Below are 58,748 nucleotides of genomic sequence, written 5' to 3' on the forward strand. Positions count from 1 at the left end.
TTTCTGTTTTCTTTCCATATATATATATAAAACTTAAGTTTAGTATTTCATTCACTTATAAATTCTTAGGCATAGAGAGATAAATTTGTTTTTTTCCCCTAAAAGTATCTCACGTTGTTCAAACTCAGGTTTTGAGCATTTTATAATAAATTGTCTGCTAACACTTTTAAGGAGTGTTTTTGTTGTCTACAGCATGTCAAGTCATAGAACGATAAGCAATAATGAACATAGAATTTATCCAGATGGAACTTAGAGCTTCTGGGAAAAAAACATCTGCCAAAAAACCACAGAAATTATTTTAAATTTACAGTTTTGGTTATTCTGCAAATGGAAAGGTAAATTACAAATATGTGCAATTAAAAATATAATAAGGAAAATTGACCTTGTTTCGCAGTTCCCTAAAGGTTATCTAAGGGAGTGAAAGTTAATGTAGGTATTAAAATTTGAACTCCTACTGTAACTTAGGTAAAGAAAAGAGAGAGAAATGTAAAAACCCAGTGATCTTAGCAGAAATGGACCCTTCAACGAAGGAAGAACGGAGTGGCAGGAGCTAAGACGATGGGAGCCAGTGTGCTACCAGGTGGAGCTGCAAAGGCAGGGCCAGAGCAAAGGCAGACAAGAGAGTCTGCGACTCCTTCACTATTTCACATTAGACAGGCCTTGTGATTGACATCGATGTGCAGAGCATGAGATAAGTAGGAGAACTCAGGTTTCGTTCTCTTTTCAGAAGATGAAAAATAGTGACTTTTACTATTATAAGAACGTGTTTAGGGAAGATGATATGGTGTACTTTGTTTTTATTTTGGAGGTGTTGAGTTTTAGTTGTTAATATTTGAAACAGTGAGAGCTGTTAATTGACAAGAAAATAAATGAGCCAAAACTTGAAGGGAAAACATTTTCAGTACATAGGCAGGTACCAAACAGTGAATGTGAAGACATCAAGGAAATACAGAATAAGGAAAGAAGTGCTTAAGAAGAAGGGATGGAGCAGTGCATGGTGTTGAATGCTATTAAAAGCTCAATTAAAAGTGAAATAAAAGTAATTTTGGGTGGGGAGAGGGACAATGGGGTAAACAGGGGAAGATCCATGAAGGGACATGTGTAAAGGACATGTGGACAAAGCCAAAAGGGGTAGGTTTGTGGGTGGGAGGTGGGGATGGGTGAGGTGGGGGGGCATGGTTGGGTGACAATGGAGACAACTGTACTCAAACAACTTCATTGTAAATGTAAAATAAATGTAAATGTAAAGGTAAAAAAATGAAGATAAAGTCTAAGACACAAGTTACACAAATGATATAAAACAAATTGAATGCTATACCTGCACCCTTTCGCAAAAATTCAATAGTTCAATCTTTCAGTTTTATGCCAGGTCTTTTCTAGAAATCAATAGGTAAAATAAACCTGTTAGCAAGGGGAAAAAAACAGGAAGTGAAAGGATCCGTTTAGTAAAGAGAGATGACTTAGGACCAAACGAGCACTGATGCCACAGAGTCACCAGGGCAGGAAGCTGCTTGTAATGGCTTGAACAGTGAGAATAAATGTAGGAAATGGAGACGAAATGCAGACAGCATTTTGAGAACTATTCGTTTTCTAAGAATGAAAGAAAGTGTAGATAGTAGGTAAGCTGCTGGGCAGGATACTACTAAGAAAACATTGACTATGCAAAAGGAAAGAGGAATGATGAATAGCATGCGAATCTTGGGTAGCAGGAGTGGATGGATCCAAATACAGATGACATTGACCTTGTGGAAGAGGAAGAAGAGCACTATCCTTCTAATAGAGGAGAAGACACATGCATAATAGGAGAAAGCAGAGAGATTCTCAGTCTGATAATCTGATGGTTTGTTTCTATTTATCTGCTAAGTAGGTCATCTTCTGAGAATAAGAGAGGATGTGGAAGAGTCAGAGATTTGTTATGAATGGGGAATGTGTGATAAACTTAATTTCAGAGAATGTGAAAGAGTGATGACCTGAAAAATGTAACAGAGCTCCTATCAGCATTAAAGTAATTACTTTTTTCTTCTTTTTATTTTTTCATTATTTTTTAATTTTTCAATTACACTTGACATACTGTATGTTTCAGTTCTACACACTGAAACATTACATAACCTTCTAAGTGATCACCCTGGTAAATTTCTTACCCATCTGACACCATACATAGTTAATAGAATATTATTGACTACCTTCCTTACGCTGTACTTTACATCCTTGTAACAACAAATTTTTACTTCTTAATCTCTTTACCTTTTCATCCATCCACCAAATCACCCTTCCATCTGGCAACCATCAAACTGTACTTTGCTATCTGTGATTCTATTTCTTTTCTGCTTATTCATTTATACTGTTTTTTTAATTCAACTGTTGATAAACATGTATGTATTGACATTTTGTTGTTTATACTTTTTATCTTTTCTTCTTTTTTTTAAAGAAGACCCTTTAATATTTCATACAATATTAGTGTAGTGATGATAAACTCCTTGAGTTTTTCCTTGTCTGGGAAAATCTTTGTGTCTTTTGATTCTGAATAGCAGCTTTGCTGTTTATAGTAATCTTGGTTGTAGGTTCTTGCTTTTCATCTCTTTGAATATTTCTTGCTGATCCTTTCTGGCCTGCAAAGTTTCTGTAGATAAATCAGCTGACAGTCTTATGGGAACTCCCTGGTAGGTAATTAACTGCTTTTCTCTTGCTGCTGTTAAGATTCTCTCTTAAGTGTCTTTAAGTGTTTGCATTTTAATAGTGATGTGTCTTGGTGTGGGCCTTTTGGGTTCATCTTGTTCTGGGCTCTCTGAGCTTCCTGGTCTTATATATCTATTTCATTCACCAGGTTAGGAAAGTGTCATTATCTTTTCAATTTCTTGCTCTCTCTCTTCTTCTTTGGGCACCCCCATGATACAAATGTTAGTACATTTGAAGTTGTCCCAGAAGCTTTCTACACTATCTTTTTTCAGATTCTTTTATCTTTTTGCTCTTTTGATTGTTTTTTGCTTTGTTGTATTCCAAATCACTTATTTGATTTTCAAGCTTCATTTATGCTTGTATTGATTCCCTGTAAATTATTCTCCATTTCAGTTAGTGTATCCTTCATTTCTGACTGCTTGTTTCCTACAGTTGCTGTTGAAGTTCTCAGTTCCTTGAAGTTCTCACTGAGTTCCTTGAGTATCCTTATAACCGTTGTTTTGAACTCTGTATCTGACAGTTTGCTTGCCTCCATTTCATTTAGCTATTTTTTTTTCTGTAGATTTCTCCTGTTCTTTCATTTGGGATGTTTCTTTGTCTCTGCTTCCCTGTATTTATTTCTATGTAATAGGTAGAGCTGCTACATCTCCCAGACTTGGTAATTGTTTTGTGTACTCTGTGTCCTGAAGGACCCAGTGGTGAAACCTCCTTAGTCACCTGGCCTGGGTGCTGCAGGTGCACCCCTGTGTCCTGTTATAGTTGAGTCTTGATTGCTTTGACATTACTGGGGAGGATTGACCCCCAGGCCAATTGGCTGTGAGAACCAGCTACAATTACAGCGAAGGAGCTGCTGTACAGGAGCCAGTCCTACAGAGCAGGACTTGCTTCTGTGGGACTTGGGTGCTCACCCAGTCTTCCCCTTAAGTGTGTGGCTCATGGTGGTGGTAAGGTTGTTATCCCATGAGGTCTGAAGCTGTCCACCGGGTACACTGGTTCTGGGGCATCCCAGAAGCTACAAGGTCAGCCACCTCTTGAGCCCTACCTTGGACCACCAGGCATGAGCTACAGAGTGATCTGAAGATGGCTGTTACTTGTGTTGGGCTTGGAGGTGCCCAGCAGAAGCCAAGATGCAAACCAAGGCTGATTGTTGCTAGCGTTGGGCCTGTGGCCACTTAGGAAGAGGTACAGGGTACATAGAAGCCAGATGCTGCTAGTCTGAGAGATTTTTGGGGAGTCGAAAGCATGAGGTAAGAGAGGTCATTTGCATGATAAAGCCACTGGAAATGGCTTGGGTGGGTCCACATGTTGGTTGGGGTGGAGTATCTGGGAATCTCCAGGGCTGGGAGAACAGTGTGAGCCAGGTTGCTGGAGACTCAGCTATGGCTCCTGCCTCCCAGTCCTGTGAGGGAGGTCTCAGAATAAAAACCATGGCTTCTGCTAGCACTTTGTCTGGCAGAAGGCTGCTTCCCCACCTCTCATCCAGATGCCATACAGTTCAGTTCCTCCCTGTATGTCTCTGGTGTTTTTCAAGTTCCTGCTCCAGTGCTGGAGCTCAGAGGGAGTGAGTCCAAGCAAGTTCGAGCATGGACTCCTTAAGAAGGACTGCCTGGAACTCCAGGAGTCCTTCATCTCTCTTGACCACAATCCCCACTGGATTGCTGGTTTTTACAGCCACAAGTTATGGGGACTTCTTCTCTGGCATTAGAACCCTGGGCTAAGAGGCCTGGTGTGGAGATACAACCCTTTGTTCCTCAATGGGGACTTCCACACCCAAGATCCCTCCCAATTTTTATCTGACATATGTGGGTATAGGACTAGTCTGTTCTGTATCTCCTGCCTCCTGCTAGTCTTGATGTGGCTTCTTCTTTAAATATCTTGTTGTAGGACTTCCATTAAGCTAGATTTTAGGTGGGGCTGAATGATGACTGTTATGTAGTTTAGCTGTAATTTTGATGTGGCTGTGGAAGGGTTTGTGTACCAAATTTATTTATGCCGCCATCTTGACCAGACACCTAAACCAATTTCATGTTAGTGTCAGTGAATTTATATTGTAATAAATCTGACCTGTTTAACAGCACTTGGCTTCTCAGACACCCAAAGAGAGAAAGAGATAATTAATTTCATTATAAGATAATTATTGTGTTGAACACTGGGACCAAAAGAAGTTCAAGGGAGTTTGTATATTGGCAGAAGTGAAAACTATTATGGAATCAAGCCAGATATGGAGAAAGGATAAGGAAGAAGCAAATGGACACATTAGAGCCAAATGGAGTTGGAGACAAGGCTAGAGAGGCTAATGCCAACAAAGAGAGGCTAATCCTATTTTCATGTCTGAAAGAGATGAACAAGTAACCTATGCAGATAAGGGTATTTGTGGGTGGTGGGAGTCCTTAGTAATACAGATTTGAGTGGAATCATATGTGGGATATAAAAATGAAACTCATAAACACAGACAACAGTATGGTGGTTACCAGAGGGAAGGGTGGTAGAGGGGAGTAAAGTGGGGCAAATGTATGGTGACAGAAGATGATTTCAGTTTAGGTGATGGGCAACAATGCAATATACAGATGAAGTATCAGAGAAATCTACCCTTGAAACCTATACAGTCTTTTTCTTAAATAGTTTATTCATTTTTAGAGAGAGGGGGAGGGAGGGAGAAAGAGAGGGAGAGAAACATCAATGTGTGGTTGCCTCTCACATGCCCCCTATTGGGGACCTGGCCCGCAACCCAGACATGTGCCCTGACTGGAAATTGAACTGGTGACCCTTTGGTTCACAGGCCAGCACTCAATCCACTGAGCCACACCAGCCAGGGCTACCCTTGAAACCTATATAGTCTTATTAACCAATGTCACCCCAATAAATAAAGTAAAGGACACCACTGAGATGAAACATTTAAACATATGACAAAGACCAAAGGGTTCCCATGGGGGTGGTTGGCTGAGGCACAGTGCAGAAGTCACTTGGAGATGAGGAGGCAAAAGGACTGAGTGGGCAGGATGTAGGAGGTTCATGATCACCGACATTGATGAATCTGAAGTCTGATTCATCATCACTGGTGAACAAAGAGGATGTCTGGGAGAACATAGGCAACACTGAGTGAAGGATGTCCCCCGTATGTTACAATATGAAAACAATTTCCCAGAGGCATTTGTAAATGGACAATCTAAATGACACACTTAGAGGTGTTTTGTCCTTTCAGCTGGAGCCCGAAGTCTCCTGTATTCTGGAGGTGTGTGATGAGATAAACTGACTCAGTTTAGTGTGACAATTTCCTGTTCAAACCTGCAGTGACACTTTGATGAGATACTTTTTTTCCACTATTGTTTCACTCTGAGCCTTCGCAGGGCAGTCTGTGAAGGTAACAGATATTGTTTGTTTTGGTCCTGAATTTATGATTTTAAATTTCTCTTTTTGTTACCCATCTATAGCAGGCCTCTTTGTTGAGAGCCACCTGGCTTCCGCACTAGAGGATGCACGACTTTCTGGCTCACAGAAGGTATGTGTCACTACTCTCCTGTCTCTCTAACAGCCTGTCTCACACAGGGGGGCAAATAAATGCCCAGATGGATGCACCGAAGGTCAATTAACATACAAAAAAACCACGTGGAAAATTAGTGCTTCTTTATGAGTAATATTTCCATGTGAGAGAGAAAATTAGTCCTTTTATTTGAATAATTCATGCTAAAAGACAATCATAAAATATGAAATATGTGGAAGGATTTCTTAGAGTATTCAAATTATTGCCTGTAGGAAATTAATCAAATGCATATACACACATGCCCAGCTGGGTTTGTAAATCAAAATAATTTAATGTTGAACCCACAAACATCATGAAAAGGAATAATTCATTTTAGGTTTTTATAATCAGCACAAGGTGTGGTTTTTTTGTGTAGTAATATGTTAATTTATATTTTGCCCAATCTTTATAAATAGATGTTTAAAAAGTAATTCATTGCATGATAAAGGCCAAACACAATTCCTTACACACTTATTTAGATTGAATAAAAGCAGCCCGATTTTTACTAAATGTCAGGATGAGGTAGTTTCTGTAAAATGTTAAAGAAAACTTAATTATAAACAATCAAAGCACTTTTAAAAATTTGAACAAGCTTGGCAAAAAGATCTACCATACGGACTAAAGAGACTTCTGCTTATTCTATTATTTTACAGGCTATAACTGAATCAGAAATAATCACACAGAAATTGTGATGAAATGATAATTGAGATAACTAACATTGCTGAGCGTTTCTGTGTCAGGTGCGGTGCTAAATACCCCATGCACAATGTCCCAGATATTGCTTTTCCTTTAGATTAGTAAAGTAGGTTACTTGACACTAACTAACTTTTCAAAAGTCACATGTCCTAAGTTTCAAAGCCAGAATTGAATGCTGTTTCTCTGACTGCAGAGTCCATTTCCTGAAACATCAAATGATATCACTTAGTTTATTGTAGTTGCTTAGACGAATAAAGTAATTTTCACGTACTGTGACACCCAAAGGACCTTTCTAAAAGTTTAAACCAACATTATTCCTCCATAAATGACCTCTACTTCATTATCTTATGGACTCAAACATACCCATTAAATCAGTTATCAATTAGTTTTGTAAAATAATTATTTTAAATCTTTTCTATTGTTTTATTTTCATGATTTTTTAAGGTTACAGATAAGTTTATTGTATCATGTAACATTTTCCAACATATAAAATATTTCTTTAAATTTTTACTTAATTCTCAGAACTCATCCACCATTCAAAATAAAGAAACTTTTGGTAACTACTTTAATAAATAAATATAAGTCATTAAATAAATATAATTTGGTACAGGAAATTAATGCCAAAACTACTATTTTTCATCATTAAAGCACTTAGTCTTCACTATTGGATTTCAAAATTTTCAAAAACATCTTTTCTTCTTTCTAATAAAACATGTAATTTCTAAGAGATATTCTAATATTGTCAAAATATTTCTGTGGAATCAAACTTTAAATTAATGAGGATTTTATTATCCATGTACATCTGTATTCCTCACTAATTATGTCTTTTTATTGCTGCAACAAATAATATATAAACAAATGTAGAGTATATTTAAAAATGTATTTTACCATAAGATACTTGTTCAAACCTGTAAGGAATTTAGAACAAGACTTCAATTCTTCAACTGGGAAATGAGCCCGAGACTCCCCCTCTACCCCGCCCAGTGTCACTGTGAGGGATGTCTTCAGGGCATGTGACATTTATTCGTAAGCACACATATTGCAGAGCACAGTCTGGGCCACCGCTCAGCTGCAGAGATGAGTGACCAAAGAGTAACCTATGCAGAACTGAATCTGGTTAAGGACGCAAAGAGACAGCACACGAAACCTAAGGGCACTAAAGGCTCCATTCCAGGAACTGAGCAGGGACTCACCTATGCAGAATTGAATCTTCAAACTGCTTCTCAGGATCTTCGAGGGAGTGACGAGAATGACCATTGCAGAGGTACCACATTCAACAGACACAGCATAACTGTTCTAGGATGTGCGGCTGGGAGCAGACGTGTGGGAAAGAGAAGGGGATAAGCTCACATAGTTTTCATCTTAAAGATCAGGACTTGATATTGGAATATGGTCTGTTAATATGGAAGCTGAGGACTAATTTTATCAGATATTGTTGTAAGTTGTAGTCTTTGACCAGTAACTTGTACAGCATTATATTTATTGAAAATGTAATGACATATTCTGAGAGGAAGATTACAGGGGTAGATAACAGTTTTGGGGTACAAGTTTATTTATATGATTACCTGTGCTTGGGGGTTTTCTGTTTATAAACTATCTAAACAATTGTCTCCATCTCCCCTTTCTCAGTGTTTCCATTTCCCTCCCTGCAGCATCCCTGCCACCTCCAGAGAAGCTCATTGCTGGGATCCTAGGGGTCATCTGCCTTGTCCTGACCTGCGCTGTGATACCAGTAGCTGTTAATCAACGTAAGTAAGTTTTTGTAATATATGACCTTTTCACTTCAGTATTCATCAATACCTCTAAACACTTCAAAATATTATAGGACTCTCACTTAAAGATATGCATTTGGACTAAATGTAGAATGGTTATTTTAAATTTGTTAAATACGTGACTAATAAGGATTATAGAAAGTATTTTGTATACATTCATATATTCTGATTTCATAACTCAAACATGTGTGTTTGAAGGCTGGAAGACCTTAGAAATATAAATTCATTTTGAGATTGGTTAAATGAAATAATGTAAAGAGATAGTGAATTTTTGTTCTGTAGAATTTTATTATATTTTCCCCTGAATGGTATTACTTTATTAACTTTTTCTGACAAAATAAATTTTATTGCAGATTATTCTAAACAAATCATAATATTTCAAAGTGTTATGAATTGTTTAGATTATTTTTTAAGAATTTTAAAGATTTTCTTTAATTTTTGTAGCTCGTGCAACACTAAAGAAGAACTATTCCTCCCCAATAACGAAGATCCAGAAAGGTACATAATTTTCAACATTCTCGTATTTGCACAGTTTATATTTTTGTCTCTATCTTAGGTAAGATAAAAATGGTAACAAATATTTTGGGGGGAACATGAATTATAGAATGGGCTACAATTGTTTATAATAATATTTGTGGAAGAGTTTTTTTTCTTATGCAACTATATAAAGAAATACTCATTTAAAATCTCCAAACCCACTGTTGCCTATTGGCTCAAACTTCCCACTGTTACAATATGACAAAATAAGTAATTTTACTCTTCTTAACAAGTGCTTTCATTCATTGACTCTTGGATATGTGTAGAGTGGATATTTGTGTGTGTGTGTTTGCTTTATATGGGCACGTGAATTAGGGGGTGAGGGGCTGACTCTTCTGTGTGTTTTTGTGAGTGTGTTTTGCATTATATGTACCAGCCTGTGAGGATGCTTAGAAATATTATGTACATATATGTTTATACTTGTGCAATTATGTAAGTTAAGTTTCATTTTTAAACATCAAGTTGTCATTGCCTAATAATTCATCATCGTTCCTCAGCACATTCTTGTGGTCATTGTCCACCAGACTGGTTTACATATTCCAACAACTGCTATTACATCAGCACTGAAGAGAAAACATGGACTGAGAGTTCGATGGCCTGTGCCTCTAAGAGCTCTAGCCTGGTCTGTATAGATGATGAAGAAGAAAAGGTGAGATATCAAACATTTCATACACTTCATTAATGGCTTGTTTCAGTCAATATTGTATTTGTAGCATTCATCCATATTTTTGTATGTATTTGTAGCTATTTAAAGTCTGTGTAATATTCCATTGTTTGACTTTATAATATTTTGTTATATTGTATACCAGTAATGTACATTTGCTTTTCATAGAAAACTGTGCTATATGTGTTTGGTTTCTAAATTCAACTTTGCCATTTAACTTCACCTTATGTGAAGGACACTAACCACATCACAGCTGAGCAGATTGGTTACACAGGGGGGAGAACCAGGTGATTACAAATCAGATCACGAAATGCAGCTGGCAGTCCTCCACAGCCCTGCCCCTGAGCATTCGTTCTCTCAGCCCTTCTCCTCGCTCACCGCTTACCCACCGGGCTGACTTTGAGTATTGTAGAGTCTCTTTGCTTGTTTTTGAACCTCATATAAAGGAAATCATACAGTAGACATTTTTCTTCCTGCCTTTTTTCACTCCCATATGCTATTGTTGCCTTTTATCTGTATTGCATTTATCTGCTGTTAGGTAATTTTCACTGCTGACTTACGTGAATGTAACATTTGAAAATCCACCTATGTGATGTCTTTCATTGGGGATGTGAGTCTCATGCCCTCAGGGATGAAGAACCTTTCTAAGTCCGTTTCTTTTAGTCATAAAATCCTGTTTGCTTGTTCCACCTCCAACCCACCTACCCTGGTTTCTCTCAGGGAAAGGAGAGACACTTGCTCTGCTTGCTTTTGTGAGCAGGTGTCCTGATGGATCACCCTCTAGGCCTGCCTGGATTTGCTGGGCAGGCTTCCCTCTGCAGGGCGGAGGAGGAATGGTTTCCTTCAGCCACCTCCTTTTGCTGGGTGGGGTGTGGGAAGCACCAAGCCTCACTTTCATTTGGGTGGGAGTATAAGATACCCTCTCCCAGTGTTTTTCCCTAATCCTGGTGTACCAAATTATTTTCCTTCTTTCCACCTTTCAGGATTCTCTTTGAGTTGTGTTTTTTATTAGTTACAGAATTTATAACTGTAGTCTTCAGAAAAATCAGTCTCTGACACCTGGACCTTGAGATTCGACAAACACAAAAAAGATCCCTTCAGGGCTTATCTGCTTAGAGAATGGTGCAGGGCCCCCCAAAACAAGCTTTACATTTAGTTTCCTTTATTTGTTTAATTGTATTTTATTGATTATGCTATTACAGTTGTTCCAATATTCTCCCCTTTGCCTCCCCCCCAGCCCCCCCAGGCCATCCCCCCACCATTGTTCATATCGATGGGTTATACCTATAAATTCTTTGGCTACTCCATTTCCTATACTGTACTTTACACCCCCATGTCTATTCTGTAACTGCCTATTTGTAGTTCTTAATTCCCTCACTTCTACCATTCCCTTACACCACCTTCCGATCTAGCAACCATCAAAATGTTCTCTGTAACCAGAACTCTCTCTCTGCTCTTCTTGGTTCTTTTGTTTGCTTAGTTTGATTTTCAGATTCGATTGTTGGTAGAGGTATATTTATTGCCATTTTATTGTTCACAGTTTTGATCTTCTACTTTTTTTAATCTTCTTCTTAAATAAGTCCCTTTAACACGACAGATAATAAGAGTTTGTGATGATGAACACCACTATTTTTTTTCTTATCTGGGAAGTGTTTTATCTGCCCTTCAATTCTAAATGATAGCTTTCCTGGGTAAAGCAATCTTGGATGTAGGTCCCTGAGTTTCATGACTTTGAATATTTCTTGCCAATCCCTTCTTGCCTGCAAAATTTCTTTGAGGAATAAGCTGACAGTTTTATGGAAACTCCCCTGAAGGTAAATAACCGCTTTTCTCTTGCTGCTTTTGAGATTCTGTCTTTATCTTTAACCTTTGATATTGTAATTATGATACGTCTTAGAGTGGATCTCTTTGTATCTTTCTTGTTTGCAACTCTCTGTACTTTCTGGACCTGCATGTGTATTTTCTTCACCAAATTAGGGAAGTTTTCTTTCACTATTTTTTTCAAATAGATCTGCCATTTCTTGCTTTTTCTCTTCTCTTTCTGGCACCCCATGATGTGAATGTTGGATCGCTTGATGTTGTCCCAGAGGCAGCTTATACTAGCCTCATTTTTTTGGATTCTTTTTTCTTTTGGGGGCTCTTTTTTGGATTTTTTTGGATTCGTTGTTCTGTGTGGTTGTTTTTTGCTTCCTTATGTTGCAAATCATTGATTTGATTATTGACTTCATCCACTCTATTGTTGTTTCCCAGGAAGTTGTTCTTTATTTCAATTATGTATACTTCATTTCTGATTGGATCTTTTTATGCTGTTGAGGTCCTCACTGAGTTTCTTGAGCATCCTTATAACCTGTGTTTTGAACTCTGCATCTGATAAATTGCTTATTTCTATTTTGTTTAGCTATTTTTCTGCAGTTTTTATCTTTTCTTTCATTTAGGCAGGTTTTTTTTTTGTTTGTTTCTTCATTTTGGCAGCCTCCTTGTGTTTGTTTCTATGTATTTGGTACAGCTGCTTTGACTCTTGAGTCTTGGTAGTGTGGCCTAATGTAGTAGGTGTCCTGTAGTGTCCAGTAGCACAACCTCCCCTATTAACCAGACTAGGTACTCAAAGTGTGCCCTTCATGTGGATTGAGTGCCCCCTCCTCTTGCAGTTGAGTCTTGGTTGCTTTTGGCAAGTCAATGGTGGGATTTACCCAGGCCAATGAGCTGGAAGGACTGGCTGCTACCACTGACCACCAACCTCTGCCCTCTGTGGAGGATCAGCTGTGCAGAGGCAGGGTGGTGATGCTCCAACATGGTCTGTAGCTGTCCACTGGGTGCACAAGTCCTGGGGTTTCCTGGGTGGTAAAGGCCAAGGTCAGGCCCCACCTCTGCTTGGCCCGGGGCCACCCTGCCTGTGCTACTGAGCAATCTAAGATGGTTACTACCTCTGCTGGGATTGGAGATTCCCAGGTGAAGCCAAGCTGTGAATTTAGGCTGGCTGGTGCTAGTGTAATGCCTGGGACCACTTGGCAAGGGATGTGGAATGGGGAAGAAAAGGAGGTGGCTGGGGGTTCACGGAGGCCTGCTGTTGCTTGTTTGGAAGGATTTAGGAAGTTCTGAAGCATGAGCCAATACCAGCCATTCATATGGAAAAGCCACTGTTAATAGCTGTAAGTTGGGTGGCATGGAGGCTCAGGTGATCCCTAGGGCTGGGAAATCATTATGAGCTAGATCAATTGAGTCTCAGATATGACACCCACCTTCTGGCTCTCTGGCTCTGCCCACCTTTTTGTCTGGGAGAAAGCTGTCCGTCAGCTCTCACCTTGATGCCAGACATTCCAGTCCCTCCCTGTATACCACTGGTGCCTTTCAAGCTGCTACTACAGTGCTGGAACTCAGAGGTAGGGAGTCTGTGTAAGTCCATGTGTGGGTTCTTTAAGAGGAACTGCTTGAGACCCCAGAAGTTCCTCCACTGACTCAATTCCTGCTGGTTTTTGCAGTCGGAAATTATGGGGATTTATCTTCCCGCCACTGGAACTCTGGAGGCTGGAGGGGGCCTGGTGTGTGTCTGGGACTCCTCGCCCCTGAGATATCCCTCATGAACTTTTATCCACAACACGTGGATGTAGCAACAGTCCATTCAGCATCTCCACCTCTCCTCCAGTCTGATGGATGTGGTTTCTTTAATTCCATAGTTGTCAGAATTCCATTCAAGTGTATTTCTGATAGTTCTGAGTGATGGGTTTTCTGTAATTTAGTTGTAATTTTTATGTGATTGTGTGAAAAGGCAAGCCATATTTACCTATGCCAACATCTTCCCCTTTATTTTCTCAATTACAGTCCCTTAATTTTTTAAAAACCGAATCTCTGAAAAACAATAGGAAACTACAATGATTTAGTTATGGATTCAAATACATTATATAAATGTTCAGAAACTTATTTAAAACCTTGAGGAGTTAGATTTGCCAACATGGGTAACAACTAAAATAAATGTAGCAGAATATTCCTTATTAACCTAAGAGGATAAATGAAACTATGATGCATAAATGTTTAGGAGTTAATTTTAAATCAAATGTACACATGCTGTTGAAAAGTTTCGGCAGTATGAAAATTGATTTTAATACAACTGTAGCAAAAGTCTAAATATAGCTTTGTGTTAGATTAGGATCCAACACTCCATTTTGTTCTCTAATGAAGGATCCTATGACACAATACACTACATGCATCTTAAAAAGCATAATGCAAACTTTCAGAATGATTATTTAAATAATTTGTTTTTATTTTGGGGTAGAAATTTCTGAGTTTCCTATCACCTGCATCATGGATCGGAGTTTTTCGTAGAAGCCGTGATCAGCCGTGGATGTTGATAAATGGTTCAACTCCCACACTACAGTGAGTCTTTTTTATTTTGTGCTGTATAAAAGGAAAACATAAAAGAGAACAATTCAAAAGTTTTATTAATACATTTAAGTTGAATTGTGAGCATGATGTTCAGAGTTAATGCAATGTTGATATAAATATTAAGAATGACTACCTAGTTTTCTTAGTAACCAACTTTTACTATATCATATGGAAAACATCACTGCCCATTTGTAAAACATGCTATTGTGCTTGCATAGAACATGCTATTTGTTGTTGCGCGGATTGCCGTCGTACAACGTAGAACAGGAGTGTGCGTTTTCTCCACCGCAGGATAACAGAATCGCCACCCGGTAACAGAAACTGTGTGATGTTACACAAATACGGCCTCGCAGCAAGCAGTTGTGAATCTTCAAAGATATATATTTGCAAGCATAGGTTTTATGGTTAAAGCTTGGATTCTGCCAGGTAACTGTTTTTCATAAAATGGCAATAATATTATGATTGCATAAGTCTTCAAATGAATTATTTGTTCTTGTAATGAAAAAAATTCCATAAGCATTACTGGAAACTAATATATAATCCAAAAGTACAGATACACTTTCTTTTAGTGTCTGCCACTTTTTGCTCAGCATTATGCTTGTGACATTCAACGTTTCTAAAAGATCACATGTTGTGTGAGTCAGTTTAAATGAACTATCAAGAACAGGCAAACCCGCAGAGATATGAGGGTATGTGGGAATAGGAAATGACTTCTAATTGGTTCACTGGTTCTTTAGAGGGCTGAAAACTTTCCAAATTTTGCTGGTGGTGATAGCTGCAAGGCTCTGTGAACATACTTAACATCACTGATACGCACATTCTAAATGCATGAGTTGTGTGCTTTGTAATTACACCTCAGAAAGGCTTAAAAAAAAACCCCCATCAAATCATACTTTATTCTTCCATGTATTTGGTTTTCTTTCATTTCTTTACTATATTTTTAAATTTTCCTATATTGAAGTCTTAAAGAAATGTCAATATTGGTATTTCATACTCATGATTTTGTAAATGGTATACTTCTTTAAAAGTTTTCTTTAGTAGTTTTGCTACTTTAAAAAGATATACAATTGAGGTTTACATGTTAATTTTGTTGTATTAGTTTTATCATTTCAAACATATATTCCTTTGAATAGTTTATATTAAGATTTATTTAATTTCTTTTTCCCTGGAACAATTTCTTCATTTTCTTGAGTCATTACCACAGAGTAGGTTTTTGTTTCCAGTGTTGGGTAGTATGGAGAGTAAAAGTTCTGTATGTATCCTTCTCTCTTTTAGGGAAAAATATTTAAATATTTCATCATAAAGAAAGAGTTTTGTTTTACATTTTTTCAGTATACTTTTCTCATATTAAAGCAATTCCATAATATTGCTATTTTCTAATAGATTTTATATTCGATTGATGTTACATTTTTATTACTGTTGTATCATTTGGAATGATAAATGTTTTTTCTGTATAATGTTTATGAAGTAAACTACCTTTATTTCATTACTTCTAAACTAAAGCCACGATCATCATTTTGTTTTGTCCTTCTTTAAATTTCTGTGCATATGTTACACTTATATTAAGTTGCATTTTTACCATTGTTCATAAAGAGTTCTGAACAAGTTTTTATTTAGGTTATGTACTTGACAGTTTTTATTTATTTATTTTTATTGTTGTTCAAGTACAGTGTGTCCCTTTTCCTGACACCATTTTCACCATCCCACCCACCTCCCACCTCCCATTGTCAATCCTACCCACCTTTGGCTTTGTCCATGGGTCCTTTGTACATGTTCCATGGTGTCCCTTCCCCTTGTTTCCACCATTACTCCTTTATGCCCTCCCCTCTGGTTATTGTCAGTTTGTTCTTTATTTCAATGTGTCTTTAGTTTTTTTTTTTTTATGCACTCATTTACTGGTGGGCATTTAGGTTGCCTCCAGCACTTGGCTATTATGAATTGTGCCTCTATGAACATTGGGGTGCATAGTTTCTTTTAACTTGGTGTTTGGGATTCTTAGTGTATAATCGTAGCAGTAGAATTGTCAGGTCAAAAGGCAGTTTCATTTTTAGTTTTTTGAGGAAATTCCACACTGTTTTCCACAGTGGATGTACCAGTCTGCATTCCCACCAGCAAGGTAGTAGGGTTCCCTTTTCTCCACAGCCTCGCCAGCACTTGTTGTTTGTTGATTTGTTTATGGTGTCCATTCTGAATGATGTGAAGTGGTATCTTATTGTGGTTTTAATTTGCATCTCTCTAAGGGCTAGTGATGCTGAGCATCCTTTCATATGTGTCTAGGCCTCTGTATGTCTTCCTTGGAGAAGTGTCTGTTCAGGCCCTTTGCCTACTTTTAAACTGGGTTGTTTGTCTTCCTGGAGTGTGGTCGTGTGAACTCTTTGTATATTGTGGAGATCAGACCCTGGTCCGAGATGTCATTGGGAGATATATTTTCCCATATGGTTGGTTCCATTTTCATTTTGCTGATGTTTTCTTTAGCTGTGCAGAAGCTTTTTATTTTGATGAAGTCCTATTTATTTATTCATCCCTTGCTGTCCCTTGCTCTAGGGGACTTATTGGTGAAAATATTGCTGCATAGAATATCTGAGTTTTTCCTGCCTATGTTCTCCTCTAGCACTTTTATGGTGTCACAACGTATATTTCAGTGTTTTATCCATCTTGAGTTTATTTTTGTGTATGGTGTAAGTTGGTGGTCAAGTTTCATTTTTTGCACGTACCTGTCCAGATCTCCCAACACCATATGTTTAAGAGGCTATTTTTACTTTGTTTTAAGCTTCCCCCCTTTGTTCAACACAATTCTTATTAAAATAAAATGGAATATTTCACAGATATAGAACAAACATTTCAAAACTTTATATGGAATGATAAATGACCCCAAAATAGCTGCAGCAATTTTGAGAAAGAAGAACACATTAAGAAGGATCACAATACCTGACATCAAACTATATTACAAGGCCAGTGTAATCAAAACAGTCTGGTACTGGCATAAGAACAGACATACACATGAACAGAACAAAATAGAGAAACCAGAAATAAACCCATGTCTCTATGGTCAGTTAATATTCCACAGTTTTTATTATCAAAGATATATCAAAAAGCATTTTTCTTTTTTTGTTTCCTAGAAGACTTTGTATAAAAGTACTGTTATACATTTTATAAGTTGTTCATCCTTTTTATTATTTTCTTCTTTTCTTAACTATATTTTTATTGTTTACATATTCCAGATGTCCCCATTCCTGTCCCCACCTTGCCCACATCACCCAAACCTCACCCCCTTCCGTCTGGCCATCATCACACAGTTGTCTAAGGTTATGCATGTAGGTTCATTGGCTTATCTCTTCACCTTTTTTCATCCAGTCCCCTCCACCACCCCTCCCCTCTGAAAGATGTCAGTCTGCAACATGTATCAATGCCTCTATTTTATTTTGTTCACAAGTTGTTTTGTTCCTTAGATGCCATATATAAGTGAGAGCATATGGTATTTGTCTTTTTGTGACTGGCATATGGTAGTTGTCTTTTACTGATTTCACTTAGGGTAATAACCTCCACTACTGTTATATTTTTAATGGCACTTTTCAGTAATAACACCAACAGAGCCTGAAGAATGCTTTTGTAGGAAAGTTTATAAAATGAACTCAATTCCTGTCATACAACCTAACTCTATGCATTAGGAAACTAGAAAGAACAAACTGAGTCAGCAGAAGAGAGAAAATAAATACTAGAACAGAAATAAATGAACTGAGAACTGAAAAACAATGGAGAAGATTAAACAAACAGAGTTGTTTCTTTGAAAAAATAAACAAAATTGACAAACCCTTAGCTAGAGTAATGAAGTAAAAAAGAGATAGGACCCAAGATAACAAAATCATGAATGACAAGAAGACATTACAGTGGAAACCACAGAAACTAAAAGAGTTATGAAAGATTACTATGAAATATTGTATGCCAACAACGGAACAATTTGAAAAGGTGGAGATATTTTAGAAACATACACTTATCAAGACTAAATCATGAATATATAGAAGTTCAAATAGACTAATTACTAGTAAGGAGATTGAATCTGTAATCAAAAATTTCCAATGAGGATAAACCCAAGACCATATGGCTTCTCTGGAAAATTTTACCATACATTTGAAAGAGAATTGGCACCAATTCTTCACAAACTCTTCCAGAAAATTAAAGAGAAGAAAACACTCCCAAAATCTTTTTTGAACCAAAACCATAAAAGAGCACTACTTCAATAGAAAACTACAAGATAATATCCCTGATAAATTTAAAAACAAAAGTTCTCAATAAAATGCTAACAAACAAAATTTAGCAGCACATTAATTGATCATCCACCCTGATCTAATGGGATTTACACCTGGGATGCAAGGATTGTTTAACATAGAGAAATTAATTAATGGGATACATCACATTAATAGAATGAAAGAAAAGAATTATATGATTTTTACAATAAATGCAGAAAATATTTGACAAAATTCAACATTTACCATGATGAAAACTCAAAATATTAGGCATAGAAGGTACATATAGCAACAAAAGCAGTAGTATTGTATACATTAATAACAAAATTTGTGCAAGAGAAATAAAGAAATCAATTCCATTCACAATAGAATCAGGAACAGTAAAATACTAGGAATGCATTTAACTAAGGAGATGAAAAATCTCTATGCAGAAAACTACAAGATATTGATGAAAGAAATTGAAGACACAAATAAATCAAAGGTATTCCATGTTCATGTATTGGAAGAATTAATAGTGTTAAATTGTCAATATTGCCAAAGTCCACCTATAGGTTCAATACAATTCCTATCAAGATTCCAATGACATATTTCACAGAAGTAGAAAAACCCACTCCTACTTATATGCAACCACAAAAGGCTTTGAATAGTCAAATACATGTGAGGGAAAAGAACAAAGCAGGGGTATCGCACTTCCTGACTTCAAGCTACATTACAAAGCTATAGTCATCAAATACTGTATGATCTCATATGTAAAATCCCAAAACAACAACAGATCGTAGAAAAAGAGATCAGACTTGTGTTTGCCAAAGGTGGGGGTTTCAGGGAGAGAATGAATTAAAGGAAGGTGGGCAAGAAGTCAAAGTTCAGCTCTAAAATAAGGAAGTACTAACGATGTCAGTATGACATGACCATCGCTAACCCTGCTGTGAGATACACAGTAGATTCCCCAGTGTCGGCAGGGTGTACATCACAAGACTCCCCGGAGATGCCTGAAACCATGGAAAGTACTGAACTCTGTTGTGTACTGTGTTTTCCTACACATACATACCTATGGTAAAGTTTAATCTATAAATTAGGCACAGTAAGAGATTAACAATAATGATCAATAACAACACAGAACAATTATAACTGTATAAAGTAACACAAGTTTGGTGAATATGGCCTCACTCTCTCTCTCAAAATGTCTTACTGAGCTGTACTCACCCTCCTTTTCCTTGTGATGATGCGAAATGATAAAATGCCTACATGATAACATGATTTGAGCTGAATGACATAGGGACTGGGACACAGAATCAGGTTGCTGGTGACCTTCTGTGAATAGCACATGGAGGGTTAGTAGTTTTTAATGGTGTTAGATCATTAGTCATGACAATGTCGATGGTTGGGAGTCAGGGGCAGACCATGTCAGTGGTGAGAGGTGGAGAGTTAAGGGGGGTTTTGCGGGATAGTTTTGGTAGTGCAGTATAATTGGGGGTTGCCATGTCTTTCTTTTCCTTCCAGGAACATGTTGCTGCAAAGGCTGTAATCCTTAGGTGATCATGTGGGCAACTCTAATGCTGCATTCCATCCACTGTTTTTATTCTGTGAGGTTCGTCGAATGCAGGAGAGTTGAAAACAAGCACCATGATGTCACAACAGCCTTTCTCAGTGATTTTGAACAGAAGTGCTGCAAGAATCTTTAAAACATGCCATACCTTATGTTTAGTCTGGGGCACAGACCTTTTCTCCCTTAGATTGTCAGATGGAAAAGTGACAACAAACAACACAACAACATCCAGCCTGTGTAAATGCACTTCCTTCAACCACAAATATAGAGGTCACTAATAGAGCTGAATCTAATTGATCACGTCACATAGCAAGCTTGTGTCTGATCAATTAATTCTTTGTACAGAAATCCAGAAAGTACCCAGCCATGTAATATGAAAAATAAAGACACTTACTAAAGGAGATACAGAATACAAGAAATCTCTGCATAGGACAACGACGTCTCAGTCTCCTTCAAAGCAGGCACCTTGGGACCTTACGCAGGTCTCCCAGCATCTCTTCCACTGTTCAAAATACTCTGCAAAATCCTCTCTTTGATTTCTGCCATTGTATTTTCCTGAATTTCATTGATGATCTGAAATCTCTTCTCTTTCAAAGGTGATTTTAGTTTTTGGAAAATTCAGAAGTCGCAGTGTGCCAAATCGGGGCTGTAAGGGTGCTCAGTCACGTGGGTGATTTGTTTCACCAAAGAACTCTGCATGAGATGTGATGCCTGAGCAGGCAGGTTGTTGTGATGAAGCTGCTGATCACCAGAAGCTCACAGCTGCTGCTGTTTGGCCTAGAGTGGTGTACTCATGGTGGATAACACCTTCCCAATCAAAAACACAGTTAACGTGGTCTTGATCTTGCTGCAACCTTGCTGTGCCTTCTTCAGGTGTGGAGAACCAGGTGACTTCCAGTGTGACAACTGGGCCTTCTTTTCTGGATGACACCCATAGACCCATAGTTCCTCTCCTGTTTTGATCATCCTGAGAAAATCTGGTTCATTGATAGCAGTTTGAATCAAGTCATTAGCAACTGCAGCTCAATGTTCTGTCTGCTCTGGCAGCAGAGGCCACTGAAGGGAGTTTCCCATGCCGAGATCCTGCATCAAAATCTAAGACACAGTAGTTTTTGGAATTCCCAGATCACCTGCTCGTTCTCGCACTGTCCGTCACCCATCTTTGTTGATTGTAGTCTGTACATGCTCGACATTCTCAGACATTCTGCTTGTTGTAGACCTTCCAGAACAGATTTGCATTCTTTTAACAGATTCTCGACCACCATTGAAACATTGCTGCCACACTTTATTGTTTGCACTGCACTCATTGCAACATCCTTGAAAGCCTTCCATATCATCCAAGTAGTTTCCGTGGAGGAATATCTAAACTCATCACAAAATTTGGTGGAGATTCATTGCTCTACTTCCTTGGTCATTTTATATGCAATGGCCACACAGTACACATGGTCAATCAATGGCATCTACTGCCCCCTCTGACTAGTACAGTGATGTTGTCATTGTTCACACATGTGCATTCCAGCCCACTCTCCTTGGCTGCCATGATACATTGATGTCACGCAAACCATTCTTAGTATATTAACAATGGCTGGACATTTTTCAGACAGACCTAGTCTTATACAAGTATGGGCACTTGATATTTTAAAAAGTCACATTGAAGCAAAAACAGTAGGTAATACTATTATTATTTTTTCATAAGTGAATCAAAATTATATGTACTTTTTTCATGTCAGCAAAAAAAATTTTTTGGCGTGCCACAGAATTTTAGTAATTAGTAATTGTGCCATGAGATGTGAAGGGTCGAAAATCGCTGGTCTAATGACATAGACAGCTTCTATGTGACTAATAGTTGGGTAACACACACACTGTGAATACCCTGTGTATTCTTTATTTGTTTAATTGTTACTCTGTGAGAAGATGGATGCTACCATCTGAACCAATTGTGATAATCATTTTGCAATATATGCAAAGCAAACATTATGCAGTAAATTTTTATTTCTTTTGATGGTCCCGTGTCATTTAAATTGTCTTTTAGAAGCCTACTTTTTCTGTTCTTCCCATTTTTTAAATAAGGAAAAACATTAAATTACATTTGTTTTCCCCCTACATAGTTAGACTTGTGCTTTTGTCATTTAAGACCAATATTCCTATTAGATTACAGACAATTAGTAGTGATTTGAAAATGAATCAACAAAAATATAATTATTAGTTAAGTAGTAATTTAATCTCTCCATGGTGATGTAATTCTGTATTGTTTAATATTTTATCCTTCACAGAGATATTATCTTTACCAAGGTAAATCTAAATAATGATTAATAACAATAAAATGACTGAAGGAATTTTAACAACTAGGGCAGAAAAATTGAGAAGAAAAGCACGGGATTAGGGATTGTAACAGTTACCATATAGGTGAAAATGTAGTAATTTTTCAGACTATTGGTGACAAGTATCATTAAATACCTATTGTTTAAGGAATTATGATGTTAGAATTGTTTCCCTTATAATAGATATGACATAATGAGAATAAAAGGAAGAGAAATATGTAATGACAAAATTAAATAACCCTGTGTAGGAGTAGAATTTAAACAGGCAAGATATTCTTAACAAGGCCTAAGAGTCTGTGATAAAGATGGAAGTTCACAGCACAAGTCGTCCAGCCTTTTGCCCCCTGATACCTTGCAGATTAAGAAGACAATTTCCAGGTACATTTGCCAAAGGACAAACTGAATGACACACTATGAGCCCAAAGTCTCCTAGGTTCTGGAGGTGTGTGATGAGATACACAGTCTTCAAAATAGCCCACGTGTGAGAATTTCCTGTTCAAACCTTAAGTGACACATTAATGAGAAATCTGTTTTCCACTCATGCCTCACTCTGAGCCTTCACAGGTCAGTCTGAAAGACCACAGAGATTGTTTGTTTACGAGAGTTGGCTGGTCTCCCACTAGAGGATGCAGGGCTCTCTGGCTTCCAGAGGTATGTACGTGTCTCCACTCTCCTGTCTCTCTCTCAGCCCATCTCATGTGGGGGGGGTGGTTTACACTGCAAGATGTGATACAAGTGAGGTATGGTTAATATACAGTCACATCAAAGGGAACATTGGTATTCAATTTAAATAACTTAGAGTAAAAAATCAAAAATAAAATGTGAAATATGTTGGAGGATATCTTGAACTATTCAAATTCTTGCCTGTGGACAATTACTCAAGTGTATACACACAAGAATAATTGAGTGTGTTAATCAAAGCAATTTAAAGTAAAAATCCTATAAGAATTATAAAAAGAAACATCTATTTTTAATTTTAAAATCAATAGAGATATAATTATATATAATTTTATATTTGGCCCAGCCTTTAAAAGTATATTTTGAAATAAATTATATTAATTATGGTGGTAAAACATAGTATTTTATACAATCAATTAGATTAAATAAATGCAGTTAGCTTTTATTAAAATCAAGATGCAGTACTCTCATAAAATTCTAATTGAAGCTTCATTATAAACAATCAAAAGACTTTTCAAAAAATGGGCTACCATTGCTAGGAAATATACCACACTGACAGACACTTTCTCTAGTGAATCAAAGCTAAGGCATTCAAATGGTATGAATCAGAAATAACATATAATTTGTGTTCAAATTATAATTAGGGTAACACAATGTTATTGAGAGCTTAGAAAAGATGAAATATTAAATGTTTTACATGTATTATATCTGCACATTTTTATTCCCACTTTATATTAGTAAACTAAGTTTCTACACACTAAGGAGCATTGTAAAGGTCATACATAGCAAATTCCAAAGCCAGAATTAATTCTAGAACTCACTGGCCACTGAGCCCGTTGACTGAACTATTAAGTTACACCATCTGATGCATTACTATGGCTCACACAGCTGAAGGCACCCTGAGTTTAACATGCATGGGAACTGTTTAGAGTTTGAAACAACAGTGTTCTAACATAAATGATTTGCACACACTTATTTCTCATTTTATGCTTTTATAACTTTGCCCTTAACTCAGGGGCCAATTTCTTGTGTAATGTAAATATTAAAAAAATTTCACAGTTGTTTTTTTGTCAATATTGTTTAGGTCTTGAATAAGTGTAGCAGGACAGGTTTTTAACAAATGAAACGTTTTTATTTGTAATAATTTATCATTCAAAATAAAAGATCATTTGATAACAACTCATTCTCTCTAATGAATAAATGTATGTCACTAAATAAAAATTTAGCTCAGAACATGACTAGATATGCCAACATGATTAGTGCCCCATCTTGAGGGAACTCAGCCTTTAATCATTATTCAATTTCAAATTTATCATAAATATTGTGAGTCTTTTTCCTAATATAGCACTTAATTTTTGATACTAGCATTCTAATGGTGTTAAAATATTTCTGTGGAATCTGACTTTAATTAAATAAGGATGTTATTATTTATGAAATTATTTTATTCATCACTAACATACAGTTTTTTGTTGCTCAAACAAATAATATATTGTCAGAATATCTTAAACATTGTTTCTACCTTGAGGCACTTGTTTAAAGATCTAAGAAACCTATAAGCACAACATCAGATTCTGAACTGGGAAATGAGCCCGAGACTCCCCCTCTACCCCGCCCAGTGTCACTGTGAGGGATGTCTTCAGGGCGTGTGACATTTATTCGTAAGCACACATATTGCAGAGCACAGTCTGGGCCACCGCTCAGCTGCAGAGATGAGTGACCAAAGAGTAACCTATGCAGAACTGAATCTGGTTAAGGACGCAAGGAGACAGCACAGGAAACCTAAGGGCACTAAAGGCTCCATTCCAGGAACTGAGCAGGGACTCACCTATGCAGAATTGAATCTTCAAACTGCTTCTCAGGATCTTCGAGGGAGTGACGAGAATGACCACTGCAGAGGTACCACATTCAACAGACACAGCATAACTGTTCTAGGATGTGCGGCTGGGAGCAGACGTGTGGGAAGGAGTAGGGATAAGCTCACATAGTTTTTTTATCTTAAGGATCAGACCTTGAGGTTGGAATGTGGTATGTTAGTATGAAAGCTGAGGACTAATTTTATTCAGACATTGTTGTAGGTTTAGTCTTTGATCAGTAACTTGTACAGCATTTTATTTAGTGAAAATGCATTGATACATTCTGAGAGGAAGATTATAGTGGTAGATATGGGTTTGGGGTCCAAGTTTATGGATATGATTCTCTGTGTGTAAACTGTCCAAACAATTATCTCCATCCCTCCTTTCTCAGTGTTTCCATTTCCCTCCCTGCAGCATCCCTGCCACCTCCAGAGAAGCTCGTTGCTGGGATCCTAGGGGTCATCTGCCTTGTCCTGACGTGCGCTGTGATAACAACAGCTGTTCCTTACAGTAAGTAAATTATTGTAAGATTGTATGAAAGTCTTCACTTTTGTGTTCATCAGTGCCTCCAAACACCTCATAATATGATGGAATAGAACTCTCATTTTAAAGTATGCCTTTAGACTAAGTGCAAAACTGTTATTCTGAATTTGTCCAAGGTGTAAATGCCTACATTAATTACAAAAGTAGTTTATTTAAGTCCTTTGCCCATTTTTTAATTGGGTTGTGTGTCGTCCTGGAGTGGAGTCATGTGAGTTCTTTATATACTTTGGAGATCAAACCTTTGTATGAGGTATCATTGGCAAATATATTTTCCCAAATATTCATAGCAGCACAATTTACAATAGCCAAGTGCTGGGAGCAACCTGAATGCCCGCCATTAAATGAGTGGATAAAAAAACTATGGTACATTTACACGATGGAATACTACGCAGCAGAAAGAAAGAAGGAGCTCCTACCCTTCCTGACAGCATGGATAGATATGGAGAGCATTATGCTGAGTGAGGTCACCCAGGACATGAAAGACAATACCATATGATCTCACCTGTAAGTGGACCTAATTGACAAAACAAACAAGCAAAATATAACCAGAAAGTGAATTAGAGAACAAACTGACAGTAACCAGAGGGGAGAGGGGAAAGGGATAATGGAGGAGAAATGGGAAGGGCCATCAAGGAACATGTATAAAGGACACATGGACCAAGCCAAAGGGGTAAATTCGAGGGTGTAAGGTGGGGATGGATGGGGTGGGGGGACGAGGTGGGGTGAAAATGGGGACAATTGTACTTGAACAACAATAAATATATAAATAATAAATAAAAATTTCAAAAAAGTATTATATATGTGTATATATACACATTCATACATATATATCCCATATATCCATATATATTCCTGTGTTATAATTCAAGGCATGCTTTAGGACACTTTATTGAGAAATGCAAATAAATTCTTTATATTGATTAATACAAATAGTGTAAGAATTGGTGAAGTTTGGTTCTCAAGGCTTTTGAAATATTTTCTTCTAAATTATCATAGATTCAATAATTTTCCATGGTAAAATCAATTTTATTCCAGTTATTTTAATCCTAGACAATATACCACATTTCAAAATAGTATACAAAATTATTATGATTTATGTAGATCAATATTAATTTTTTATAATAACTACTTCTTCTTCTAGCTAATGTAATAGAATAATTCATTTCTTTTTTTTCTACAGCAATTCTTTATTTTTCTGAATTTATTCTTTAAAAAAATTATTTTGTTGTTGTTCAATGACAGTTGTCTGCATTTACCCTCCATCATTTCCCCCCACCCCAGCTAAACCCACCTCCCTCCCCTGTTTCCACCCCAGTGCCTTGGTTTTGTCCCGGTGTCCTTTGTAGTTTTCCCTGAAAAACCCTTCCCCCCATCATCCTCCCCACCTCCCCTCTGGTTACTGTCAGATCATTCTTAATTTCAATATCACTGGTTTTATTTTGCTTGCTTTTCTCTTTGGTTGATTAGGTTCCAGTTAAAAGTGAGATCTTTCTTGTATATAATATAAATTACATATTATTTTACAGTGAACCGGACAGGGAACAAGAAAGGGAACCAAACAACAGGGAACCAGAAAGGTACATAGTTATTTTCTATGTTCTGATATTAATAGTTCCTACCTTGTCTTTAACATAGCCAAAATTTATAGGGTTTTTTTTGGTGGGGGGAACATAAATTATAATACCAGGCAATACATGTACATTAATAATGATTATAGAAGAGTGTATTTCTTATGTAAAAATATGAAGCAATATTCATTTAAATTCATCATACTCACTGTTGCCAATTAGTTGAAAGATAATTTTGGTGTTCTAAAAATGTGGTTTCATTAATTGACATTCAGGACATAGGGTATATTTTTGTTTATGTTTTTGTTTAATATGGGCATGTAAATTAGGGAATGAGGGGCCGGCCCTTCTCTGTGAGTGTGTGTGAATGTGTATGAGTATACTATACTTTATATATCCAGTCTGTGAGGGTATAGATATATTATGCACTAATGTGTCTATGCCTATGCAAATACTGAAATTAAATTTCATTTTGAAATTCATATTGTTCTTGGATAACAATACACCATCTTTCCTCAGCATACCATTGTGGTCGATGTCCACCAGAGTGGTTAGTGTATTCCAACAACTGCTATTACATCAGCACTGAACGAAAAACGTGGAATGAGAGTTTGACAGCCTGTGCTTCTAAGAGCTCTAACCTGCTCTACATAGATGATGAAGAAGAAATGGTAGGATTTTTAATGTTTCCAACATATCATTTAAAAGAGTATTTTATTTTATATTTCTATAGAATTCATTCATTTTTTGGTATATATTAATAATTTATTGTAAGTGTTAATATTTTATTGTTTGACTCTATAATATTTGATTTACATTTTATGCCATTAATGCACATTTGATAATTTCCAGATCTTGATTTTCATAGACAATCATGCTTCCATAAGGGCTTTTTTTCCTAAACTTTGCTACATAATTTTACCAGGTGTCACGGAAACTATAGATGTGATTGTGTGTGTTGCAAACTGAAACTGGATCATGAAATAGATGTTGCCAGCCCGCTCCTGTGCTCTCTCTCATAGCGTCTCCTCCCTCCTCACTCAGCCACGACTCTGATGTTTTATATCACAGATTATCTGTGCTTAATTTTGAACTTTATGTAATTTTCACTGCTATATTGTATATTGTATATTCCTGGCATTGTTCAATCTATTCTGCTCAGAATAGAGATGTTTTAAATATGTGGTTAAGAATAATTATTTAATAAAAATCCTTGTGTATGTCTTTTTTCCAAATAATATATCATATTTAAAGTAATTCATATACAATAATACATATAACAGATAAATTGATATACTGTAAATATTATGTTTATAATAATATAATAATTTATAAATATAGTTGTTCTAATGTTATATGTGTATAATTGAAATGTATTGCCTTTGTGCATCAGACTGAAATGCAGGGTCAGAATTATATGTGTATGGAAATTATCCCTGCACTTTCTAGTTTGCTGTGTAAATACATATTATATCCAATAGCTTCATGATCCAAAACTCAGTACTGTCAGCAATTTTAATGCCATCAGTACTGATCATTATATAAAAGCATCCTATGACATTAATAGGCATTTTCCTCGTACCGATCGATGGAACACGTCTTTCAGGGCACAATTCACTGTGAACTTCTGTACTGTGATAATGAGAAGTGCCCGTTCATGTCTCTCGCCCATTTCTCCTGTCACCTGTAATTTTCGTTCTCAGAATTGGTTATGTTTTGGATATGACTGTTTTCTGAATTTGTAAGATGTAAATGACTTTCTTGACTTTGATTACACTTTTCTTCTCACATTGGAGTCTTTCAGTGACCTGGACTTGTCAAAGTTACATAGTCCAGTATCTCGTTTTGGGTGTTGGTGATTATGTTGGACATATTTCACAAGTTAGTCAAAGTTCATGAAGATAATCTACTACGTTACTCTTTATGGTTTATCTTCTTTCTTTATTGATGGACTTTTACATTTAGGTTTGTGATACTTTGAGAATTTATATTTTGTGATGCAGTGTTTGTGATGCTGTGAGGCAGAGATGAAGTTTATTCTTTTCTACATCATTGCCTAGTTGATGCAGCATAATTTACAGCAGATGACCATGTCTACAGAAACAACTTTATACACATGGGTCTGTATATTTTAACATAAAATTTAAGAAGATGATCATTCACTGTGTCTCAAAAATTATTGTTTGTTCTTTTTCTGTCTCTGTCTTTATTCTCAGGCAATAATTACACCAATGTCAGTTTTACAGATAAAGTTCTAAAGGTCTCTGTGACTCCATTAATTTTTCTCTCTCTTTCTCTCCACCCTCAGGAATTAATCATTCTATCGCTCCATCTTTATTTCATCAATTCTTTCTTCTACATCTTAATATCTATGTAAATGTATTGACTTTTTTAAGATAGGTAATGATTTTTCAACTGACAATTTTATTTGATTTATTCATATAGTTTTTATTTCCCTAATTTACTTCCATCACTGCCATCATATTCTCATATGGTTATTTGAACATAATTTTAAAAATAAATACTAGGTAAGTATTTCTTTATAAAAATTACTACTGAATATTTGTAAAATAAATCCAACATCTTCTCCCAGTGAAAGTTATATTGTATGGCTGATTTATGCCCCTGAGTATGGAAGGTATTTCTCAGTTTATTGCATGGTTTTAAAATTTGGGTAAGTCCACATTTTCAATAATATAGTATAATAAACATGGATCCTCCTACATGTTTACTAGATTTATATTTTTGTAACTTAAGTAAACTAGTACTGTAGAATCATCTCTTTTGAAGTGTGCTTACCCAGTTTCTCAAATTCTTGTTATTTTTCTTTTTTTAGGCTCAATTGCTAGGGATTCCCCTTGGGTATGCATAGCTTATTTGACAACCAATGATATTTTAAAATGTATCCAAATACCTCAGTCAGTATGGCTTCCGCCCTCTGCTGCTTGATGTACTTGTGTGTGTGTGTGTGTTTGTAAGGCAGTACTCATGATGTTAAAATCAGTACTGAAATCAACATTGGCTTACATTTTGTACTGAATCATCTTTGTTTCTTCTCCATAGTGCAAATTTTCCCCGTGAACCAAGTCCGTGTTGAGAGTTAACATCACCTCTTGCACTGTGCTCTCACGTTGAGTGCCTTCCTGTTATACCTATAGCTGGTGCTATGCTTGACACAAACGGGCTAGAAAGAGGATGGTCTACCTCACTTTTAACCTAATAAATTCATCACTTTGACCTGAAAAAGGAGTGGACAGTTTAACCACCCCTTCCAAAGCTAGTCAGACTTCCCCTGTGGCAACAGCAGTGATGTGTTAGCGTTCCCCAAATAGTGAAAATTACACTTCTTACTCATGAACTGAGATGGGTGTCAGGGGAGACATGGCAAAAATGTTAGACACGAAGACTACAGATTTGCTCTGTGTTTACAGGAATTGCTAGCTGCTTTTTCCAACAATAAATGCTCATGTCATTTCACACTTTGATCAAATTTCAGAGGTTTAAAATTGCAAGGTTTGTCTGTTTACCTCATCATATTAATACATTTTCTTAATGTGTCCAATATATAAAAGTTACTCTATTTGGTTTTTCTTTTTTAAAATCATCTTTATTTAGGTTGCAAATATACAATTTAGTTATTTAATATTTCATTTGATCCCATTTGAAGTCTCATAGCTTGCCACATAAAGCATTGCCTGTTTTAAACTGCTATATAAAAATATTATAAAAGTCAAACTCTAGCCTATATAATTCTCTTTCTGTATTCTGATTAGAATGTTAAAACAACATTGATTTGGGTGGGGTAGGAGGGGAGTGGTGAGGGGAAAGTGCAGACAACTCTAATTGAACAACAATAAAATAATTAAAACAAAACCCAGCATTGACATAGGCCCAGTCCAGGTAGGTCAGCAGGTTAGAGCATTGTCCAAATACACGCAGGTTGCTGGTGGATGCCCCGTCATGCACACACAAGAAGCTGCCAAGGCATGCCAAACTCAGTGGGCCAACTAGCTGATTGCTCTCTCTCTCTCTCCCCCAAATCAATAACAATAAAGTTATAAACAGTAACATTGATTTAAAAAAGGAAGTGAGTTAATTGGCATACATCTAATTTTTTAAATGAAGAATGGTAAAAATGATTCCCTACATATGAAAATTAAGAGTAGCTGAAAAACTTGTGCATGTTGAAACTTTTATCAAAAAGTTGTTGTTAAACTGCCAGTTCTGAAAACAGCCACAACAATGCAAAGCAGAACAAGGAGAATATAGTCAACAACATTCTAACAAATACGTGTGGTGTCTGACGGGTGCCCGGTCAGTTGGGGAGGTCTCCTCTCAAGGTATACACAGGTCCAAAACAAGATTGCATGTGAACTGGAAGAACAAAAACATTTTTTAAAATTGCTCTTCAAAAGCAGTTCTCTGAAAATATCAATGTCTCATTTTCCTAAGGGCAATTTATTAGTGTCCAATATCATTCTCATTGTTTAATACTAACAAAACCTGCATTCAAATTCTCAATGTACAAATAAAAAACCAGAGGAAAAATAATGAAAATGCAGTAATTTAAAATATAAGGGTTGCCCTGACTGGTGTGGATCAGTTGGTCGAGCTTCGTTCTGTAAAGGGAAATGTCATGGGTTCGATTCCCAGTCAGAGAGTGTGCCTGTGTTGTTTTGGGATTGGTCCAGGATCCAGCATAGGAGAGGCAAGCAGCTGATGTTTCCCTTTCTTTCTCCCTCTCTTCCTCTCTCTCTAAAAGTAAATAAATAGAATATTTTAAAAAATAAATGAAATAAAATATAAAGGTTTAGACTTTTGTTTTATATTCCCATGCTAGAGCAGTTGTAGATTTGTATCTTTCTTTGAAGTTTGTGCATCTCATAGCCACATGCAGGGTTCTTCTCCTGACATTCTGCTGCCCTGGACGGCTGCTGGTTGGCTTGTTGGACATGCAACCCTGCACTTCCAACTGTGGCTTCAATGCCATCACACCTCTTTGCTCATGAATTATCATTCCCAGATCTTAAAAAGTTCATAATATCCATAATATCAGCTTCAGGTTGCCTAACAGAAGTCTCTCTCCTGAATAAGACAAGGGCATCCTCTGTAATTCCCTCATCCTGCACCTGACCTTGAGGGTGAGTTTGGCTTTTCCAGAACACGAGATTCCTTTCTTTTGAGTCTCCTCAGCAATTCCACCTGATGCTCTGGCACTGGCTCCCCACTCATGCAAAACACTCTTTCTCAGCTGCTAGCATTTGGAGAGTTGGTCAGTGATGTTGTGAATTCAGCCACTAAGAAATAACCTGTATTTTCCTGTCATGCTGTTCACTGAGGGTGGGGGAAAGGATCAAACTGTTCCATGGACTCCTCTGTTTCTTCGGCCCATTGTTTAGAATATTGTTGCTTCTGCTGCAGCTGTTGCCTGAACTCGGGTGATTCTTGAGCTGTTCCATGTTGATTCAGAGTCCTTTATATTCCCACACAAGGGCATGTGATCTTTGGATGTCGGATATGCTGGGCTGGTTGGGTGGGGTCACCAACAATTCCTGAAGTGCAGGATGTGATTAATTGCTTATTCACTAACTTCATCAGATGTTGGTGGGCTGTGCAGTTTCCTTAGCCCTCACCTCTTCCTCCAACTGCAAGCGAACTTTGTTTGTTTTTATAAATACAAATTAGTATACCAGCTTTTACTGAATTTCTCATAAAATTTGTTTTCTCATAGAATTTTTGTGAAATTTTCAGAATAAATCCATGGATTGGACTGTCCCAGAGAAATAACAATAATTCTTGGGTGTGGACAACCGGCACAACTCTCTCTTCCGAACTGTAAGTTTCTTTAGAACTCACATATTTTATTCCCTCACGTTTTCAAATCAGGAATTAATCTGAGATAAAAAGCAATGTGTGAACAAGTATATGAAGAAATATGTAAGTGTTTTTGTAGAAAAGTTTTAAGAAATATTCAGATTTAGTATGTAAATATTACTGTAAATATTTTGTTTATTTATTACCTTATTAAGTTATATATGTCCAGATTAATGATTTACTTTCTCTGCATTTCAGATTTTCGAAAACTTCAGAGTTGGAAGAGAATTGTGTATTTTGGGAATTTGCCAGACACAATTTCTATTATGACTCCTGTTTAGAAAGAAAAACATATGTTTGTAAGCACCAGGCACATTAGCTTACACAAATTTTGTATAATGTTACTCTCACCATCCCTAAAGAGCACATTTCTAGTTTCTTCAAGAATTGTTTTTGTAAAACTGATTTTTAAGAAATAAATTTCAGCCCAGGTTTACTTTCACCACAAACATAAGAGGAAGGTACTGAATTTCCCATGTTCCCCGTGTCCCCTGCATGCAGAGCATCCCCATTATCAGCATCACTCAGCAGATGGGACATTCGTTACTGAGCATGAGTCTGTACTGACACATCGAAGTCACTTAAAGTTCATACTTTATCTGACACTTCATCCTTGGAATTGGAGAATTGTCTTAAAATCTATATTTATGTTAATCTTTAAAAATACATATCCAGGTACATATTAAACATTTTTAAATCTTCTGTTATTTATTAAAAGATATCAAGCATAAATTATGAATTATAATATCAAGTACTATTATTTCTAAGTCTAAAATAATATGAAAAATTTAGATACATTTTCAATATATTTTTCCGCAGCCTTTGAACACTGAAAATGAGGACTGAATACATCAGGATAATAAGGTGTGTAAGGTAGTTGAGTCAGGAGAGAGAAACCAGGGATGATTTAAAGAATTATTAAGTATTTGGTGGGGATAGTGTGCAGAGAGGGGTAGAAGAAAATTGCCAAAAGTACCAAAGGGTTCACTAAAGAAGAGAACCAAAAGGAAGAAGTCTATGGGAGCCAGGGCTGCCTCCGCAGCAATGGGTTTCAGACCTCCTGGCAGACAGTGTCACTACAGAACACTTTACAGCAGACACGTTCACTGGGCTGCTCTAGGAGAGAGCAGTCCCCAGTCTGCAGGCTGATGTGGGTGAGAACAGATCTCACACTGGGACTGGCAAGTAGGATGACCTCCCTGCCAAAGTGTCAGCAGGCAGAGACTGGAGAAAACTCGCTGGATGGTGAATACACAAGCACTTCCTGCATGCATGCAGATGTCAACCACAGCGCTGTCACCAAAGGAGACAAAACACCATGAAGCCAGGAAGAGGAGTCCTTGCTCCCAGTGCCCTTTCCGGACAAAACGTCAAGCCAGCTGACTGGAGAAACGGTTGTAGGATCTGGTGCCATAATCTCAAAAAGGACAATACGTATAGATTTGGAGCAGAGAGTACTAAACTGTTAATGGCACTCAAGGTTACTATGCAACAACCCAAGGTTTCTATGGAAAAGCCATGTGATTATAGTTCATTTGATCAGAGAACAAAACCAACACAAATACCTTCTGAATCTATTTAGTGCATCATTATCAACGACTGTGGTCATTTTTTTTGTAGAGACTGGTAGTTTCATTGAGCAGTAATTCGTGTCCCTTGATATCTCTTACATATGTGGTTTTTTCCTGTACTGGATTTTAGTTATTTCTGAAGGTATGTTGTTTTATTCAATTCTTTGTCTTTCCTTTTTGACATTCTGAAGTACTATGCTGAGAAACCTGCATTGATAGAACAAAATACAATGTTAAAAATGAGAGTGTAAAATGTGAATTAAACATTAGTTATTGATAGAATGTGGGAAGAAATTTATTAATTTCACATCATTAAATGACATTATTACTATAATTCGATTACAAGTGGAAGAGATCCCATATTTGTTTATTAAGTGCAAAATGAATTAATAGTTCCTATATATTCATCTGTTTGAATATATAGTCTTGATACTCTCTATATTTATTCCTTATGTTCATATGGAGGAAATATGTGAATATTCAAAATTAATTTCATTTGATATATATGAATATATTGAGTTGCACCAATACTGAAGTTGTGTTACAAACAGCCCAGTTGTATTGGCATTTGCCAACAAGCATTTATTTTACTCAATTTTTCTCAGTTACCCATGTGTGGTTTGCTTGGCTTTCAGTTGACATGGGCAGAGCATGCATGGGCTCAGCTCCAGACCACAGATTCAGGTCAGACTTTTTTATATCTTTTCTCTCTGAGCAGTGGGCTGCCTGATATGTGCCCTTCTCAGAGCAGGGATTAGCCACTCTCCACAGAACTGGCAGAAATGTGCTACTTAGTGCCTCTGCTCTGAACTCACAAACTGATACTTTCACAGACATCATACTAACCAAACCAGTCACTTGGCCAACCTTGTTAATTTTCTGCAAAGTATACTCTTCTCATAATGCTCAGAAAAACAAATGTAGATTCACTGAAAAATATTGCGATCTGCAATAATAGCCCTAGAAACACGTGCAGAAGGGAGGAGTGTGCCAGCAGTTGTGACCCCTGTGGGAGTTATGGATCCCAGAGGTCAGAATACGACATGTCTACATGCATTGCAGAGCCCATGTTCCTCACATCAGTTCAGTGCTGCCAGGCATGTTTCCCTGTATTTTAACACAGTTAACTTAGAAATCGAGGGAGTCATCATTTAATGATAGAAATAGTTTCTCAGATTTAAACCACCTACTGTCAGTATAGGGAAACAAATAGAAATCACTAAACTTGAGGAGAAATCACCAAATGAAATGATCAGGAGAATTAATCTGAATAGGAAATCAGTTGATCAAAGCTAATATTCGAAAAAATGTGATCAAACTTCTTTGGGTGATCTTGGGAAAACGGTGACTTGTGCGCATGTGGTGAAAGCCCCGTTCACCTCAACAGCTGCTTCTGTGACATGAAATGACCCTGACTGCAGCATCGTAGTGATTGAAGCGTCTGTCTGAAATGCTCTGCCCCTCACAGATGTTCAGTGTAAGTAACAAAAAGAGAAATAAATAACAAGCTATGAGAACGGAGAATGTATTTGAGACCGTATCACTTGTGTACTGTGATGATTGGTGGCAAATTTGTCAGCGTTGCTAGTTTTTACACCAAGTTCATGTCTTCATCTGAAGATTATGTTCCCAGTGGAACCCAGTGATATTGCAGTGTGCTCCCAGATGGCGCTCCCAGTTATTCCAACTGTGTTCAAAATGTTTTCATGCAACACTTATACCTCCGAACATGATACATTTTATTATTATTTCAGTTTTTATTATTTTTATTTTTTATTATTGTTCAATTGCAGTTGTCCCACCATTTTCCCCTTTGCCCTCCCCTGCCGTGCCCACACACCCTATGGTCTACCCCACCCCCTTGTCTCTGCCCATGAGTCTTCTACTCATATATTTTAATGGTTTCTGGCTTGCACCAACAATATTTAATCTGTCACAGCTGGAAGCTTAACCTGTGAAAAGAAGGCATCAACAGGGCTATCTTCTCTGCGAAGACCAAGGGGAGACTCTGGATCACGCATTTCTCTTAGTTTTGGGTGTAGCCCTGAGTCCTTGGCATTCCTTGGCTTCCAGATACCTTACTCCAATCTCTCCCTCTGTCATCTCATTGTTCTCATCCTGTGTGTCTTTCTCTGTGTCCAATTGTCCCTCTTCTCATAGGATATCATATACATTAATTGAGGGCCTTCCTACCCCATTATGACCTTATCTTAATTTGTTTCCATTTGCAAAGGCCCTATTAGATAAGGTCACATTCTTGGTCTCTTGTAGACATTAATTCAGGGGTTTGAGGAGTGTGGAGATGAGATACTAGAAAATGACTTAAAAAAGCATGGTAACGTCTAAATCTTTTTTCAATTTTATTTATTTATTCTTAGAGAGAGGGTAAGAGAGGAAGAAAGATAGGAAGACAAACTTCAGTGTGTGGTTGACTCCCATGCGCCCACTACTGGGAACCTGGTCCTGCAAACCAGGCATGTGCCCTGACCGGGAATTGAACCAGGGACCCTTTGGTTCATAGGTGGGTGCTCAATCCACTGAGCCACACCAGCCAGAACTAATGTCTAAATCTTTTGCCTGAGTATCATTGTTACTGGAGACAGTATTTGCTTTGCTGTTTGTAAAAACTCATTTCCATCAAGGTGCTTGTTAAACACTGGGAGTCTGATGTGAAGGCTCTCAGAAGACAGGGGGAAACGTCCTGTGATAAAATCAGAAGCAGCAGTCCACTGAGAAGCCATGTCTCCATGACAGGTCAAGTCTTTCAACATTCTTAGCACTTTAAAATAAAACAAACATGTTTAGTTTTTTAAGGAAATTTTGCCCTGTTTTCCACAGTGAGGGCACCAGTCAGCCTTCCCACCAACAGTGCACTAGGGTTCCCTTTTCTCCACATCCTCTCCATGTGTGGTTGTTTGTTGATTTATTGCTGATGGCCTATGACTACCCTTCATAACAGCATGGATGGAACTGCAGAACGTTATGCTAAGTGAGAACAGCCAGGCTGTGAAAGACAAATACCACTTGATCTCACTGATAAGTGGAACCTAATGAACAAAGCAAATGAACAGAATAGTACTAGACACATGGAAATAATGAACACACTGAGAGTGAGCAGAGGGGTGAGAGAGGGACATAAAGGGGAAAGAAGGGGAAGGGTCTAGTGAAGTAATGTGTGTGAAGGACCCATGGACACAGACAACAGGTGGGAACTGACTGTGGAAGCAGGGGCATGTGGGGCAGGGGAGAGCAACTGGGCAAAAATTGTGACAACTGTACTTGGACAACAATGAAAAACAGAAATTATCAAAATTCAATTTGATTTGAAGGCAAATCTTTTGTTTAACATACCTGATTTTCAAACACTGAGAGCTACAATTTACATAGTTTATAATGTGTCTGTTTTATTACCCGCTTAGACCAACTACACTTTCCCTAGTTCCTTCATAACATCCAGCACCTGGCAACGATACGATTTGTTTAAAAAATACTTTTATACTAACCACATGAGAAGTGGAGAGACAATACCCTGGCTGGTGTGGCTGGGTGGATTGAGTGGCAGACTGGGAACCAAAGGGTCACTGGTTTGATTCCCAATCAGGACCACCTGCCTGGGTTGCAGGCCAGGTCCCCAATAAGGGGCGTGTGAGAGGCAACCAGACATTATGTTTCTTTCCCTCTCTCCTTCCCCTCCCCTCTCTCTAAAAATAAATAAACAAGATCTTAAAAAGGAAGTAGAGAGACCAGACCAAATGGTGATTCTTTGCCTATTTCTGTTTCTGAGTATCAGGCCATGTTTTCACTATCCTATAACATTTACTGATTTTGAAAGTTTAGGGACAGAGTGAAAAGCAGAGAAAAATAATTACAAAAACAATGGCAACATTGTTGTACCTGAGACCGCATAATTTTCTTTTGAATGGGTATTTCCCAGATAACTCATATTGGACTGATTCAAACAGCTAAGCCAATTGCATACAGAGTAAAAACATCAGTCAGATTATCGATTCTCTCTCCAATGCTGTAATGTAAAATAACTTTTTGATGCTATAAACACATTTCTTCATTTTATTTGTGAAGTAAATTAAAAAACAGATTTCCTAAAAATTAAGCTTAAAGCTTTGAATAATTTGGACTTACCCTCCCAAAATAGAAAAACTTCTAACTTTAATTTTTTTACCCAAATGTACAAGCATATTATAGTCTTAGGAAAAGTGCATTGGCTTTTCTGTTCTTTTGTGTTAATGAATTGTATTATTTAAAGGCCATACTTTCACCCCATGATTTTCTGATCTCAATTATTTTCAGAATATAACAGGTAATAAGTAATGAGGTTGTTCATGGGAGTTTTAAAAATTGCACTTATGCAATGAGATCAAACCATATTACAGGACAACTTTTTATTTTTGCAAATGCAATTTTACTTTAACTTTTAGTTTTCGATTACAGTTGGCATGCAGTATCATTGTATCATAGTTTCAGGTGTACAGCATAGTCATCTGACCCTTTTTAAAAAAATTTTTATTGTCATTCAGTTACAGTGTATGCCTTTTCTCCCCATCCCTCCACCCCACCCCAGCCGAACCCCCCTCCCTCCCCCACCTCCATCCTCCCCCTTGATTTTGTCCATGTGTCCTTTATAGTAGTTCCTGTAATCCCCTCTCCTCACTGTCTCCTACCCACTCTCCCCTCCCCATTGTTAGATTGTTCTTAACTTCAATGTCTCTGGTTATATTTTGTTTGTTTTTTTCTTCTGTTGATTATGTTCCAGTTAAAGGTGAGATCATATGGTATTTGTCCCTCACCGTCTGGCTTATTTCACTTAGCATAATGCTCTCCAGTTCCATCCATGTTGCAGCAAGGGGTATAAGCTCCTTCTTTCTCTGTGCTGCGTAGAATCCCATTTTGTAAATGTACCATAATTTTTTGATCCACTCATTTGCTGATGGGCACTTCGGTTGCTTCCAGTACTTGGTTATTGTAAATTGTGCTGCTATGAACATTGGGGTGCATAGGTTCTTTTGGATTGGTGTTTCAGGGTTCTAGGGTATAATCCCAGCAGCAGAATTGCTGGGTCAAAGGGCAGTTCCATTTTTAGTTTTCTGAGGAAATTCCATATTGTCTTCCTCAGTGGCCGCACCAGTCTGCATTCCCACCAATAGTGCACTAGGGTTCCCTTTTCCCTGCATCCTCTCCATCACTTGTTTGTTGATTTGTTTATGTTGGCCACTCTGACTGGTGTGAGATGATACCTCATTGTGGTTTTAATTTGCATCTCTCTGATGGCGAGTGATGCTGAGCATCTTTTCATATGTCTGTGGGCCCTCTGTATGTCTTCATTGGAAAAGAGTCTGTTCAAGTCCTTTGCCCATTTTTTAATTGGGTTGTTTGTCTTTCTGGAGTGCAGTCATCTGAGTTCTTTATATATTTTGGAGGTCAGGCTCTTGTCTGAGGTATCATTGGCAAATATGTTTTCCCATACTGTTGGTTCTCTTTTTATTTTAATGCTGTTTTCTTTAGCCATGCAGAAGTTTTTTATTTTGATCAGGTCTCATTTGTTTATTCTTTCCTTTATGTCCCTTGCTTTAGGGGGCATGTCTGTGAGGATGTTGCTGCGTGGAATGTCTGAGATTTTCCTGCCAATGTTTTCCTCTAGGACTTTTATGGTGCTATGACTTAAATATAAGTCTTTTATCCATCTTGAGTTTATTTTTGTGTATGGCATAAGTTGGTGATCGAGTTTCATTTTTTTGCACGTAGCTGTCCAGATCTCCCAACACCATCCTTTGAAGAGGCTGTTTTTGCTCCATTTTATGCTGCTGCCTCCTTTGTCAAATATTAATTGACCATAAAGACTTGAGTTTATTTCTGGGCTCTCTGTTCTGTTCCATTGGTCTATGTTCCTGTTCGTAGCCAGTACCTGGCTGTTTCGATTACAGTGGCCTTGTAATACAGTTTGATATCAGGTATTGTGATCCCTCCTGCTTTGTTCTTCTTTCTCAAAATTGCTGCAGCTATTCAGGGTCATTTATGGTTCCATATAAATTTCTGAAATGTTTGTTCTATATCTGTGAAATATGTCATTGGTACTCTAATAGGGATTGCACTGAATCTATAAATTGCTTTAGGTAGTATGGCCATTTTGATAATGTTAATTCTTCCACTCCATGAGCATGGTACAAGCTTCCATTTGTTTGTGTCTTCCTTAATTTTTTTCTTCAGTGTTGTATAGTTTTCCAAGTACAGGTCTTTTACCTCCTTGGTTAGGTTTATTCCTAGGTATTTTACAATTATAACTCAGTACCGATAATAGAAAAACAGTTCCTCTTTCCTTGTACAATATGAGATGGAAGAAAATAATTCCATTTGGTACATACTAGATGACTCACATTTAATGTTTTAGTTCTTCTGAGATTCATGTGTCACTTAACTTGTGTTTTCAAAACTACTTTTTCTGCCCTCCCCAACTTTGGTTAGGTTAAATTTTTAAAAATTACATTTGTTTTCATCCTATAGTTACATGTTGGCTTTTGTCACTTACAACAAATATTTCTATTAAAATACAGACAGCTATTCATGACTGGAGGATGAATTAATGAATAATATAGTAATTAGCAATTTTGTATTTCAATCTCTTACATTATAGTATAGTACAATGTTGTTTAATGCTTTGTCCTTCAGAGACACTGATTTTTATCAGGGGAAATACAAATATAAAAATAACAAATTTAGTGCAGCCATTTAAAAAAACAAGGACAGGATAATTGAGGAGGTACATTTCGGTATTAATATTTGTGACAGTTATCCCAAGTTGAAAATGCAGTCATTCTTCCGAATATTAGTGACAAATATCATTGAGTACCTATTGTTAATGGGATTGTGATTTTATCTTTTTCCATTATAACTAAGAGACAATGAGCATATAAATAAATTTAAGTAATGCCAGTATCTAGAACTTTGTCCAAGAGTAGGACTGAAACATCTAAGATACTCTTAACAAGGCCTAAATTATCAGCGTTTGTAAATTTTAAGATGGAATTAAGTTAAGAGTAGGGTGGTCAAGTTTTTTGTCCCAGAAATCTCTGGGAATATGCAAGTGGTTTCTCAGGGGCACTTACGAATGCACAAAATAAATGACTCTACAAGCTCACAGTCTCCAAGATTCTCAGGTGTGTGATGAGATAAACCATCTTCAAACTACCCAAGTGTAAGTATTTCCTGTTGAAACTTGAAGTGACACAGTGATGAGAAATTGACTTTTTTCTAATTTTGCCTCACTCTCAGTCTGCAGGGGGCAGTCTGTGAGGACCACAGATACTGCGTGTAGACAGGAGTAGCGAGGTCTCCTGTGAAGGATGCACAACCTTCTGGCTTCCAGAGGTATGTGTCTCTACTCTCCTATTTCCCTACTGACCTGATTCATTTAATGGGACATTACAAATGCTAGATGTGTTAGAAACAAAGTACAATTAATATACAATCAAATCAAACACTGGTATTCATTTCTGTATACTTTAGAGTATAGAGTAAAATATGAAAAAAAATTCAAATTTTTGGCTATGGAAAATTACTAGCAAGCCTACGACGTGCATATTTCCCTTTGAAAATCAGGATAACTTAAGTGAAAAGCTGTAAGCCTCATGCCAAGGGGCAGTTAACTTTGGATTTTATAATTAACAGATATAATTATATATGTGTATTACTTTATGTTTAATCCAGACCATAAAAATAGATTCTTAAAATGAATTCATTTAGTCATGAAGGTCACATGTAATTCTTCAAAAGTGCATTTCGGCTAAATAAAAAGTGTTTGACTTGCAGTAAAAATCAAGACTTAGTAGTCTCTGTAAAATGGTTATTTAAACTTGATTATAAACAATCAAAAGATGTTTAGAAATTGAACATAACTTTGCAAAAAGAGATGCCGTATTGATAAGAGAGTCCCGTGGCAGGAATCGTTACACTGTCTGATAGAAGTGAATCGAGTAACAGGGCAATTGTGTTCATTACTTAAATTAAGTAACTTTGGAAAGCTTGTAAATGTCAGACTGAGTATTAAGTGTTTTACATGCATTGCATCTCACATATTTTCATTCCCACTTTACTAAGCAAACTAGGTTGCTAGACACTAATTACTAATCACTAAAGATCGTACATGTAAATGTCAAAGCCAGACTGCATTCCAGATCTCATTGCAGCATCCAGTGACTCAATTATTAAACTGCATTTTCTGATTTAGTACGTTTTACTACCCACTAAAGCTACCTTCACAGAATGTGGCAGTGAAGGGATTTTCCTGGACATTTGCCCCAACACTGTTCCTCCAAAATGGTCTACAACACATTTATTTACCGTGTTTTATGTTTTCATATTTTAACCATTAAATAAATTACAAGTTACTGGTGTAAAGTATTTTAAAATGTCCTTTGATGTTCTATTGCTTTTATTATTTATTGAGCACTGGGTAACTTTAGTGTCTCATGTAACATTTTTAACATATAAAATATTTCATTAAAATTTAACTGATCTCTCAGAACTCTACAATTATTCCAAATAAAATATTTGATAGCACCTCTTCTGTCCTTTGACCTAATAATTTTGAGTGTCTAAATACATCAGTTAATTGTTAATTACCATATATGCTAACACTACTCTTCCTCCAACTCTAGAACACTCAATCTTTAAACAGTGGATTTGGAAATTGTCATTAAATGGGTGCATTGTTATTTTCATACAGCATTGTAGTTTTCACAGTTATTCTAACAGTGTTAAAATGTTTCAGTGGAATCTGACTTATAAGGATGTTATTCTGAACTATTTTATTCTTCACTAACTTGTTACTTTTCATTGCTTCAACCAGTAATATCATGTCAAACATAGAATATCATAGAATTATCGAATTATTCTTTGGGAAACATATAAATCTCTAAGTCAATGAGAACAAGGCTTCATGTTGGTGAAATGCAAAGTGAGCACTATTTCTTATCTCACACTCCACCCACACTGCCTCTCCCAGGGATCTTGTCGTTGTTCACATCACATATTAACCCTGAGGTACTGTCATCAGAGGCACCGTCCCTGACGTTACTCAGCTGCAGAGATGGATCTCCAGCCAGAAAACGACTCAGACCTGAATGTGGCTAAGGACTGCAGGAGACAGCAAAGGAAAGGCAAGGGCATGAGAAGCTCCGCTTTACAAACCGAACAGCAAATGTCCTCTGGGGAAAAAGACTTTCAAGATGCTTCTCAAGATCTTCAAGGGAATGACGAGAGCCATTGCAAAGTGGCACATTTAATAGACACAGTGTAACTGTTCTGGGATGTGCAGTTGGAGGGAAGACGTGTGGGGGAGAAGAGCAGGGAATTAGCTGACATATTTTTTCATTTGCGAAGATCAGAGCTTAAAGTTCATAAAGTTAATATGAAATCTGAGGACTCATTTATTCAGACATTGTTGTAAGGTGTACTCTTTGACCAACAACTCATGGAGGATTGTATTTCCTGACAATGCTATATTCTGAGGGGAAGATGGCTGTGGGGGAATTGATTTGGGGATGGTTCAAGATTATTTATATGATTCCCTGTTCATTGGGGTTCTCTGTGCAAACTGTCCAAGCAATGTCTCCATGTGTTTTTCTCTCGCTGCCGATGCACCACCACCTCCAGAGAAGCTCATGGCTGGGGTCCTGGGAGTCATCTGCCTCATCTTGGTGTTCACTGTAGCCAGAGTGATACTACTTCTTCCCTGTAAGTAAGCTTTTCAAATATTTAAGAGAACTTCTCACTTTAATGAATCTCCGTGCCTCTGAACATTTTAATATATTATGGAATAGAGCTCTTTTTTAAAGTCAGCATTTAGATAAATGCAGAATGTCCTTCTGAATTTGTCAAGTCCATAAAGAGAATGATTGTAGAGAGATTGTACATCTATTTGTATATTTTGATTTCATTACTCAAACATATGCATTAGGAATCTAAAAGACCTTATTGAATAATACAAATTAATTCTTGAGATTGGTTAAACCAATATTTTTAGAAACCGTCAAGTGTCATCCAAAGTCTTGTGAGATATTCTTCCCCTAAATCTTTATTACTGTATCAATTTTTCTTGGTGAAATCAGTTTTATTTCAGATTTTGCTGCTCCTCTACAATGCACCAAATTTCCAACTAAGAAACTAAAATGATGACGTTTTAATTCTGTCAGTACCAATTCTTATTTTCAGGATCCCTGTAACGTTTTCTGGGTACCGTAGGACTGGAGAGGAGCAATGTGTCCACAGCAGCAAGGGTGGAAAAGATACATTACGATTTTCAAAGTTCTGTTTTTAGTACCGTTCATATTTTCTCTGTTTCAGGGAAGGCACAAATATAATATACTTTGTGAGGGAGAATATAAATGATAAAATATGGCAATAAGTGTTCATAAATAATGATTATAGGAGAGTAAATTCAGCTGAGCCACTGAATGGAATGTCATCCCATATGCCAAAAGACAGCAGGTTTGATTCCTGGTCAAGGCTCAAAGCTAGGTTGTATGTTCGATCCCTGTTCGTGGCATGTACAAGAGGTGATTCATCAATGTTTCTCTCTCGTATCACTGTTTGTCTCTGTCCTTCCCTCCCTTCCTCTCTCCTTAAAATCAATGAGCATATCCTCGTGTGACGATAAAAAATAAATGAATAAAATAAAATCACTTACCCATTGAGACCAATTGGCTTATATGTCCTGTGGCTGTAAAAGATGAACAAATAACATTGCTGTGCTAGATAAAAAGTGGTTGCATTCATTGATGTCCTAGGCATTAGAGAATGGATATATTTGTTTGTAGTTTTTTAATGTGGGCACCAATACTAGGGGATGAGAGATGACCTTTCTCCATGATGCGGATGTGAAATCTTCCTCCTTTATATGTATGTATCAGCCTGTCACTGTGCATAGATATTATGCTGACATATGTATATCATACATAATGATATATATACATATATGTATGTCTATATATGTATACATAGGTTAATTTTTGTTTTTTTAAATTAAATTGTGTTCAGTTAAAAATTCATTATTTTTATGTTCATCAGAGCCTCTAAACTCTTCATGATGTTATAGAATACAGTTTCATTTTAAAGTATATGCCTATAGACTAAGAGCAAAATTGTTACTCTGCACAAAATTTGTTCAAAGTATAAATATCAGAACAATTTAGAAAGTAATTTATAAATATATGTATGTATATATCCTATGTGTCAATATATATGTATTTGTATTATAATTGAAGTCATTCTTTAGGACACCTTATTTAGAAATACAAATAAATTCTTCACATTGATTAGACCAAAACTGTAAGAGATTGTGGAGTTTTGTTCTCAAGGCTTTTGAAATATTTTCCCCAATATTATCATAGATTCAATAATTTTTCTTGGTAAAATCAATTTTATTCCAGACTATTCTAATCCTAGACAATATTGTGCATTTCAAAGTAAGAAACAAAAGTATTATGATTTATGTAGATCGAATTTAATTTTTTATAATAATTACTTCTTTTTCTAGCTAATGTAACACTGGTGCAGAATAATTCTTGTTTCTTGAATATAATATAAACTACATATTATTTTAACAGGGAAACTGACAGAGAACAAGACCGGGAACCAGACAACAGGGAACCAGAAAGGTACATAATTATTTTCTATGTTCCGATATCAATACAGTTCCTACCTTGTCTCTAACATGGTCAAAATTTATAGGGCTTTTTTTTTGGGCAGGGGAAACACAAATTATAATAGGGAGCAATAAATGTACATATATTGAATATAGAAAAGTGTATTTCTTTTGTAAAAATATGAAGAAATATTCATTTAAATTGACCATACTCATTGTTGCCAATTGGTTGAAAGATAATTTTGGTGTTCTAAAAATGTGGTTTCATTCATTGACATTCAGGACATATAGAAAATGGATAATTTTGTTTGTGTGTTTGCTTAATATGGGCATGTAAATTAGGGAATGAGGGGCTGGCCCTTCTCTGTGAGTGTGTGTGAGTGTGTATGAGTGTATTATGCTTTATATATGACAGTCTGTGAGGGTATATATATATTATGCACTAATGTGTCTATGCCTATGCAAATACTGAAATTAATTTTCATTTTGAAATTCATATTGTTCTTGGATAACAATACACCATCTTTCCTCAGCATATCATTGTGGTCAATGTCCACCAGAGTGGTTAATGTATTCCAACAGCTGCTATTACATCAGCACTGAACGAAAAACGTGGAATGAGAGTTTGACGGCCTGTGCTTCTAAGAGCTCTAACCTGCTCTACATAGATGATGAAGAAGAAATGGTAAGATTTTTAATGTTTCCAACATGTCATTTAAGAGAGTATTTTATTTTATATTTCTGTAGAATTCATTCATATTTATGTGTATATCTATAATTTATTATACGAATGTTAATATTTTATTATTGACTCAATAATATTTGATTTCTACTTTATGCCATCTATGTGCATTTGGTAATTTCCAGTTCTTGATTTTCATAGACAATCATGCTTCTATTAGGGCTGTTTTTTCCTAAACTTTGCTACATAATTTTACCAGGCATCACGGAGACTATAGATATGATTGTGTGTGTTGCAAAGTGAAATTGCATCATGAAACAGATGTTGCCAGCCCGCTCCTGTGCTCTCTCTCATAGCGTCTCCTCCCTCCTCACCAACCACGACTCTGATGTTTTATATCACAGATTATCTTTGCTTGATTTTGAACTTGATGTAATTTTCACTGCTATATTGTATATTCCCGGCATTCTTTAATCTATTATGCTCAGGAGAGAGATGTTTTAATATGTGGTTGTTAAAATAATTATTTAATAAAAATCCTTGTATATGTCCTTTTTCCAAATAATATATCATATTTAAAGTAATTCACATACAATAATACACATAACATATAAATTGACATACTATAAATTTTATAGTATAAATACTATGAATGCTATCTTTATAATAATGTAATAATTTATAAATATAGTTGTTCTAATGTTATATGTGTGTAATTGAAATGTATTGCCTTTGTGCATCAGACTGAAATGCAGGGTCAGAAATATATGTGTATGGAAATTATCCCTGCACTTTCTAGTTTGCTGTGTAAATACATATTATATCCAATCATTTCATGATCCAAAACTCAGTACTACCAGGAATTTTAAGGCCGTCAGTTCTGATCACTTATATAAAAGCATCACTATGACATTAATAGGCATTTTCCTCATACTGATCGATGGAACACGTCTTTCAGGGCACAATTCACTGTGAACTTCTGTACTGTGAGAATAAGTGCCTGTTCATGTCTCTCGCCCATCTCTCCTGTCTGTTACCTGTAATTTTCCTTCTCAGAAGTGATTATGTTTTGGATATGACTCTGTCTGAATTTATGAGATACAAAGGACTTTCTTGACTGTTGATTACACTTTTCTTCTCACATTGGAGTCTTTCAGTGACCTGGAGTTATCAAAGTTACAGAGTCCAGTATCTCGTTTTGGGTGTTGGTGATGATGTTGGACATATTTCACAAGTTAGTCAAAGTTCATGAAGATAATCTACTGCATTACTCTTTATGGTTTATCTTCTTTCTTTATTGATGGACTTTTACATTTAGGTTTGTGATACTTTGAGAATTTATATTTTGTGATGCAGTGTTTGTGATACTGTGAGGCAGAGTTGAAGTTTACACTTTTCTACGTCATTGCCTAGTTGACGCAGCATAATTTACAGCAGATGACCATTTCTACACAAACAACTTTATACACATGGGTCTGTATATTTAAAAATAAGATTTAAGAAGATGGTTATTCAGTGTCTCTGAAAATTATTTTATGATCTTTTTCTGTCTCTGTCTTTATTCTCAGGCAATAATTACACTGATGTCGGTTTAACTGTTTAAGTTCTAGAGGTTACTTAATATTTTATTTGATCCCATTTAAAGTCTCATAGTTTGCCATATAAAACATTGCCTTTTTCAAACTGATATATAAAAATGCTATAAAATTCAAACTATAACATATATAATACTCTTTCTGTATTTTCATTACAATTTTAAAACAACATTGCTTTGGCTGAGCTAGGGGGTAGTGGTGAGGGGGAAATGCAGACAACTATAATTGAACAACAATAAAATAATATAAAAAAAACAACATTGATACAGGCCTAGTCTGTGTACATCAGCTGGTTAGAGTATCGTCCAAATACACACAGGTTGCTGGTGGCTGCCCCATCAAGCACACACAAGAAGATACCAAGGAGGAATGCCAAACTAAGAGGGCCTACTATCTGATTGCTCTCTCTCTCTCTCCCAAATCAATAAAAATAAAGTAACAAACAATAACATTGATTTAAAAGGGAAGTGAGTTAATTGGGATACATCTATTTTTTTAAATGAAGAATGGCGAAAATGATTACCTACGTATGAAAATTAAGAGTAGCTGAAAAGCTTGTGCATGTTGAAACTTTTATCAAAAAGTTGTTAAATTGCCAGTTCTGAAAACAGCCACAACAACGCAAAGCAGAACATGGAGAATATAGTCAACAACATTCTAACAAATACGTGTGGTGTCTGATGGGTGCCAGGTCAGTTGGGGTGGTCACCCCTCAAGGTATACACAGGTCCAAAACAATATTGAATGTGAACTGTAAGAACAAAAACATTTTTTTAAAATTGCTCTTCAAAAGCAGTACCCTGAAAATATCAATGTCATATTTTTCTAAGGGCAATTTATTAGTGTCCAATATCATTCTCATTGTTTAATACTAACAAAACCTGCATTCAAATTCTCAATGTACAAATAAAAAAACAGAAGAAAAATAATTATAATGCAGTCATTTAAAATATAAGGGTTGCCGTGACTGGTGTGGATCTGTTGGTTGGGCATCGTTCTGTAAAGGGAAACGTTATGGGTTCGATTCCCAGTCAGGGCATGTGCCTGTGTTGTTGCAGGATTGGTCCAGGATCCAGCATAGGAGAGGCAACCAACTGATGTTTCCCTTTATTTCTGTCTCTCTCTAAAAATAAATAAATAGAATATTTAAAAAATAATAAAATAAAATATAAAGGATTAGACTTTTGTTGTATATTCCCAAGCTAGCACAGTTGTAGATTTGTATCTCTCTTTGAAGTCTTGTGCATCTCACAGCCACATGCGGGGTTCTTCTCCTGACATTCTGCTGCCCTGGACGGCTGCTGGTTGGCTTGTTGGACATGCACCCCTGCACTTCCAACTGTGGCTTCAGTGCGATCACACCTCTTTGCTCATGAATTATCATTCCCAGATCTTTAAAAAGTTCATTAATATCCATAATATCAGCTTCAAGTTGCCTAACAGAAGTCTATCTCCTGAATAACACGAGGGCATCCTCTATAATTCCCTCATCCTGCACCTGACCTTGAGGTTGAATTTAGCTTTTCCAGAACACAGGAGTCCTTTCTGTTGAGCTCTCCTCAGCAATTCCACCAGATGCTCTGGCACTGGCTCCCCACTCATGCAAAACACTCTTTCTCAGCTGCTAGCATTTGGAGAGTTGGTCAGTGATGTTGTGAGTTCAGCCACTAAGAAATAACCTGTATTTTCCTGTCATGCTGTTCACTGAGGGTGGGGGGAAGAGATCAAACTGTTCCATGGACTCCTCTGTTTCTTCGGCCCATTGTTTAGAATATTGTTGCTTCTGCTGCAGCTGTTGCCTCAACTCGGGTGATTCTTGAGCTGTTCCATGTTGAGTCAGAGTCCTTTACATTTCCACACAAGGTCATGTGATCTTGGATGTCGGATATGCTGGGCTGGTTGGGTGGGGTCACCAACAATTCCTGAAGTGCAGGATGTGATTAATTGCTTATTCACTAACTTCATCAGATGTTGGTGGGCAGTGAAGTTTCCTTAGCCCTCACCTCTTCTTCCAACTGCAAGCAAACTTTATTTGTTTTTATAAATACAAATTAGTATACCAGCTTTTACTGAATTTCTCATAAAATTTGTTTTCTCATAGAATTTTTGTGAAATTTTCAAAATAAATCCATGGATTGGACTGTCCCAGAGAAATAACAATAATTCTTGGGTGTGGACAACCGGCACAACTCTCTCTTCCGAACTGTAAGTTTCTTTAGAACTCACATATTTTATTCCCTCACGTTTTCAAATCAGGAATTAATCTGAGATAAAAAGCAATGTGTGAACAAGTATATGAAGAAATATGTAAGTGTTTTTGTAGAAAAGTTTTAAGAAATATTCAGATTTAGTATGTAAATATTACTGTAAATATTTTGTTTATTTATTACCTTATTAAGTTATATATGTCCAGATTAATGATTTACTTTCTCTGCATTTCAGATTTTCGAAAACTTCAGAGTTGGAAGAGAATTGTGTATTTTGGGAATTTGCCAGACACAATTTCTATTATGACTCCTGTTTAGAAAGAAAAACATATGTTTGTAAGCACCAGGCACATTAGCTTACACAAATTTTGTATAATGTTACTCTCACCATCCCTAAAGAGCACATTTCTAGTTTCTTCAAGAATTGTTTTTGTAAAACTGATTTTTAAGAAATAAATTTCAGCCCAGGTTTACTTTCACCACAAACATAAGAGGAAGGTACTGAATTTCCCATGTTCCCCGTGTCCCCTGCATGCAGAGCATCCCCATTATCAGCATCACTCAGCAGATGGGACATTCGTTACTGAGCATGAGTCTGTACTGACACATCATGGTCACTTAAAGTCCATACTTTACCTGACATTTCGTCCTTGGTAGTGGAGAATTGTCTTAAAATCTATATTTATGTTAATCTTTAAAAATATATATCCAGGTACATATTAAACATTTTAAATCTTCTGTTATTTATTAAAAGATATCAAGTATAAATTATGAATTATAATATCAAGTACTATTATTTCTAAGTCTAAAATAACATTAATAACTTAGATACATTTTCAATATATTTTTCCCCAGCCTTTGAACACTGAAAATGAGGACTGAATACATCAGGATAATAAGGTGTGTAAGGCAGTTGAGTCAAGAGGAAGAAACTAGGGATGATTTAAAGAATTATTAAGTATTTGGTGGGGATAGTGTGCAGAGAGGGGTAGAAGAAAATTGCCAAATGTATCAAAGGGTTCACTAAAGAAGAGTACCAAACAGACAAATGATATAAGACCCAAGGCTATCTCCTCAGGATGGGTTTCAGACCTCCTGGCAGACAGTGTCACTACAGAACACTTTATGGCAGACACGTTCACTGGGCTGCTCTGGGAGAGTGCAGGCCCCAGTCTGCAGGCTGATGTGGGTGAGAACAGATCTCACACTGGGACTGGCAATTAGGACGACCTCCCTGCCAAAGTGTCAGCAGGCTGAGTCTGGAGAAAAGGAAACTATGGCTGTGACTAGTCACAAAAACTGCTGGAGGGGTTAATACCACAACAACTTCCTGCATGCATGCAGATGTCAACCACAGCACTGTCGCCAAAAGAGAGAAAACACCATGAAGCCAGGAAGCGGAGTCCTTGCTCCCAGTGCCCTTTCCGGACAACATGTCAAGCCGGCTGACTGGAGAAAAGGTTGTAAGATCTGGTGCCATAATCTCAGAAAGGACAATACGTATAGATTTGGAGCAGAGAGTACGAAACTGTTAATTGGCACTCAAGGTTACTGTGCAACAACCCCAAGGTTTCTATGGAAAAGCCATGTGACAATACTCCACCTGCTCAGACAACAGAACCAACACAAATATCTTCTGAATCTAATTAGTGTGTCATTATGGATGATTGTGGTCATTTTTCGGTAGAGACTGGTAGTTTCATTGAGCACTTCATGTCCTTTGATATCTCTTACATATCTGTTTTTTTTTCTGTACTGGATTTTAGTTATTTTTGAAGGTACCTTGTTTTATTCAATTCTTTGTCTTTCCTTTTTGACATTCTGAAGTACTATGCTGAGAAACCTACATTGAGAGAACAAAATACAATGTTAAAAATAAGAATATAAAAATTAAATATGATAACATGTCCATGTGAATTAAATATTAGTTATTGACAGAATGTGGGAAGAAATTTATTTATTTGACATCATTAAATGACATTTTTACTATAATTCAATTACAAATGGGAGAGATACCATATTTGTTTATTATGTGCAAAATAAATTAATAGTTCCTATACACTCATCTATTTGAATATATAGTCTTGATACTCTCTATATTTATTCATTATGTTCATATGGAGGAAATATGTGAGTATTCAAAATTAATTTCATTTGATATATGTATACACACACACACATATACATATATTGAGTTGTATCTAATAGCTGAAGTGGTGTTACAAACAGCCCAGTTGTATTGGCATTTGCAAACAAGCATTTATTTTGCTCAATTTTTCTCAGTTACCCATGTGTGGTTTGCTTGGCTTTCAGTTGACATGGGCAGAGCATGCACGGGCTCAGCTCCAGACCACAGATTCGGGTCAGACTTTTTTTATATCTTTTATTCTTTGAGCAGTGGGATGCCTGATATGTGCCCTTCTCAGAGCAGGGATTAGCCACTCTCCACAGAACTGGCAGAAATGTGCTACCTAATGCCTCTGCTCTGAACTCATAAACTGATACTTTCACAAACATCATATTAACCAAACCAGTCACGTGGCCAACCTTGTTTATTTTCTTCAAAGAATATTCTTCTCATAGTGGTCAGAAAAAGAAATGTAGATTTGCTGAGAAATGATGCAATCTGCAATAATAGCCCTAGAAACACGTGCAGAAGGGAGGAGTGTGCCAGCAGTTGTGACCCCTGTGGGAGTTGTGGATCCCAGAGGTCAGAATAGGACATGTCCACATGCATTGCAGAGCCCATGTTCCTCACATCAGTTCAGTGCTGCCAGGCATGTTTCCCTGTATTTTAACACAGTTAACTTAGAAATCGAGGGAGTCATCATTTAATGATAGAAATAGTTTCTCAGATTTAAAGTACCTATTGTCAGTATAGGGAAACAAATAGAAATCACTAAACTTTTGAGGAGAAATCACCAAATGAAATGATCAGGAGAATAAATCTGAATAGGAAATTAGTCCATCAAAGCTAATATTCAAAAAAATGTGATCAGACTTCTTTGGATGATCTTGGGAGAACGGTGCCTTTGTGCATGTGGCAAAAGCCCCGTTCACCTCAACAGCTGCTTCTGTGACATGAAATGACCCTGACTGCAGCATCATAGAGATTGAAGCATCTGTCTGAAATGCTCTGCCCCTCACAGATGTTCAGTGTAAGTAACAGAAAGAGAAATAAATAACAAGCTATGAGAACGGAGAATGTATTTGAGACCGTATCACTTGTGTACTGTGATGATTGGTGGAAATTTGTCAACATTGCTAGTTTTTACATCAACTTCATGTCTTCAGTTGAATATGATGTTCCCAGTGGAACCCAGTGATATTGCAGTGTGCTCCCAGATGGAGCTCCCAGTTATTCCAACTGTGTTCAAAATGTTTTCATGCAACACTTATACTTCTGAACATGATACACTTTATTTTTATTTCAATTTTTCTTATTTTTATTTTTTATCATTGTTCAATTGCAATTGTCCCACCATTTTCCCTGTTGCCCTCCCCTGCCCTGCCCACACACCCTATATTCTACCCCACCCCCTTGTCCCTGCCCATGAGCCTTCTACTCATATATTTTAATGGCTTCTGGCTTGCACCAACAATATTTAATCTGTCACAGTTGGAAGCTTAACCTCTGAAAACAAGGCATCAACAGGGCTATCTTCTCTGGGAAGACCAAGGGGAGACTCTGGACCACACATTTCTCTTAGTTTTGGGTGTAGCCCTGAGTCCTTGACATTCCTTGGCTTCCAGATACCTTCTTCCAACCTCTGCCTCTGTCATCTCATTGTTCTCATCCTGTGTCTCTGTCTTTGTGTCCAATTGTCCCTCTTCTCATAGGATAACATATGTATTAAGGGCCTTCCTACTCCAATATGACCTTATCTTAATGCGTTTCCATTTGCAAAAGCACTATTAGATAAGGTCACATTCTTGGTCTCTTGTAGGCATTAATTCAGGGGTTTGAGGAGAGTGGAGATGAGATACTAGAAAATGACTGAAAAAAACCATATTAATGTCTAAATCTTTTTAAAATTTTATTTATTTATTCTTAGAGAGAGGGTGAGGGAGGAAGAAAGAGAGGAAGACAAACATCGATGTGTGGTTGCCTCTCATGCACCTGCTACTGGGGATCTGGCCCTGCAAACCAGGCATGTGCCCTGACCGGGAATTTTACCAGCGACCCTTTGGTTTATAGGTGGATGTTCAATCCACTGAGTCACACCAGACAGGGCTAATGTCTAAATCTTTTGTCTGAGTATCATTGTAACTGGAGACAGTATTTGCTTTGGTGTTTGTGAAAACTGAATTCCAACCAGGTGCTTGTTGAACGTTGGGAGTCTGATGTGAAGGCTCTAAGAACAGAGGGGGAAACGTCCTGTCATAAAATCAGAAGCAGCAGTCCACTGAGAAGCCATGTCTCTATGACATGTCAAGTCTTTCAACATTCTTAGCACTTGAAAATATAACAAACATGTTTAGTTTTTTAAGGAAATTTTGCCATGTTTTCCACAGTGAGGGCACCATTCAACCTTCCCACCAACAGTACACTAGGGGTCCCTTTTTCCCACATCCTCTACAGGACTGGTTGTTTGTTGATTTATTGCTGATGGCCTATGACAGTTGTGAGGTGATATCTCAATGTGGTTTTAATTTGCATCTGTCTCATGGCTAGTGAGATTGAGCATTTTTTCACATGTCTATGGGCCATCTGTATGTCCTCCTTGGAGAAGTGTCTATTCAGCCTTTTTGCCCATTTTTTAACTAGATAGTTTGTCTTCATGATTTTGATTCATTTCAGTTCTTTATATACTTTGGAGATCAACCCTTGTCTGACGTATCATTGGAAAATATGTTCTCCTATAGAGTCTGTTCCCTTTTCATTTTGGTGCTGGTTCCTTTAGCTGTGCAGAAGCTTTCTAGTTTGATGTAGTCTCCTTTGTTTATTTTTACTTAATTTCCCTGGCACTAGGAGATATATTGGCAAAAGTATTCCTACATGGGATATCTGAAATTCACCAGCATCTGACTTCCTCTGGGACTTTTATGGTTTCACAACTTATATTTGTCTTTTATGCATTTTGAGTTTATTCTTGTATATGGTATAAGTTTGTGGTCTAGTTTCATTTTCTTACATGTACCAGCCCTGTTGTCCCAGCACCATTTATTGATGAGCCTGTCTACTCCATTGTATGCTATTACACCATTTTCTAATATTAACTGATGTTAAAAAACTAAAAATGGAACTGCCTTTGACCCAGCAAACCCACTGCTAGGAATATACCATAGGAATCCCGAGTCACCTACTCAAAAGAACTTATGCACTTCTATGTTCATAGTGGTGTTATTTACAATGCACAACAGCTGGAAACAGCTTGAGTTCCCGTCAGTAAATGAGTGGATAAAAAAACTCCAGACGAGTTACACAATGGAATACTATGCAGCAGACAAAAGAAGGAACTCCTACCCTTCATAACAGCATGGATGGAACTGCAGAACATTATGCTAAGTGAGAACAGCCAGGCTGTGAAAGACAAATACCACTTGATCTCACTGATAAGTGGAACCTAATGAACAAAGCAAATGAACAGAATAGTACTAGACACATGGAAATAATGAACACACTGAGAGTGAGCAGAGGGGTGAGAGAGGGACATAAAGGGGAAAGAAGGGGAAGGGTCTAGTGAAGTAATGTGTGTGAAGGACCCATGGGCACAGACAACAGGTGGGAACTGACTGTGGAAGCAGGGGCAGGTGGGGCAGGGGAGGGCAACCGGGCAAAAATTGGTACAACTGTAATTGGACAACAATGAAAAACAGAAATTATCAAAATTCAATTTGATTTGAAGGCAAATCATTTGTTTAACATACCTGATTTTCAAACACTGAGAGCTACAATTTACATAGTTTATAATGTGTCTGTTTTATTACCCGCTTAGGATGACCAACTACACTTTCCCTAGTTCCTTCATAACATCCAGCACCTGGCAATGATACCATGTGTTTAAAAGATACTTTTGTACTAACCACATAGGAAGTGGAGAGACAATGCCCTGGCTGGTGTGGCTGGGTGGATTGAGTGGCAGCCTGGGAACCAAAGGGTCATTCCAAATCAGGACCACATGACTGGGTTGCAGGCCAGGTCCGCAAGAGGGGGTGTGTGAGAGGCAACCAGACATTATGTTTCTTTCCCTTTCTCCTTCCTCTGCCCTCTCTCTAAAAATAAATAAACAAGATCTTAAGCAATAAGTAGAGATATCAGACCAAAAGGTGATTCTTTGCCTATTTCTCTTTCTCATTATCAGGCCATGTTTTCACTATCCTATAACATTTACTGATTTTGACAATTTAGGGACAGAGTGAAAAGCAGAGAAAATAATTACAAAAAGAATGGCAACATGTGTTGTATCTGAGACCACATAATTTTCTTTTCAATGAGTATTTCCCAGATAACTCATATTGGACTGATTCAAACAGCTAAGCCCATGGCTTACAGAATAGAAACTTCAGTCAGATTATCGATTCTCTCTGCAATGCTGTAATGTAAAGTAACTTTTTGATGCTATAAACACATTTCTTCATTTTATTTGTAAAGCAAATTAAAAAAAGGTTTCCTAAAAATTAAGCTTAAAACTTTAAATAATTTTGCCTTATCTTCTGAAAATAGAAAAACTTCTGCTGACTTTAATTTTTTTACCCAAATGTACAAGCATATCATAGTCTTAGGAACAGTGTGTTGGCTTTTCTGTTCTTTTGTGTTGTGTTGCATGGTTTCAGGACCATACTTTTTACCCCATGATTTTCTGATCTCGATTATTTTTAGAATATAACAGGTAATAAGTAATGAGGTTTTTCAGAGGGCTTCCAAAAATTGCACTTATGCAATGAGATCAAACCATATTACAGAATGTCCTTTTATTTTTGCAAATGCAGTTTTACTTTAACTCTTAGTGGACAATTACAGTTGACCTGCGGTATCATTGTATCGGAGTTTCCAGTGTGCAGCATAGGCGTCAGACCCTTGTACAACGTATGAAGTGATCCCCGAATAAGCCTACTCCCCACCCGACACTCTGTTTGATTATGTGAATAGTATTGACTATATTTCCTATCCTCATGACAATTTTGTAACTATGAACTTGTAGAATTATCTTTTAGAACTTCTCATATGCAGCAAGGTTAGATTTCAATGGAAAGTTTTACAGACTGTGCTTTATTTGTTACCTTTTCCCCCTTTAAGAACATTTAAGATCCATGTCTTAGTAAATTTCAATTCTACAATAAACTTCAATTATACAATACAGTGTTATCAACTGTAGCCACCATGTAATACATTCGATCCTTAGGCTCCTTCATCTAATAAGTGAAAGTTATAACCAACTTTTACCAACTTCTCCTTATATTCTTACTCCTCGCCCCTGACAACCACTGTTCTCTGAATTTGTTATTTTTAAATTTCACATGTAAATGATACCAGGCAGCATTAGTCTTTCATTCTCTCACTTAGTTCACTGAGCAAAATGCCTTCAGGTTCATCCTGGTCACCAATGAGAGAAATTTCTGTTTCCCATGGCTGAATAATAATTCATTGTGTGTGTATGTGTGTGTAGAACTTCTTTAACCCATTCCTCCATTACACACACTTGGTTGCTTTCATACCTTCATTACGGCAAATAATGCTCCAAAGAACCTGGGAAGACAGATACTTCTTCATAACAATTGTGTCACTTTGGATATGTACCCAGAAGTGGGATTGCTGGAGTACATGGTACTTACAATTATAGCTCACTACCTATAACAGATAAACAGTTCCTCTTTTCTTGATACAATATGAGATGGATGAAAATAATTCCATTTGATACATACTAGGTGGCTCACATTTAATGTTTTAGTTCTTCCGAGATTCATGTGTCTTTTAACTTGTGTTTTCAAAACTACTTTTTCTGCCCTCCCCAACTTTGGTTAGGTTAAAATTTTTTAAATTACATTTGTTTTCATCCTACATAGTTATATGTTGGCTTTTGTCACTTAAAACAGGTATTTCTTTTTAAAAAGATATTTAATTTAATTTTTTTATTCAGTTACAATTGTCTGCATTTTCTCTCCATCCCACCACTCCACCCCAGCCAGTACCACCTCCCTCCCCCACCACTACACTCCCCTTT

The 58,748-nt window shown here is 36.9% G+C and overlaps 2 protein-coding genes and 1 pseudogene across 5 annotated transcripts; 2 read left to right on the plus strand and 1 right to left on the minus strand.

Annotated features, from left to right (window-relative positions):
• The first annotated feature begins 7,942 nt into the window (after positions 1-7,942).
• Positions 7,943-21,353, plus strand: LOC112318526 (NKG2-A/NKG2-B type II integral membrane protein-like). Of its 4 annotated transcripts, none has more exons than XR_008426535.1 (7): positions 7,943-8,156; positions 8,545-8,640; positions 9,109-9,162; positions 9,699-9,850; positions 14,136-14,236; positions 14,464-14,671; positions 20,632-21,353. XR_008426535.1 is itself a non-coding variant. In XM_053921816.1 (7 exons), exons 1-6 carry the CDS (start codon positions 7,970-7,972, stop codon positions 14,652-14,654), a joined length of 708 nt encoding a protein of 235 aa, XP_053777791.1. In that variant the 5' UTR covers positions 7,943-7,969; the 3' UTR covers positions 14,655-14,671; positions 20,632-21,353. The 4 variants fall into 4 exon arrangements, 3 of the variants coding, with proteins under 3 accessions (XP_053777791.1, XP_053777792.1, XP_053777794.1); XM_053921816.1 differs by having other exon boundaries at positions 14,537-14,671; XM_053921817.1 differs by lacking the exon at positions 20,632-21,353 and adding an exon at positions 19,990-20,618 and having other exon boundaries at positions 14,537-14,671.
• A 3,386-nt stretch (positions 21,354-24,739) lies between these two features.
• On the plus strand, positions 24,740-48,376 carry LOC128780511 (NKG2-F type II integral membrane protein-like). Its single transcript, XM_071220794.1, has 6 exons — positions 24,740-24,930; positions 25,302-25,397; positions 27,518-27,707; positions 46,062-46,112; positions 46,682-46,784; positions 48,350-48,376. The coding sequence occupies exons 1-6, from the start codon at positions 24,744-24,746 to the stop codon at positions 48,374-48,376; spliced, it is 654 nt and encodes a 217-aa protein (XP_071076895.1). The 5' UTR covers positions 24,740-24,743.
• Positions 48,377-49,578: 1,202 nt separating this feature from the next.
• On the minus strand, positions 49,579-50,228 carry LOC139440765 (syntaxin-7 pseudogene; annotated as a pseudogene).
• Between the last annotated feature and the right edge of the window lie 8,520 nt (positions 50,229-58,748).

The sequence above is a fragment of the Desmodus rotundus genome, chromosome 3 (genome assembly GCF_022682495.2).
Source record: "Desmodus rotundus isolate HL8 chromosome 3, HLdesRot8A.1, whole genome shotgun sequence".
Lineage (NCBI taxonomy): Eukaryota > Metazoa > Chordata > Mammalia > Chiroptera > Phyllostomidae > Desmodus > Desmodus rotundus.

Bases quoted from the DNA above. Each gene is read 5' to 3' on its own strand.
- LOC112318526 (XM_053921816.1), top strand. From the start codon at position 7,970: ATGAGTGACCAAAGAGTAACCTATGCAGAACTGAATCTGGTTAAGGAC. The intron at 9,851-14,135 runs GTGAGATATCAA...ATTTTGGGGTAG, and splicing joins TAGATGATGAAGAAGAAAAG to AAATTTCTGAGTTTCCTATC. The intron at 14,237-14,536 runs GTGAGTCTTTTT...TCTCCACCGCAG, and splicing joins GGTTCAACTCCCACACTACA to GATAACAGAATCGCCACCCG.
- LOC128780511 (XM_071220794.1), top strand. From the start codon at position 24,744: ATGAGTGACCAAAGAGTAACCTATGCAGAACTGAATCTGGTTAAGGAC. The intron at 27,708-46,061 runs GTATTTTATTTT...TTATTTTAACAG, and splicing joins CCAACATATCATTTAAAAGA to GGAAACTGACAGAGAACAAG. The intron at 46,113-46,681 runs GTACATAATTAT...GTATTCCAACAG, and splicing joins GACAACAGGGAACCAGAAAG to CTGCTATTACATCAGCACTG.